The sequence below is a fragment of the Talpa europaea genome (assembly GCF_964194135.1).
Source record: "Talpa europaea genome assembly, chromosome: 11".
Classification (NCBI taxonomy): Eukaryota; Metazoa; Chordata; class Mammalia; order Eulipotyphla; family Talpidae; genus Talpa; species Talpa europaea.
The window spans coordinates 9317084-9386311 of NC_140078.1; the positions used below are offsets into that span (position 1 = coordinate 9317084).

The following is a 69228-nucleotide window of genomic DNA, read 5'->3' on the forward strand; positions in this document are numbered from 1 at the left end:
TGCAGTGGCTGAGGGTAGCTTCATAGGTTTCGTCTTAACCCCTTGTGCTACCAGGGAGGCCCATGTTAGCAACATTATTGATGACAATAACAATGTGTTCATAAATACATGAATAAAAACAATAGTATGAATAATAACAGGCTTGCCTGTGAGGATCTCTCAAAGCAATGGTTTAGAAGAGGCTTTAGTATCCAGCAAAATGCTGTAGATCAGGGTCAGGCAAACTACAGCCACTGGCCAAGCCCTATTTTTGTAAATAAAGTTTTTGTTTTAAAGATTTATTTATTTATTTATACAAGCACTGGGTACAGTCAGAAGCGCAAGAGGGTGAGAGAATTCACCAGAGCCAGAGCAGGGAGCAGAGCAGGCAGAAGGACCGAAGTACACTGCTGAGGGGAGCAGCAGGCGGCAGGAGAGGTCTGCGTGCCCTGTGGGACCCTCCTCTGGTGGCTGGGGAGCAGCCGGGGATAGAACCGGCGATGCAGAGGCTGAGGGCAGCTTCACAACCCAGTGCTCAACCGCTGCGCCACCGGGGAGGCCCGTAAATAAAGTTTTATTGGAACAGTCACACAGATAAGTTTATATATTGTCTATGATTGCTTCCATACTACAACAGTAACTTTATTTGTGAGAGACCATATAACTCAAAATCTCTATAACTTAAAGTATCTACTCCGTAGATCTTTATGCGAAGTTTGCTGACCACCTCTTGCAAGGGCTGTAGTGTTGTTAGCAGTTACTAAGCCTCAACCTCCCTGGGTATCATTTATTCACCAGAAAACAGAACAAACAAAAATCGTCTTGAGGCTGGCATGAAACAACATATGTAAAACTGCTTTGCAGGCACTTTGCACCGTGAAGTGCCACAGAAATGGCAGTCATCATTCAGTCTCTCTGCTGAGTATCTATAACACAGACAACAAAATACCCCTCTCCCCGAATTGTTGTCATGATCTTCTTGGACAAAATGGGCAAACACCTTGCTCTGCCCATCACCAGTTGCAGGATGGCTGGGCCTCTCCATCACCAGTTTCCTCATCTGTCACAGGGGGTCAGCCTCAGACCTCCACGCAGGTGGTTGTGCGGGAGCTGGCACGAGGGGGGCGCTGGCACGAGGGGGGCGCTGGCAGGGCGCCCCGGGCCGTTCCCTCCGCAGGTGTGGTGACGAAATGCCACCTCCCACGGGTCCCTACCAGCAGCACAGCTGAGCTGTACCCTTCTGCCTCTGCTCGGCGCCCACGGTCAACCCTGGGTGCCGGTATAATTAGCTCCAACTCGGTGGTGAGCAGCCGCGCGGCTGCTCAGAGCCTCTGCCACGACTGTCACCTCCCACTCGGCCCCCCAAACCTCAGCTACCCCCCCGTCGGGCGCGCGTCCAAGCCTGCGGGGCACGGAGCCGGGAGCCGCCGGAGGACAACTGTGCCCTGAGAACCTCTGATTTGTCACAAAGAACCAACGCCTTTTCCTTCAATCCCAGGCTGGGCCAAATGTGACCTGCAGCTGCTGCTGAGAACCCCGGTCCCCGCAGCCCCCGCCGCCCGGGGAGGGTGGGCGCGAGGAGCCGGGATCGCGGGAACCGCGCAGCCTGTGTCTTTAAGAGGCCTCCGGGGGCGGGGCCCGTCGGCGTTTTCCCGGCAGCTGGGCCCGCCCCTTCCTGAGTGACACGCAAACAGCCCAATTGAGGAAAGAGGCTTCAGCGCGACGGCGAAACAGAGCAATAGGAGGCCGAGCCTGCCTGCGTGGGGCGGGGTCCCGGGAGGGCGGGGCGGGGCGGTTTCAGGCGCCGCGGCGGAGCGGGGCGCGAGCTGGGCCTAGGTCGGCGCCCTGGTGAGTGGGGGGCGCGGGCGGCGGGGCGCGGCGGGCCCCGGGAGGGGGGCCGGGGGCGCGGGGAGGGGCCCGCGGCCGCGTCCTGCCTCGCCCGGGCGGCGGCGGCGGGGCTGGGGAGGGCGGGCCTGGGCTGCTCCCCGGGCTTGTGGGGCTCCCGCGGGGTCGCGGCCCTGCCGGGGCCTCCGGGCGGGAAGGGGCTCGGGGTCCGGCTTCGGGGGCAGGAGGCGGGCCGGGCGCGGGGAGCGGGGTCTGGGCCGCGCTGGGCCGGAGGGAGGCGGTGGGAGGCTGGAGCCCGGGGGCGCGGGCACGCCGGGGGAGGCGGGAGGGGCTGGGGCTGGGGCGCTAGTCGGGGGCCCCGCGGGTTTTCTGGAAGTCGCCCCCAGCCCCGCCGCTGGCCACGCGCCACTCAGCACCCCCCGCCCCGCCCCTGCCGATCGGGTGGGCTCCGTGGCCCCCAGGCCTCCCCCTTCCATCCCCACCGCCGCCCACTCGTCCAGGCTGCTCGCCTCAGGCCGGGGCTGTTGCAGCGCCCGGACTGTCCAGCCCACGGGCGCCGGGGCCCCTCTCCCGCTGCCTGCACCACAGCCCAGGGAGCTTTCCAAAATGCAGATCAGATCTGCGACCTCTGCTTAAAACGGGCCCCGGCTTTGTACCCCTGGAGTCAGCCCCGAACCTCCCCCAGGTCCCACGTATTCTCCCTGGTCTCATAGACCCTCTTGCTCAACGCCCCCTGCTTCCTTCTGCATACCAGGCTCTGGCGGTCCGTCTGTACACTTCTCCTGGTTGAGCCCCGAAATTGCTCTTCATCCTTCAAGTTACCACTCAAGTATCACTTCCTGGGGAGGCATTCCTGGCCCCTGTGTGTGTCCCCCACCAAACAAATCCCCTCTTTTATCACCCCATGTCCATCCAGAAACTTGCACAGCTGCAGTTCTGCATACATTTGTGACAATATTAATAAGATCTATGAGGAAGAGGATAGTGTCTGGTTTTGCTTTTGTGTCTCCTGCCTCTTGCACAGGGCTGGCACTGTAAGTGCCAGTGAATAAGTGAATAGAGGACAGGGATTTGTGAGGAGAAACGAAGTGTCACTTGTGGTTTCTGATGTCTGCCTGTGGGGAAAGAAAATTAACTTTGGAGTACTTTTTGTGTGCCACACCCTATGCCAAAGTGATGCTGTCCAGTAGAAATATAATGCAAGCCATACATATGATTAAATTATTTTTAGTTGCCGCATTGAAAAAGTAAAAAGAAACAGGTGAAATTAATGTTTGTAATATATGTTATTTAAGCTAGTATTTCCCAAAATATTATTTGGACATATAATTAATATGAAAACATTACTGGAGAGATATGGCACATTTTTGTGTGCAATCTGAGTCTTTGATATGGGTTTCACACTTACATAGCCCAGCTCAATTCTTAAGAGGCACAGTTCAAGTGTTCGATGGCTACACATGACTGGGGGCTGCCCTTTTGAGCTGTGAAGTGCCTGACACTAACCTGTGCCATTTAATCCCTACAGGTTTTTTTGAGCTTATTATTGTTATTTGCATTTAGTAATCAAAATCATGAAGCTCCTATAAGTTACATTGCCCACCAGTGATCATCCTAGTTTGGTTATAGAGGAGGCAGAATTAAGACCAGAATCCCCATCTGTTAATCAGAGTCTAGTTTTTCTGTACAGCATGCTTCTAGGAGTTAGCAGGGAAATTTGGGGATACAGAAAGTGAGGTCTAAACTTCCTGAAAACAGTGGGATATATAGCATATTCTATATATAGCATATTCTTACTTATTCCACGTCAAAAGAATGTGTCTGGATACATCAGTGCCACCTGCCTACATGGCTCAGGAACAAGCATATTTGATGCAGTTGAAGGAAAAGCTCCAAGATCCATTCTCTTTCGCCCAGTCTCCGCAGCTGAGCACAGTGTGCACCAACTCAGCCTGGTCCCAGGAGCTGGGTAGATCCCAGGATCTCCAAGATCCTGGGAATCCAGGCCTTGAGTTCATCAGTTTGGCTGTTCAGTCCAGAAATTGCTCAGAGTGAGGCCCTCACTACCGTGAGGCCAGCCTGTTCTAGGCTACTTACGTTATTTGGGACTTTTAAGTCACAACCTTCATCTTCAGGATGCTCACAGTGTGCTTGAAAGACCAGACCAGATCACAGGATGGTTAGGCAAAGTGCAAGACATTGATGAAGAACCAGAATCCGTGATAAGCCAGAGGCTACAAAGTGGCTCTCCAGACCAGGCTGTGTGATGTGCTTTAACATGTTAAATTTGAACTCCAGGCTGGTCGTTCTTTGCAGCTTGCCATGGCCCCTACATAGACACCCTTATTTATTTACCTGTCTGCTTAACTGCCTGAGCATTAGGATATATGACCCCCCAGGCATGCTGGCTGTACTTGAGTCACTAGAAAAGATTTGTTGAGCACTTACCACGTACCAAGCATTATGCTGGCCACTGCTCTGGAACTGGTGGTGGGGTGGGACATCTGCTACAGTGCTCTGCCTTTTCTGTCCATTTTTCTCCCTGATTACCTTCACATTTCTGCTCTCATTTTAGCATCGATAGACGTCAGCCTGGCACGTAGGTCTTTTGTATGCCCTACGTGTTACCTGGTTTTTGCAACTTCTGCAAGTTCACACGGTTGAAGTTCTGCTCAGTCTGTGCCAGGCATCCCATGTAATGCTCAGTCATAGACTGGGACTGATTGAAACCCCCATTGTACAGATAAAAGTTTGTTAGAGCTGAGATACAGATCCTGGTCTGCCCCCCTGCAGAGCACAAGCCTTTAACTGCCTCATTCAAGGTCTGGTTGGAAACCTCCTCCCATTGGTCAGGATCTGAGGTCCAGAGAGTTTTGTGCAGAGCTGCAGAGTCCAGGTTCCGGTGCTGTAGGGGAGAGCTGACCCAAGGGTGGGGGTGGGGCCTTAGGCCTTTTGTCCTTTTGGCCTTGGCAGTTTCTGGAGCTCTTAGCTCCCTTCTTTATAAAATGCAAGGGCTTGGCCTGATTTTACTGCAAGAGCAAGAACAATGCTGTGTTGTTATGGTCAGTATTGAGAATCAGGCCCACAGCCTGGGATTTCAGTGCTAACCCAGGACTCTTTCCCTCCCCACACCCCGGGTCCCCACAAGGCTGCTGTCCTGTTGCAGCCCTGTAGCCTGCTGAAGGGAAAGTTTCCTAAAGTTCCTGTGCTTTTTCCATCTCAGTTTGTTTCTGTAAACACTGACCCCTTCTAAGTCTCCCTCCTCCATTACTGCACTTAGGGATTGGATGATGGAGGGTTTTCTGTGTCTGGGGCACCTTGGAGGATATTTTCGGTGTGGGGTTCCACGGGCACAGCTGTGTGGGAGGTTCTGTGCTGCAGGCTGGGGAGGAGTAGCTGGGGTGTCCACGCCAGGTTGCTGATGATGCTGGGCTGTGGCTCTCAGTCCTGGCCATTGGTGAGAATTGCAGGGGAGTTGAGCAGGTGGGTGTAGAGGTTGTGACCCGAGCTGAGAACCACGGTCTAGAGTCTGTGTCTCAGACTTCAGCATGTGTGATTGCATGTGTGTGACCTGCCCAACAACCTTGGGTCTGAACTGGAGAGGGTGACAGCGTGCAGTCTTGCAGTGCCCAGGTGTGCAGAGAGCACGTCCAGTTGCAAGAGAAAAAATTGCTCCTGGGCAACCAGAGGTCAGTGGGACTGGGGCAGTGTGTAGAGATGATGGCCTAGATGAGAGGGCAGAGCTGTGACTTAAAAGCTTGAGAAGTTTGGCACAGAGCGGAAGGGATAATAGCAAGCAAACGTGTGGATGTGGAGGCCCTGGAGGCCGGTAGTTGGCCCGCCCAGGGTAACAAGTCTGCAGGCCAGTCGAGGTGGGACTGACCGAGCCCAGGCTCTGCTGCAGGGTTCATTCCATCTGTCAGTGTAGGGCCTGCCCAGCTTTCTGGGCAGGACGAGTGGAGGCCTGGACCCTTTAACCTAGGTATTGGGGGCCGAAGCCCTGGCAGTCCCTCTGTTCCCATACTCTGCTCAGCATACCTCAGGCTCTACCTAAGTGAGTGACTTTTAACCTATGAGTCTTGGGATCCACCCAGGATCCAACAAACAGGAGAACCCTCAGCCACTGTTGGGACCAGTGGGGAGGAGAAGCCAGTGATGGTCCTTCTTGGCGTTTCTAGTACTCGTTGCAATCTGAATCTCTGCCCACCATATCCCCCTCAACTGTCCCTTAGAGCCTCATCCTCATTCTGTGGTCTGAACTAAGGGAAGCTGAGTCATGTCTGAGATGAGAAGAATCAGAGGGAGAACCTCTTTTGAGATGGTGGTGTTGATTAGAAGGAGGGTGTGACTGCTGGTTGCCTTCCTGATGTGGTGTGTTCTGTTGTAGAAACAAAAACCTAATTCACCCAAGTCTTCTCCACAGAATCAAAAGCAAAGGTAGAGAACAAAAGCACCCTCAATCCTTATCCTTAAAAGCATAGGGGGGAGGAGGGAGCGGAAACTTGTGGTCTTCATTCTGAATTCCTTACTAATGGAAAGAGATCATCTTTCACTTCCTTTCTTAAGATGGGCCATCTTGCCTGCAGAATCTGCTCTGCTGGAGCAGCCACAAGGGTGATTGAAAAGCTCCAGGGCCCTGTGTAAGGTTCTGCGCACCATGTGGGACCCTCACCCAGCTGCTGGGGATCAAACCAGTGCTGCAGAGGCTGCAGGCAGCTTCTCAACCCAGCGCTCAACCTCTGTGCCACCAGGGGAGGCCCCCTGTGTAAGGTTCTGAGCAGAGGGAAGCCAGGAATGGCACAGAAAGAAAGTGATGTCTGAGCCAGGCTTTACTGCTGAAATAGGAGCACTGCTGGTCAGTCGGAGGAGAACGTGGCCTCCTTCATTTAAGTAACAGGAGGTCCACCTCTGGAAGCCACTCAGAGGATGTGCCAGTGGAGACACTGACTTTCCTACTTGTCTGTTATTTTCCCAGCTTTGCCTCTGAAAACCTGGACATACAATCTCATGCCTGACAGTGAAATTATCTTCTTCAGATCAACTTGTGTCTCTCTCCTGTTGGAGGCATTTTGAGTTTGCGGAATCATCATCGTCTCTGTAATGCGCCACGGGTTGGGAGGTTACTAGGTAGAGGGGTTCGCTCTGGAAAGGGTGTATTAGTTCCTGGCCTCCTGGGCCTGGGCATGGAACTACAGCTCCCTGTCCTGGCTGTCTGTGGTTGAATTCTATAGTGCTGCTTAGTGGTGGAGTAAGAGGCTATTAATAACCCTGAGAATTTTGCAATGTTACTGGATTGCTTAGACCTAATTTCCGCTTCCTTTCGAAAATGAAAAGAGTAAGCAAATAAGTGCTGGAAGGGTTTCCCCACAAGGAAATCCTTTATCTTGGAAATATCAGGAGACTTACTCCACCCTCCCATCTCCTGATGTCTCCATGGGGAGAAAAGCAGAGGGATGTTTCCTCTCTCTTTCAATTAGAGTCGGGGGTGCCAGATCTGATTTCCTAGTGAGATGTGTTCTAATGTTAGGTATGAATATAGAACTTTAAGTAATGGAAACAGTGGATCTTTGGAAGGTGGTGGGACATGGAGGGGACATTAGACAACCAGAACGATTCATGCCAGTCCCTCTGCAGTCAGAGCCAGCCCTGCTTGGGAGGAGTTGAGGAAGTTGGATTTGAGCAGATACAGGTGCTTACCCGGCTTTGACTCTGAGCTAAGCGCTCTGCTAGGTAGAGAGACCGCAGGGCTGTACTGCCCTGGAGGTGGGGCTGGTGAAGAAGGGAAAGGTGTGAGTACACAGTGGATTGGGCAGGAGCCTTGGTGGAGGCGTGACCAGAATGCAGAGGACACAGAGGCCCCTGTCCTACCTCATTTTGCTAGATGAAGGGATGGGGACAGAGGGAAGCTAAGAATGGGACAGAAAGGACGTGATGTCTGAGCTGGGCTTTACTGCTTGAATAGGAACTTTCTGATCAGTCAGAGGAGAATGTGGCCCCCTTCATTTACATAACAGGTGGTCCAGGGAGATCTGGCTAGACTGTGAAGGACTCAAGGCCACAGGAGGAGGCATGGATTGCCTTGGTCAGGCAGCGGGGTCTCGTTACCTGTTAAAAGAAGGGAGTTTTGTTACATGCGCCTCTTGACTTCAGTCTGCTTTGGCACAGCAAACCAAAAACTTCCATCACCACCTGCCGTGGGCCAGGTAGAGCACTACCCACTTTCATGTGGCTTCAGACACTACCAGTCTTGGCCCAGATCCAGGCTGTGCCACTTAATTATGAGGCTGAGCGTGGACTTGACATTTCTGTGTCTCCATTTCCTTATCTGTAAAAGGGGATAATGATATACTACCTGGGGTTGCTGTGTGGATTAAATAAATTAATATACATGAAACCCTCAGAACAGCAGTGCCTCAGCACCGTGTAATTGTGAGCGGGTTAATCAGCGGCATCAAAGAAACACTGTTGAGAGGAGAGCTGACTTTGAAGTCCTAAGACCTTGAGGTCCGGTGCTCGGGTGATTTCTGTCTCTCTTGGAGAGTGATGGGGCTGGAGGGGTGGGAAGGATGCTTTGAAAGGCCAAGTCGCTGAAGTCATTTGAGCTCCCATTGGGTCTCCTGTAAAATGGTGGGGGTGCTTTCTAGGGTACTTGCGAGCATCAACTATTACAATGGTGTGGAAACATGGGGCAGCTCCGAACAGACTGTCTGCACAGCCTGGGCCTGCCACGCACGTACGTTGCTCCTGTGAAGTCCCCACATCACTGGGCTGTTTTAAGCAAACCAGATTACCTGGAAGGGTTTGAGCTTCATTGTGCAGCAGGTGTTGATTAAGGGCCTGCTCAGTGCCGCCATGCCCCGCACGCTGCTGTCTGATCAGATCTCCATTGAAGAGGTCTCTCCATTTGGGGGCTGATCTGAGATGGAGGCTAAGTTTTAGCTGCCATGAGCAGAAACACAGGCTGGTTTGATTTAAAGGCGGTTTGTTGGCAGGAGGTGAGGGGACAGCAGGCAGCCCCCCTTGCGAAGTACCGCCGGGGAGCCTGCAGAGTCAGCAGACTGTGGGCTTTACGTCTCTCCGTGGAGCGGTGGTTCAGGCTTCTGGCCTTCCATTGTCTACCCGATGCTGATTCTTCCCGCATAGCAGCTTCCTCTGAGGGCTCACTGCGGTACCTGCTCTGACGCTGCGACCTTTCTGCCCCACCCCTGGGGCCCGCCAGTGCCCTTAGACTGGGCCTTTAAGCTCAAGAGGAAGAATTAGAGTAGCCCAGCTAAGGTGGCGGGGCTGGGGAGAGGCTCCTTCAGTACCAGCAGAGAGCGAGTCCGGTCACTTTCTTCAGAAGGGAGCGTCCCAGGCCAGCGTTCTTCCTTTTGTGCCTGCACTGTCTCCTTGAAGCAGAAACAGAACAAAGAGCCAATGGTGTGAGAGCCGTGCTCCCAGCCCTGTGAGAGCGGGTGTGAAGTAGGGACAGGCCGGCCCAAGGCACGGGGATGGAAGCCGTTAGGAAGCTTCTTGCAGGGGTGGTGGGTGGCCTGGAAGGAGCTGCGAAGGGATTTTCTGGGGATGCAAATCTTGTTCTGAGCGCTGGTAACAGGGAGGCACGTGTGTGCATGAGCAGATATTCCCGCGTGTGCACGCACATGTATGCTTAAGTGCTGCGTGTTTTACTCTATGTAAACCTGTCAGTGCTTAGAACTCGTCTCACGGCTGCACGGTCACATCTCCTAATTATGGCAGATCGGCCGATTTGGATACAGATGCCTGCCCAGGCAGCCAGGGGCTCGTGGTAGCACCCAGCTCTGCTGTGTCCCCGGAGCAGAGCGTTTCAACTAGACGTTGTTTGATGGGACCAGTTTCTTTTCAGAGGTTTGTGTCTGGGAACAGGACCAATTCTGCCTGGAGCTGCAGAAGTGGTAGGGCTTCGGGCCGCAGGCAGCCCCCTCGGCGCCGTTAGGTGTGATTTAGTCGCAATGAGCAGAAACTCAGGTGGGCTCGGGAGGAGGGAAGAACACCGCCCAAGTCAGTCCTGGTTCTGTCTCCTCTGCTGCTTATTCGCTGGGTGAACCTGGGCAGTTAAACCCACCTCCAAGCTCCAGTTTTGTCATCTTGAAGTGGAGATGATAACCTTATTCTGCCTACTTTGTGAGGCCGCTGGGAGAACTCAACAGCAGTGGAAGCAGCTCAAAAACCATCTCTCTCACACTGTCGCATTTCAGAAATACTGTCCTTTTGACAGTTGCCTTGTGAAGCAGGCAGCTTCATCAGGAAATGGTCATGAAGCCTCCCCTTTTTCTGAGACCTGTGGGTTTAGGGGAAGGGACTTCTCTACCCTTTCACCAAAGAGGTTTATACCAAAGATGGTGAGAAGTGACATCTGTGGTTGGGCTGAAAGATTGATCGGTGCATGGGTGACAGCTTAGCAACAGCTCCACGGCGTGTTCTTGGGCAGGCGGGCGGTCTCCATCGGGTAGCAATTGCAGCTGAGTGGTTAAATCTGGAGGACGCAGGAGAAAGGTCTTTTTCATTAAGAGAGAGGCTCTCCTCAACCTGTAGGCAAGTCGTGTAAATATACATTGAAATAATCCATCAGCCGAGTGACTTCCCTTCATCAGACCTTGGAGAGAAAACGCTTTAGCTACTGCTTGGAGTACCACTAAGCTCGGCTGGTTGCCTAGGAGACCAGTCACATGGGCCCATCTTCCAGACTTGTTCAAAATGATTTATTCTTCATTTCGGAGAGAAGCGGGGGGAGGGGGCCAGAGGTACCTCCAAAGCCCGTGCTCCCGGAGAAGCGCCTTGGTGTGGGGGGCTCCTCTCCTCCCTGCCCTGGAGCTCTCAGCAGCCCTTGCCCTCGGCGAGAGGGACTAAAATAGCATTTCCTGTCCCAGTTCTCTTCCCAGTTTTCTGAACTCGCCTCATCCCACACAAATGAGGCTCCACATTGTGTCCTTTGAGGGGGAAGGAGCAGCAGCAGTAACTAGGGAGGCGGCAAGGGAGCATGTGGCCGGGCCCTGCTGACACCGGGATCTTGGGATGGCTGCAGGCAGGAGCGGCTGGCTCCTTCAGCTGACTGCTCAACCAAGAAAAGGCTGTGTCTATTCTTATCTGCCTCAGAACATATGCGTCTCCTCCAGGTCCCAAGACAGGAGTGTGCAGTAAATATGCTCTTCTACCGCGGAGTCCTCTCGACCCTTACACTGAGGGGTCACATTGGCAGATCTCGCTCCTGGCTGATCTGCAACTGATAGATAGGTCCGTCCCATTTCTCCTTGCTGATTTACTCTAAAGAGACAGAAAGCCAAGAGGTTGTGGGGTGATCTAGAAAAATTCCAACCATGTAGTTCCAGGTGTTACTTTGGACACTGTCTATCTTCTGAGTCTTCAGAATCATTGGCAAGGGGATGATGAAGGCAAACTGAGTGACTCCCCTCCCTGCCCCACCCCCCTCTTGCTGATTCTCTTCCCAGGCAGCGGTGTCTGTGTGTGTGTCTTGGGGAAGCAGGGCCCATTGGAAACGATGCCTCCGCCATCAGACATTGTCAAAGTGGCCATCGAGTGGCCAGGTGCTAATGCTCAGCTCCTTGAAATCGACCAGGTAAGCTCCCGAGATGAGAAGCTGCGATGCAGGAGCGGGGTCAGGGTATGATGGCAGAGGCTGTCTTCAGGGAGAAGACCTCTGGCATCGGGAGTAGAAATAGCAGTGAGAAGGCTAAGGCCAGTCCCACCCTCTGGAAGGTCAGTTAGCTTGGCTTAGGGAAGGTGTCCTCTTCAACGGACGCCATCAGGGAAAATGTCCATGCTTGGGCCCCTGGTTGGGCCTGCTTGGCAGCCCCTTGCGGAGCCAGGCATGAGTCGGTGTGCCTGCTGGTGAAGGGTCTCTCTCTCTTTCAGAAACGGCCCCTGGGATCTATCATCAAAGAAGTTTGTGATGGGTAAGTTGTCACTGCCCTCATTTTGGACAAGGGCAGGCCACCAACTAAAGGAGCACCACCAGACCGGGAGAGGAATCCTGCTGAAGGCCTCCAGTTAGCTGGGCCCCAGTGAGGGGGTTGGGGGGGGTCATTGTCTTACAGGAAGTAGAGCCAGTGAGGATGTCCCTAAGATCTCCAAACAACTTCAGTCTTTCCTTTACATCCAGAAGTGCCCTGCCTGAGTTCCTGGTGGCAGCTGGGACCGTGCTTCCTCCTATGTCCCGCCTCCTGAGGTGCCAGCCTGTACGAGTGGCCGATAAAGTGCTTTATTTAACATCTCATCCTAATTCTTTGGCGTTTTTCCTCTGTGCTCCAGATAGACCACTCAACTCCTTAAGCAATTCTACTGAAAAGTATTTCTTTGCAGCTTTCAACAGCCCAGAGGAATGGCCACATGGGCTCTCCTGCTTCTCTCTTGCCAGGTGGTCCTTGCCAAACCCGGAGTATTACACCCTGCGCTATGCGGACGGCCCCCAGCTCTACATCACCGAGCAGGTCAGTAGGGAGGAGGCCCTCCCAAGGAGAGGGCACTACTTGCTCTGCCAAATTAGGGTTCTTCCATTTATGGGGTAAAGAGCTGATTCCTAGGCAGATGAGGGAGACTAGCCCTAGTTCTCCCCTCTAGACTTCCTGGGAGTCAGCACCTACCATGGATCTGACCCTGTTCTAGAAACTGAGACTATGGAGACTGAAAAGTCAGGTCTTAGAAGTTCTTTGCCAAGGAACAAGCAGGGAAAAAGGGCCCGAGTGGAAGGTCTCAGTGACAACCACTTAAGAAATGGAAGTGCTTACTTTTTTCTCTTTCTGCCCCAGACTCGCAGTGACATTAAGAATGGGACAATCTTGCAGCTGGCCATCTCCCCGGTAGGTATTCCGCTTTCCTGGGCAGCCCCATTATTTAACAGCCACAGGCGAGCACCTGCTGTGGGCCTCACCCGTTCTAGAAACAGACTATGGAGGCTGAAAAGTCAGTATTTGTTTTCATAGCTTAGTTGGGAGCAAACAAACAAATACAGTCTAGGGCGTCTCTCAGGACTTGAGAGAAGGTTGCTTAGGGAGGTGTGGGAACTCAGAGAAGGAGCTCCTAGCTCACCCTGAGAGTTTCCAGAAAACCCTCCCAGAGAAGGAGACACTTTAGGCCAGATGTGGACGAGTAAGCAGGAAGGAACTGAAGAAGAAAATAAGTATTCTGAACAGAGAGACATCTCCGTGGGAAGGGGGGATAGGAGCGCTGGGTGGCTGGGCTGTGGCATTCAGGGAGATGCTGGGTGTGAGGGCACCCAAGGGCCTGTGAGGGCACCTGATTGGGCTTGGACTTTGTCCAGGGGCAACATGGAAACATTGAAAGATTTTTGCAGGAAGGTACATTGTAAACACAATATATATTTTATAAAAATCACTTCAGTGACAGTGTGAAGATGGGCTAAAAAAAGGAAGGTTGGTAGTAGGAGGAATCTTTAAGACACTAATGGGAAATGTCGACAGCCTGTGCAGGCGAATGGCAATGGCACCGGCAGAATGGGCAGAAAGAGTAGCTGGGAGGTAACCTGGGTGTGACAGAGATACGCCGGGTGCAGGAGGAAAGGGGACAATCTAAGATGACCCCCTGGTGTCTGCAAGAGCAGCCCTTCAAGGTTGCTTCCTTACTGAGGAGGCAGCCAGAAGGGTAGAAAACCACAAGCCTGAAGCAGTCACTGCTCAGGGCAGGGAGAGTGTCCGGAGAGGAAGTGTCTGCAGCGAGGAAGAGAGAAAGTAAACTGAGGAAAGAAAAGGTTGTTTGCTGGCTGGAAGGTGTGAGGTACCAGTGAGCACGGAAGCAGTGTGGTGGGTGACGAGGTGACACCCATATCGTCATGAGTTGAGTTGAAGAAAGGTGAGGAGGACCTTGAGTTGACCACATCTTCGTGGTTACTAAGGGAAGTGCATAGAGAGGTAGTGACTTGGGGATGTAGAGTCGAGCAGACATGCATTTCGAAAAGAGTCGAAACATTCCTGTGTTTCAAAAACCCAAGCAATTTGAGGAAGCTTCTTTCTCAGCGAAAGGTCTTCCTTGAATTCCAGCCCCTTATTTCCCCAGGTCCTGCTGCCTGCAGACCTGGTGCTTGCTGCTGCAGCTTTTGTGTGTCCATAAAATGACATTAAGATAGAAGAGAAGGTTGAAGGTGCAGGAAAGAGGGGTCATTAAGGAACAGGACCTTGCTGGGTCACGACAAGAGGAACCCAAAGCCCAGGTGAAGGGATTTACTTCAATTGCTTGACCCCCAAAGAAGATGGCTGATGTGGACAGAATCTGGAGACATATGTAGGAGGACTGCCAGAAAATGACGGGCACAATAGCACCTGTTTTGGGGTGCAGGGAGTGTCTGGGTCATTTGTGAGACGGGAGTATAACAGCTGAAATTTACCGAACAAGTGTATCCAGTATACACTTTGCACAGGCTGTGTCATTTAATCCTGACAGATACCCTTCAAGATGGGTACTCTTGAGGATCCCATTTTGCAGACAAGGAAACTGAGACTCAGCAAAGTTACATAACCTGCCCCTTGTCACACAGCTGAAAATGTGGCAGAACCGACTCTCAAAGCCTGGTCTGTCTGACTCTGAGCCTGTATTCTTTCCATTGTCTGCTTCCCTCTCTTCAGACCTCTTCTCATCTCAGGGACTTCACTCCCCCCCAAGCTCTGCTAATTTAATGTGACAGTCTGGGATTACTCACTTTTATGTAAGTGCCGATGCGTTTTACAGACCTCTTGCAAGGAGTCGTTGACTTTCTCAGAGGCACATCTCTGGAGCAGGAGGCAGCAGCCCAGAAATGCTGTCTCGGGAGGAAAAATTAACATTTGGAGCTGGCAGTCTCTCCGTGCGATGCAGACCAGTGCTCTTCCGACCGTTCTATCCTGTGACCTTTTCTCGGGGCGCACATTTCCTCCTTGGTCTGTCGAGACACTGGAGGATTTCTGTACCATCGAGCGCAGCATGCTGTTAAAGGGCCATCTTTGTAATAAAAGGGGCAACAGAGGGGGAGGGGTATGAACAGGCCTGACCTTGGGCCAGCAGTGGGAACTTAGCACTGTCAGAAAAAATTAAGAAGACCAGAGTGTTCCTCTCCCCGGGGTCTTCCTTCCCGGCGGAGAACGTTAAATTAGCACAAAAAATAGAGAACGATGAAGCAGTAAGTTGTGAGGCACTGACTATAAGGTTATCATGTTCAGCACAGGGCAAGACCTGAGCGCACGGGAGGAAGGCCCAGCGGAGTTTCCCCCAGGAGGCAGCATCCTGTGAGGAAAGTCCCTGTGCTGGTTTGGGGTGGGGGTGGGGGTGAGTCTTCAGAGGCCACTATTTTCAGAAAACTCTGAAATTAGCTGCTTCCAGCTCTTGATGATCTTAAACTTTCCCAGGATTATCACTTTGAGAAGTCATGATAAGGACTGTGAGACATTCCCAGGATTATCATTTTGAGAAATAAGGACTGTGAGAGAAAGTTAAAAAAAAAAAAAAAGGTCAGGTTTGGATTGAAAGCATCTTAAAGATCATCTGGTTAAGTTCTCCATCCGCTGCAGGGACCCTGGCTTAGCATCTCTGGCATCAGGTTCTCCCAGGGTTAAATCCTCCCAGAGACAGCCCTTCTGCTGTCTGTCAGCTGTAATTGGTAGAAACCTCTTCTCCATGGACTGATAGTCGTTCTGTAACTTACATGGCTGGTTGCGCAGCTGGTGCACTGTCACCTCCCAGATCTTTCACTCTCTTCCACAGGCCAGAGTGGCCCAGAAAGGATACAGGTAGCTATACACTGGCCTGGGCCTGCTGATAATTCCCTGATTGCTCCAGTAAACATTTATTTAGCAGCTTCTAAGCAGTGCGAAGGAATAGTTCTGCCTTGGGCTCAGGTATCCCCAGAAAGGCCCTGGGGCTCTCCACGGAGCAGTCACCTGCCGCATGGAGCGGGTGGCAGAGATCTTGTCCCTGGTCTCGCAGTCCCGGGCTGCACGCCAGCTGATGGAGAGGACCCAGTCATCCAACATGGACACCCGGCTGGATGCCATGAAGGAGCTGGCCAAGCTCTCAGCGGATGTGACCTTTGCCACCGAGTTCATCAACATGGAGGGCATCGTTGTGCTGACGCGGCTTGTGGAAAGTGGAACCAAGCTCTTGTCCCAGTGAGTATGACTGAGGTCTTGTTCCAGGGTCTTCAGGAAGCCACTGCTTTTGCTGGTATCTTACTCTCATTTCCAGTGAAACGAATGTATTGAGCACCTTCTGCATATCGAGCAGTGCACCAAGCACGAGGGTCCACCCCGAGGGGTCTAAGCACTGTTGTCCTTTATCTTACCATCCAGCTGGGTTCTCATGCGCTAAGTGGCAGCAGAGAACAGTTCTGTGTCAAGTGAGTTAAATTAGGGGTTCCGAGCAGCAGGAAGGTAGAGGTCAGAGCCTGTTGGTTTGTGGGAAATGATTGGCCTCATGGCAGTTAGTGTCGGGCTGTCCATTATCCGCTAGAAGAGACGTCTGTTCCTAACCACCCCGCCCCTCCCTCACCACTCCCTCCACACTCATGTATTTACTGTAGGTTACCCCACATTCACCACCTCCTCACCACCCACTGTCACGGGACGAGGACATCCAGAACTCTGATATGCCATCTTCACGATCCTCCCGGCTGAGATGAGGCGGAAACTGCCTTGTCGTGATCAGCAGTGAATAAACAGATGTTTCATTTGCCTTCTAAGCCTGAGGAGTGTAAACTAGCAGAGAGGGAGTCAGAAATCTTTCAGCCGGTGGTTCTGGATCAGCTGTTGAAATTTTCAGCCCAACCAACCCACTAATCTTGGGCATTTGTTTTAAGTCTTGGATTTCCAGCTGCACTGAATCCTGAAGCCCCTGCTGCCGCCTGCCTGGCCCAGGGTTCCACCATCCCCTGAGAGTGCAGGACTGGATGGGCCGCCCCTCCTCCTCCTCTTTGAAGGGGGGTAATCCCTTGCTGTGTTGTCATGAGTATTATTCGTGAAAAAGGGCCTGAACATGCTTCATAAATGGAAGTTTAAATAGTTTGCTAATTATAAAGCACTACACAGATGCATAAAGGATTAAATATATAAAAAGAGGAGGGAAGCATTTTAATCCTTACTCTCTGGCTGCTCTTTAGTAAAAGCTTTGTGTCCATTGTCATCTTGCCCTCATGAGCCTCAACCCAGTGAGGTTAACACAGTGAGACTAACTCGATTTTACAGAGGAAGAAATTAAAGTTTGGAAAGATAAAATTTGCACATCAGTAAACAGTTGAACAGGAATTGAGCCCATCCCCAGAGCTTGTACTCTTTTCTCCTAACCGCGGATGCCTGGATGGAACCTGCCCCTCACCTGGCTAGGTGTGCGCTGTCGTGTCCCTGTTTCCCATGGGGTGCTCACATGGAAACCCCCCCCCATTGTAGGTGCCTTCACACCTGTGTTCGCTGACTCTGAATCTTTGTGTTATTCTGTGTGTTTTTTGCATGTCTCAGCTACAGTGAAATGCTGGCATTCACCCTGACTGCCTTCTTAGAACTCATGGACCATGGCATTGTCTCCTGGGACATGGTTTCAATCACCTTTATTAAGCAGGTGAGGCTCCTGTGTTCTTTCTCTTCTCCCTCAGTTTTCAGTATTCTCAGGCTTAGGTGGGATTGCAGGCAGCACAGACATTCTGGCGAGGATCTGCCCTCTGTCCCATGAGGCCACATTCTACATTCTCCAGCTCTGATCTTCCCAGGGCTCCTCTTAGCAACTGCCCTGAGAAGGTGGAACCGGGCTCACCAAGCTGAACGTGGGCGTGGTGGGATTGGCCTCAGGGGGACTTGACACAACACCAGCCAGTCAGCTAGTACCAGCCCTCAGTCTTCTGGCCTACTTCCTGAACCCTCCTCTTTAGAGGAAAAGCACATTCATTTCATGGCCTGATACTTACAGGCCAAGGTGGAGCAAGGAGGGGCAGTGGCGATTCAGAAAACTGAACTGAAACCAATGAACTCCCCTACATCTGCTGACCTAGAATTTCAGCTGACATTGACTTAAGGACGTTGGGGATTTCCCAGAGCCAGAGAGATACAGGCAAATGTGAAGTAACCTTGTGTCGCAGATATTATGGAAGGGACTGAGAAGAGGTTACAAGACCTCAGCATTCCTCTGTTCCTGTGTCTGGGGGGCGGTGTATGGGCGGAGAAGAGCATGCACACAAAAGGACATCCTGGTTCAGTGGGATCCTCTGCTTCTACACTTGGCTTTTTAACATAAGCCCTTATTTTGAAAACAAAGGATTAAGTTCTTTAATTTTGAGGCAGCACCGTTGACTGGGTACTGCCACTTGAAAGGAGCTATCCATGCCTAGGGAATTCCTGGCATGTTGGTCAGGATTGCCATAAACTGGATGCCACTGTCCACTGGGGACAGTGCCCCTACGTGGGCATCGTGCCTGGGAGAGGCCTCCGTGGGCTGGCATCAGATCCCGAGGCTGTCCAGGTCTCTGAGGCCTGGGCTTCCTGATTTGCCCCTGTCTGGCTTTAGATTGCAGGGTACGTGAGCCAGCCCATGGTGGATGTGTCCATCCTTCAGCGGTCCCTGGCCATCCTGGAGAGCATGGTCCTGAACAGCCAGAGTCTGTACCAGAAGATCGCCGAGGAGATCACTGTGGGGCAGCTCATCTCTCACCTCCAGGTGTGAGTAAGAGCTCTGGGCCTGCCCCCTGCCCTCTCTGTCCTCTTCTTGCCCTCTGCTTGGTTAAGTCTCCCCATCCTACTACTTTCTACTGTGCTGCTTTTACAAGCTGCTGGTCCGCTTGTTCATGCGTTCATCTCCTCTTCCACGCCATTGCTGGAGTTCCTCCTATGATTCCCACCTGGTCATGTCATGCTCCTGCTTGAAATCCATTGTGACTTTCCTTGCCTTCAGGATAAAGTGACCTTTCCCTCAATCTTCCTTAACCACCATGGTGCCAGGCAGAATTAGATGCTTTCTCCTCTGATGGGCCAGATAATCTGGTTGTACCTATGGTGATTACATAGACATAAAAGAATGTCATCATAATTCCTATTATGTCTTCCATTTTAAACTTTGAGCTCTCTGGGTATAGGGACCAATCATTTGTATATTCCCTGCTCTGATTGAAGTAAAAGCTCAATTAGTAATTATTGGATGAACTTGGATGAACACTAAGTCTGGACCAGCAATGTGCTGTGTACCGGGTAGGGGTGAGTGCAGGAGAGTTCAGATCCCGGCTTGACTGCACGCGAGGTCTCTGCCTTCAGCAGGTTACCCCATCTTTTCCAGCTTCAGTTTCCCCATCTCTAAACAAAAATTAATCATCCCCACATCTCAGAATTGTGAGGATCAAATAATATTAAAAAAGAAAGCCTAGCCTAGCGACAGGTATTCAGTAAATGTAGGGTTTTTATTTTTTAAGAAGCTTAGCGCTTCCTGAAATGTTCTACTTAATAATAAACAAAACCAGAGGGTGGGTGTGGAACGCTGTTCCTCTCCTCGCCATTCTTTTTCCTTCACTTCTGACCCTTGTCCATGGCTCAGGGTCTGGACTTCTCAGAATGAGCTTGGTGATTCTGCCGATTCTCTCTCGCTTTTGCCTGTGTGCAGGACGCTAAAGGATGCTGCTGGAGCCCCGCCAGCTCCAGGGACACCACGGCTCCCAGAAGTGGTATTTCCAGCACATGCAGCTCTGCTCCCCTGCTCCTCCCCACAGAGCCAAGGGAAAAGAAAGCACAAAGGGATTTGCAGTTCTGGTTTTCCCTTGTCGCTTTTTAGGAACCCCGCAGCCTCTCTCTCGATACCCAAAAGCCCGAAAGGTGGATGGAGGTCAGGGGCAACGTAAACTCCGGAGGGCGAGTTCTGGTTTTTCGGTCTCACTGCTCTGTTTCGTTGTCTTTGAATGCTCAGTGGTACTCAGTGGCCTCCGTGAGGATGTCAGAGGATCATGGCATTCCTTAGGCCCAGTAGCTGTCACCAGAAGTCCTGTGCTCTGCTGTGTGTTATGGGACCCTCCCTGCCCTCCGCTAGCTGCCACGGTGCTCTCTGCTGACCCAGAAGCCCAGCCCCCTCTGGAAAGCACCATATCATGTGCCTACCACAGCATGTGGAGAGCCAGGAATTCAGGATTCTGGGCAGATTTTTAACAAAATTGGGCTCTTATACATACTATATTTACCTGGACTCTTTTACTGAATAATGTATCCTATACGTCTCCTCATGTCAAGATTCTTCCAAGTCTTTTTTGTATCCCAGAAGCCTTTGGAAATCCAGTAATAGCTGTGGGCTCTCGTCTCCTTAGAAAAAATACCACATAGTTGAAGATGTAGAATAATTTCTGCACCACTTCTAGGATTCACAGATACCCTAAGCCCACCCTGGGATCCCAGGTTAGGAACCTTTACCCTAATCCGGGGTGTTTTTTGTTTTGTTTTGTTTTGTTTTTTAAGATTTATTTATTTATGTAGTCAGAAGCACAGGAGGGTGAGAGAATTCACCAGAGCTAGAGCCGGGAACAGAACAGGCAGACTGATGAAGTACACTGCTGAGGGGAGCAGCAGGCAGCAGGAGGGGTCTGCACGCCATGTGGGACCCTCCCCCGGTGGCCGGGGATCAAACCAGCGCTGTGGAGGCTGTGGGCAGCTTCGCAACCCAGTGCTCAACCACTGTGCCACCGGGGAGGCCCCCGGGGTGGTTTTTAATGGCTGCTTAGATTTCCTATGGATGAACAGAGTTGCTGGTGTGGACATTTGGGCTACTTACTGTTCTTTCATTTTCAGTGGTACTTTAGTGGAGCACCCAGCTGCCAGGGCTGGGCCTGCGCTCTGATTACTGTCTCTGGCACATCCCACTACTGGAGTGCTGGGCCAGGAGTGTGCCCCTTTCCAGGTGTTTGAGACTTAGCCCTGATGATTATTTGATTACAGTCTGCATGTGATTGGTCTCTAAGCATCACCTTGCCGGTCAGTCTCCTAATCTCCCTCTGCTTCTTTCTCCATTGACACAGCTCCAACCAGGAGATTCAGACCTACGCCATTGCACTGATTAACGCACTTTTTCTGAAGGCTCCCGAGGACAAGCGACAGGTCTGTGGCTGCCTATTCAAGCTTTTCATCTGGGCTCTTCTGAGAGAGGAATTCTCACCCACCTACCCTCTGCTGTGCAGACAGCAGGGACCCAGCCATTTTCCCGAGAGTCTTTCCTTCTGTCCCTCTGGCCAGAGCCCATCAGAGTGGCTTTGTTAAGGTGACCCAGGGGAGAACCAGGAGGGAAACAGTGGAGTCCAAGGTCAGAGCAGCGGCCTGAAAATGTGTCCCTCCAAAGGATGGGAGAGTAGCTATTTTTCAGTTGTGGGCCCTCTAGCCTACACATCAGCTGCTCCGCCTTGCCCTTGGGACAATAGATAAACTCAGCCATCTTCTAGTAAGATCCTATTTACACAAAGAGGCAATAAGCCTAATTTGGCCTTAATTTGCTGACAACTTGATTAGAGGATGAAAAAGAAAGGAAAGACCCACCAAGATCACTGTTGAGGCTAAAGAGGCCAAAACAAATGAGATCCTTACTTAACAAAATGAAAGCGGAGGGACTTAGCCCGTTTCATGTGCAGACATCCAGGTTCTCAATTTCTTTCTTCCCCTGTTAGCTTTGTGACATTATGCAAATCACTTGCTTCTGTGAACCTGTTTCCCACCTGTAACATGGGAGCAACATGCTCCGCTAACTTTTCAAGGATGTCTTGGAAAAAAAAACAAGATTCCTGTTTGATAACTGAGGAAACCAGGGACCAGCTGGGCAGAGGAGCAAACAGGCTCCAGAGCTCTGAGGCTAATTCCTTTCCTGCCACTGGCTGGGCAAGTGCCTTAACCTCTCTGGGTATCAGTCTATTAAGTGAAAGGGGCAGATCAAACAATCTCAAAGAGCCCTCTGACGCTAACATTCTGGATTTCTCTGGCAAAAACCCAAGTGGTTCTACAAAGGGAAGACTTTTTAATTCTCGGTCAATACCATGGACTCAGTAAGTTGGAATTCATGCGGGATCATGTACCAAGCTCTGGATAGACTTTAGTGGGAGGACCAGGAGCATCTGTGGTTCTGTCTGTCCTTGTCTTTCTTGGATGGCTTTGCACTGTTAATCTCTTCCTTCCTAGTCCTGTTTTGAATGTAAGCTGAAAGCTCATTCTTCCATCTGCTTCTCTGTGCTTTTTGCTTTCTGCCGGCAGGACAAGCATCTTAATCCTCTAGACCTGCCTGTCACTGTAAGTAGCATCGCTGTATGGAAAGGGCTCCGGCTCTCTTCCAGGTGGGGAGGTCAAGCTGGGTGAGAATCTCATGAGCAGATCTAGATGTTCTGGGAACCCCAAGACACAGGCAAAGGTCATGTGCTGCAAATCTCCGTTGTCCAGAAGCTTTGGGGAGGAGGGCAGATGAGAGGCCCACACAGGCTTAAGGAGACACCTGCCCCAGGGGATGTGGCTTAGTCTTCCCTTTGTAACTTGTCTGTGTGTGGATCTGTGGTGCGGCCAGGGAAGATCAGATGCAGAAACAGCCTGTGACTTCAATCTAGACAATCCCAGGATGCAGCGCCTTCTGGCTTGCTGTAGCAAAGAGTAAAGGTAAATCCATGCCCTTTTGGATGCTTTCTAGGCTGAAGGAATTTGAAAAGGTTTAGACATCTGACAAAAGGGAGTTCAGATGCTCATTTCTTGGTTAGAAGGCGCTTTCGAGAGGGTATGAAATGGGAGGATATGAAAAAGGATGAGTGCTTTCCCCCAGCCCCACAGAGAAGCTTTTAGTCCAGGGCCTTTATGTTTTAGCAGTAGCCCACTGGCCAATTACCACTTTGTGAGCTGTCCACAGCAAGATTTCATCTCAAACCAACCTCCTATAGCTTTCAAAGAAGTTTCTAGGCCACCTTCCTCCTCTGCTGGCCAGATTGTGCTCAGGGGATGCAAAGTAAAACTTAATGTTCCTGGCAGTGTCAGCCATTTGGAATATGGCTAGAAATCTGGAGGTGAGAGAGAAAGGCCTTTCAGCTCAGAAAAATGACAAGAGCTCATGGATTTGGCTGCATAGGAGAGGTGTGACAGCTCTCCCAGGCCCATTGATTTAGAACTATCTATAAAATTAAAGGAAGGCAGCAGTTTAGAAAGGAGAGTCATGCTAATTATCATTAGTAAGAAGCGATGGCTGACATTGGAAGGAGGAGACAGAAGAATTATGAAAAGCTGTCAGAAAAATTAAAAGCACAATATTCTGGGACCATTTTGTTTAGGGGAAAATAGCTTCACATTTCAATAGCTCCTTAGGGTATTATAATGTCACAACACAGAATAATAACTGATGTTCTTTTTGATGAAGCCAAGTCCTTGGCAGTGATTAAATTATAATCATTATGGTCTCTTCAGAAATACAGAAATGTATATAATATATTTTTAGACGATTTGCATAAGAATGGTTAAAATAATGATGCTGAGAGGACCCTTAAAGCTTCATTCCCTAGAAGATCACTTACAATGATACTTTATTTCCCTAGTGTGCTAAATAAATAAAGCATTACTGTCAAAATCTGAAGGTGACCCTATTATGAAAAATTCCCCCAAAATACCCAACACGTTGTTCTTTAAACCACTCAGAAGTGAATCATGTGGCAGAGTGTCTGTCCCCCTCAGCACTGGGACAGACTCCTGTCCTGGGTTTGGGGTCAGTGCCTCCCTGGGGTGCCCTCCGGCCTTGGTGGCGTCTGCCCCGACGTGCATGTGGCTTGGGAACGTCACCCGCTCTGTGCTCCCGCGCCTTGTCCATCGGCCGCATCCTGTAGCTCACGTGTCTTGTCCTGAGCAGTCTGCGTCCCTCTCTCTGAAGATGATGCAGTGCTTTGTGCCATGGGGAAGGGAGACCTTATTTGAGTTAATTTACACTAAGAAAAAGAAAAGTAAAGGAAGTTGTCAGTCTATAAAATGCATTTGGTGGTCAGATTTTTTTTTCCCCATTGCCTGCTTTTCATTTGAGAGGAAAAAAAACATTTCAGAGAAAAGCCCCAGAGCTAGGACGTGGCCTTCCTCTCTTGTCATTGCCCCAGCTGTGAGCCTGCCACCCTGCCTTATATTTGCTTATTTTCTCCAATAGGATATGGCCAACGCATTTGCACAGAAGCACCTTCGGTCCATAATCCTTAATGTAAGTTCCTGGGTCAAGCTATGGTTGTTACTGTTGTTGTTTTGTTACTATTAATAGCAACTTTTATTACAATAGTTGTACTGTTGTTGAAATTCCTGTTGAGTGGGAGGGCACTTGGAGGGAACTCTATCAGCTGAATACTTCTTAGGCGGGGTGTCTCTAGAAGGCCCCCACCAAGAATTGTGGGAGTTCTAAGACCTGCTTATACTCTTTGTGGCCCCGACCCTCCAAAAATGTATATCCGGGGGAAATGTGTTAAAAAATAGACACAAAAGAGGAAAGTAATTCATTCAGCTAGCACCCATCATACACCTGAGCTGTGTGGCGCCCCAGGATAGGCGAATGAGACGCCGTGTTCCCCAAGAACCTCCCGTCCGGTGGGGAAGACGAGTGGTCCAAGCTCCCTGTGGTCAGTGGCTCCATTGAGACTGGTGGTCAGGGAAGGACAGATGGAGCCCCTCCCCACCAACAACAGTGATGGGAGAGGGCCTGGGAGCCTTTAGTGGGTCCCCTCAGGAGAGTCTGTGGATAGGTACAGACCAGAAGAAAAGGGGTTCCCCGGTGGGGGCTGCTTCTCGGAATGTGCCTCTGACTCCAGCGTGCAGATCTGTGATGAGGCCTTGGTCTTTTTGCCAAGGGCAGCTGAGAGGGTTTAATCAGGATTGTGAAATAACCAGACTGGCGTTTTTGAAAGCAATCACTGCAAGATGTGTATGTTTCCTGGGGGGGTGGGGGGGGTGGGGGAGAGCTGGTGGGGAGGGGGAGGCATCTGGAAAGAGGTCTGATTTCCTGTTAGCGGGTGGGAATGTGGCTGGGAGAGGCTGAGGTGAGAGGTAGGGCTGTGCGGGAGCTGGGAGGAGAGCCAGGACCTGGGTGTGGAAGAGACCTTTTTGTCAATTGTCAGAAACAAGGGAGGGGCCTCCCCTGGTGGCGCAGCGGTTGAGCGCTGGGCTGCGAAGCTGCCCACAGCCTCTGCAGCACCGGTGATACCAGGGAGGGTCCCACATGGTGCGCAGACCTCTCCTGCCGTGCCCACTGCTCCCCTCAGCAGTGTATTTCATCAGTCTGCCTGTTCTGTTCCCCGCTTTGGCTCTGGTGAATTTGCTCACCCTCCCACGCTTCTGACTGTGCCCAGTGCTTATATAAATAAATAAATAAATCGTTGGGGGGGGAGGGAAACAAGGGAGAACCAGGACTCCTCAGTGAAGGGAGCACCATGAAAACCAGGAGTCAGGTATGAGGAGCTTAGTAATTCTGACATAAACTTTAGCGTTACTAGCCCCCACTCTGCCAGTGACCAGTCTTAGGCCCCAAGCAGTTCCCTGGACCTCTGCTTGTGGAGACTCAGTGCTCGGCAGGGTGCCAGGCCCTCAAAGCACTGGGCTCCTATGGGTGCTCATGTGTAGGGAACAGAATGCAGAGGTGACAGAATTCACAAAGTTGGCTGGGGCACTTGTGAAGTCTAGTGCCCAGCTGGACCCGCAGAGCCTGGCACATTCCACCTCATGGAGGGAGCCCCTCCCTGCTGGCTGCCTCTCTGGCCATAGTCCCCCTCCAGCCTGGTGGGAGGGCCCTGAGCAAAATGCTCCAGGCTGCTTGCCAGGGCCTGGGAACACTAAGTCGTCGTCCCCTATCAGAATGAGCTTACAAGTTCAGCTGGGCTTCTGAACAAGCAAAGATTCCACTATGGAAGACAAGTCAGTGTCAAGGCCCCAGTCTGGGGTCTGCTGGGACCCGTCAGCAGTGCTCACTTCAGTGCAGAGCCTGACTCTCAGGCCAGAGAGCGTTGGCCCCCAGGTCCCGGCAGTCAAATGAGACTTGAGGTGAAACTAACTCAGCAGACTGGAGCTGTACTTGCTCCAGTTGCAGGAGTAGTGGCTTTGCTATGGGGTCTGCCCTTTGAGAAAGGAAGATTAAGGTGAATGAGAACCAACATTACGTCAGCTTTAACCTTTTCGGGGTGATGTTTTGAATTATGGAGAAAGGTGAGGAGGAAGGAACAGCAGCATTAAGGAGAAATCAGAGAGCGGAGAACGGAATGGGTTTGGAGCGGGCTGAAAGACGAGGCACGGAGGGGTCAGGAGTGGCCAGGGCAGGGAAGAACCCTGGGGATGGCAAGGGAAGCCACAGGGACAGGTAGAGCTTAGCAGAGAGAGAGAACACAAGCTTGGGGGAGACAGACAGCTAAGAAGGAGCTCTGGATGGAGCTAGCAGGCTGCGCAGGGAGGGTGAGGGCCTCGGCAGGGACAGGGAGAGGTCGATCAGCTGCACTGTCTCCAGTGGGATTTGGTGGCTGCGGAAGTGCTGTCTGAAACGGTAGCTGGAGCCACGCATGGCTCTGGAGCACTTGAAATGTGTCTAATGTGACTGGGGAACTGAATTTGTGGTTTTACTTGATTTCCGCTTAAAGTTAGCTTCCCCCCCCCCCCCCAATGGCTGCCGTGTCGGGCTGCGCGGGTCTAGAGGAAGACAGGATGGGGGGAGAGCCGGACTGGAGCAGCACAGACCCTGGAAATGCGATGAGCGCCCCCCTTCCATTAACAGTCTAGTAGCAATAAAAAAGGAAGAGGGGAAATTAATTTCAATGATACATGTTTTATTTAACCCAGTATATCCCAGTGATTGGAACAAATAATGAATAGAAAAAATGATCAATTGAGATACTTTCCATCTTTTTCACACTAAGGTTTCAAGACCTGGTGCACACCTTTCATTTGCAGCACGTCTCAGTTTAGACTGGCCACCCTTCAGGTGTTCAACTGCCACCTGTGACTAGGGGCCACCAGCTGGGGGCACGCAGGTGTAAGGAGAGGGATCTGGAGCCAGAGCAGGCCCTGGAGCACGCACTTAAACCTAAAGGGCACTCTGGAGGCGGCTGTCGGTGGGACGTCCTGTGATGAGGGAATGTTCCACGGCCATCACTGGGTGGTGGGCACTACCTGCACCTGACCCTCGAGCTTAAACTGTGACTAGGGTGACTGAGGGCCATTCTTTCAAACTTAAATAAATTTTAAGAGATAGCCACACATGGCTGGGGCCGCCATAGTGGGCAGCTCAGCTGAGAGACACAGCTGGACCAAGGACATGAAGGACCCTAAGGTGGCACTTGTGGGAATGGGACAGGGTCTCATTTAATCGAGAAAAGACTAAGTGTGACAGGATTCACGATGATGGAGGAGGAGCGAGAAATACCAGGGAGCACGCAGGAAGGAACAGGCTGTCGTGGGAGTGAGAACAGGACAGAGTGAGACAAGAACATGACCAAGCAGTGATCAGCCTGGAGGAACTGTAGAGGGGGTGTCACATGCTAGGGAGAGACAGAGCAGGAGGAGGGGGCACTACAGCTGGGGGTGGGCATCAGAGGACGAAGGAGGAGGTGATTAACTGAGAGGGAGGTGGGACCATGGAGAGAGTTGGGAGGCCAGGGTGAGAGGAGGTGGGGACATGGAGGGGGGTAGCCAGGGCTGTGGGGAGGGGGGCATAGGAGACAGGAGCGGGAGAGAGAAATGGGGGGGCTGCACAAGGAGCTTTAGATGCCCCCCCCCCCTTTGAGCAGAGTCTCCCATGCACACCCATGTGAGCTCTATTGTCCTGAGCTAGGGAGCCTGCGGGGCCCTGATGGCAGCAGATCTCCCAGCCATGATCTCACTGGGTCGCCTCCCTCTTTGGCGGCTAGGCTGTGGCCTCCGCCCTTCATCCCACTTTCCCTGCCTGTGGGAGTGCTGAGAAAGGGATGGTGCCCTCTGGGCCAGCAGGGAGTCCTGTCTGCTGAATGGAGCCATTCATGCTTCATCCCTTCTAGAAGGGGAGGTATCCGTGTAGGGGAGGAAAGCCCCGCTTCCCGTGATGTGACTCTGGTAAAAGACGATCAGCTCAACCCTTTGCTCCCTGCCTTTGCTTTTGCCAGCATGTGATCCGAGGGAACCGCCCAATTAAAACTGAGATGGCCCATCAGCTGTATGTCCTCCAAGTCCTGACCTTTAACCTTTTGGAAGAAAGGATGATGACCAAGATGGACCCCAATGACCAGGTTGGTGCTGAGTGGAGCTTCCCTTGTGCTGCTTTCTGTTGGGTGTGGTGCATCCCACCCGAGGTCCTGTAGTGTGCCTGGGGGTTTCTGTCTCCTCTGGGGGCTCAGTTCTGCGCCTTTCCTCATCTCTTCTGCTGGGGGGCTGTCTAGGCCATGCCCAGCTCTGTCCTGCTAAGGTAGAGGGGTGCCTCCTAAGAGATCTATCAGGACCAGAGCTCTGTCCGAAAACCCTGACCCACTCCTCCTCCTCCTGGCTCCCTCAGCTGGCTAACTGACCTGCTGTCTGTCTGTTTGCCTCTCAGGCTCAAAGAGACATTATATTTGAACTGAGGAGGATTGCATTTGATGCAGAATCTGACCCTAGCAATGTCCCTGGGAGTGGGACAGAAAAACGCAAAGCCATGTACACCAAGGACTACAAAATGCTGGGATTCACAGTAAGTCTCCCTGAGCGCAGGTGTTGGTAGCCGTCTGCCATGATGGGAATTCTGCCAGATGTCTCACTCGGACAGAGCCTGAGACCGCCCCCTTCTTCACATGGTCTGCGATAAACGACAGTAAGAGACCAGAGGTGCCTTCACACTGGTTTGCCTCAACAGCGACAGGTTCACAAGTCTATGTGCAGCATCTGGCCCTGTGAAATACACCAGATGACTCTCGAGGAGCCCGGCGGGGTCAGCCAAGTGCAGAGAGAGGGCCCAGTGCTCTCTCCAGCTTAGCTAGCTTCTTTGAAAAGCTGGGGTAGGGGCCTCCCCTGGAGGCTCAGGCGGTTGAGCGCTGCACTGTGCAGCTGTCCGCAGCCTCTGCAGCACAGGTTCATTCCCGGCTGGCCGGTGAGGGTCCCACGTGGCGCGGCAGACCTCTCCTGTCACGCCTGCTGCTCCCCTCAGCAGTGTATTTCATCAGTCTGCCTGTTCTGTTCCCCGCTGTCTCTGGTGAATCCTCTCTCCTTCCCGCACATCTGGTCTGTACCCCGGTTCTTGTATAAATAAATAAATCTTTAAAAAAAAAGAAAAGAAAAAGACAAGCTGGGATGGGTTGGGTGTTGGGATGGGACACAGTGGCTTGAGGATGGGCCAAACTGAATTAAGTTGTTATTGCACCCTATCCGGGGCCCAACACGCAGTTGGCCAAGAACCCCCAGTCTAGTAAAGACAGGTGTGTGATGAGCCATAGTAGCAGGAAGGAGGATGTGCTGGGGGGCCTGTATTCCTGGTTACTGAGTACACAGGAGACTGCTCTCAAATTGTGCTCTTATTTCTCCAGAATCACATCAACCCAGCAATGGACTTCACCCAGACTCCCCCTGGAATGCTGGCCTTGGACAACATGCTATATTTGGCTAAAGTCCACCAGGACACCTATATCCGGGTACAGGCAGGGGGCCAGCTTCTTTGTCCCGGGTCACATCTCTTGCCTCCCTCTCCCAGCTCACTTTTCCTCCCTCCCCCTCTCTCCCCTCAGATCGTCTTGGAGAACAGCAGCCGGGAAGACAAGCACGAGTGCCCCTTTGGCCGCAGTGCCATCGAGCTCACCAAGATGCTCTGCGAGATCCTGCAGGTTGGGGAGCTACGTAAGTCTGTGCAGCCCCGCTTCCTTCTGCCGCGCCTGGTATACTCGAGAGCCTGTGAGACTCGAAGCTGTGAAGTTAGGTGTCAGTGGGGCTGGGAAACCTTACCGTGCTTTTGGTTTCGATCTCCGAGCAAGCTATAATCCCTCTCATCCTTGTTTATGGGAACCCTGGCCATTGCTGCATGTGAGGTGGCAACTTGAGCTTCCCCACTGTCTGAAGCCTCCCCACTGTCCACCACATCTGTGTGGAAGGGCCAGCTGATGCCGGGTAGGCCAGACTGCGTGGCAGTGCCCTAGAAGAGGAGGCTGAGGAGAAATGCCCATCCCACCCTTTCACCAGCCCCAGCCCTTGGTCTGGTTTTGTTCCTGGGACTCAGAAGCAGGAGATCCAGTTTCTGAACGTGAGCGCCAGCTTCACGCTGCCCATGTCTTGTCTTGCACAGCCAACGAAGGGCGCAATGACTACCACCCCATGTTCTTCACTCATGACCGGGCGTTCGAAGAGCTGTTCGGCATCTGCATCCAGCTGTTGAACAAGACCTGGAAGGAGATGAGGGCAACAGCCGAGGACTTCAACAAGGTCAGTGTTGCGGACCTCCTCTGAGGCCCATGACTGTTTTGACGACTGGCCAGAACCTGGGGATCCGGGGGTGGGAAGACCAGCCTGGTGGCAGCTGGCCAGGGCTGAGGCACGGGTTAGCCTCTGGAACCTGGCGCAGGTGACTCCCAGGTGCCCTGTTTGCCCAGAAGAGCCAGCACACCACCCCCCACCGCGCGCATGAACTGGGAGGAGGGTGGGGTGGCTCCATGCCGTGCCGGGGTGCCTTGTCCATCTCAGTGCTTTCCCAGAGCGCGCTCTGTAGTGCGCTGCTCAGCCTTCAAAAGCTGGGAGTGTGCAAGTTGAGAGTTTTGAAACTACTCATCTCGTGAAAACTGTGTTAAGGAGAAAAGCCATCTATAAATCCACCACTGGGGACGACCACTGTTCCGTGTTTCCCTCTGTAGACTTTCCTTCCCCGGGGGATCATACTGCATGTGCGGTGTGAGACCCTCTTTTTCTTTGAACTGTTGTGTCGGGCTTTTTTGGACACAACCCTCTGTGCCCAGTGCTGCGTCCACAGCGCCCCTCACTCTCCGCGGCGGCTTGTCACGGGTACGTCTTCCTTCTTGCCGCAGCAGAGATGAGCAGGGGCGGCCCGAGGTGGTTAAGTGATGCCTCAAGGAACAGACTGAGGTGCAGAGTCAAGACCTGAACCCACCTCTCTAACTCCAAAGACCTGAGCTCATTCTACCACCTGTTGACTCGCTGACCTGTGTGAGGCTCGGGATGCATCACCCACAGGCATTTGTCCTAAATGGCCCCCTAAGAAGGTAGCCTCGGCAGCAGGGCCTGACTCACGGGAGCTCTACAGGCCTGCTGTGCTGCGCCAGGGGAGGGCGGAGCCGGAACCAGAGTCTCTCCGCTGTCAGGGTGGGCCTGAGGGCTGCCCTTTTCCTTTCTCAGGTCATGCAGGTGGTCCGAGAGCAGATCACTCGCGCCCTGCCCTCCAAGCCCAACTCCCTGGATCAGTTCAAGAGCAAGCTGCGAAGCCTGAGCTACTCTGAGATTCTGCGGCTGCGCCAGTCAGAGAGGATGAGCCAGGATGACTTCCAGTCCCCGCCCATTGTGTAAGTGCCACCTGGGAAGGCCACTGCGGCTCTGCCTACCTTCGGAACTCTGCTGTCCCCTGACTCCCCTCTGCATGTCCACCCTCCCCCCCCCCATCCCCCTCAGGGAGCTGAGGGAGAAGATCCAGCCTGAGATCCTCGAGCTGATCAAGCAGCAGCGCCTAAACCGGCTGTGTGAGGGCAGCAGTTTCCGGAAGATTGGGAACCGCCGGAGACAAGGTGAGGGCAGCCGGATACAGCTGGCCCTCCCCATGCCAAGGGAGGGAGCCTGCCTGGGCCTGCAGGAGCAGCAGGGGGCAAATCATCGGCCTGCTGTCCCAGGCCTGTCCCAGAGCTGTCCTGGCTCAGCTGCCTGGCTTCCCGTGTGTTCCAGAACGCTTCTGGTACTGCCGCTTGGCGCTAAACCACAAGGTCCTGCACTATGGTGACCTGGATGACAACCCTCAAGGGGAGGTGACATTCGAATCCCTGCAGGAGAAAAGTAGGTTTCCTTCTCTGTTGTGTCCTGGTGCCTGGACCTGATGTCGGAGACCCGAGTTCTAGTCCCACCCATTTCAGACTGATTAGCTGGCAGGGGGCAATTGTCTCTCTGGACCTGTGTCCTTTCCTGGCAGAGGGCAGAGGTCATCTCTGCCTGGCTTGCTCACGGGGCTCTGGAGAATTTCATGAGATCATAGGTGCGATGGGTTTAAAGGGTGATGCTAGACTCAGCTGAACAGCAGTGCTTGAGCAGAAGAGCTGGAGCCAGCCTGCCTGGATTCAGACCCCGGCTTCCCCCTACTTAGCTATTCCAGTTGGTTCCAACTGGTTGCAAGTTAACGCTTCCCTCTGCCTTGGTTTCTTTTCTTGAAAAGGGAGAATAATGGCCACTTTCCTTTGTAAGAGGCGTGAATGAGTTGTCTCTGGAAAGCACTTAGGACTGTGAAGGGTGTGAGCCGAACTTAGCTGCGAACTTAGCTGTTGCAGGGCTGTTTACCCTGGTGCACTGCCTCTAGGTGGAAGTGAGGGCGTGTCCATTCCTTAGCGGGACAACCCAGGTGGCCTGAACTGACTCCATGGAGCTTTGACACAACCCAGCAGCCACTGTCCGTAGGAAGTGACCGTGGCGGAGAGGACAGGACAAGGCCACCCTCCCCAAGCTAATACAGCCCTTGGAGTCTGGGCGCTGGGCTCCCCTGCCAGCACTGAAGCCCACACAACCCGGTGGGCTTCATGAAGCTTCCACAGACTAATTCCCTTCATTTGTCAGTTCCTGTTGCAGACATTAAGGCCATTGTTACCGGGAAGGATTGTCCCCACATGAAGGAGAAGAGCGCGCTGAAGCAGAACAAGGTGAGGAGAGGCTGTCCTGCCACGGTGGAGCCTGGGGACATGGTTGGTACCTGGAGAGCAGGTCGGGCAGGGTTGCCTTTCAGTTTGCAAGCTCTCTCTTCCCTACTCCGTCTCCAAATGGCTCCCGAATGCTTTCTTCGGAACGATTTTGACCATACACAGAAAAAGCTAGATCCCCCATATACGCATCAGCCAGGCTCAACAGCCATGCAAATCTGCCTGTCCTCTGCCCCGCTTTCTTGCTTTGAAGAAAATCCCACGAAACCATGTCATTTCATCTGTAAACATGTGGACTATACCACTATCATTTTAACTCTTGAACATCATCACTATTACTATACCTGAGTAGAAATAGAAGTTTTTTAACATGAAATACTCCACTGATGTTTAGGTTTCCACTGTCTTACAAATACCGTAATTTCTCTATAAAAAAACATAAATATATGCACACACACATATACACACCGACACCCATTTTGTTTGTTAAATTCGAATCCAAATAAGGTCCACACTCTGTGGTTAATCTTTTAAGTTTCTTGACTCATAAGCTCCCCCTCCGGCTCCTCCGGCTTTTTTCTCTCTTTGCAGTTTATTAGTTGAAGGGACCAGGCTGCTTGTTTGGTAGGTTTCCCAGAGCCTCAACTTTGGCCCACTGGCTCCCCATGGTGTAGTGTCCCTTGTTCCTCCGTCCCAGACCTGTAGATCTGGAGGCTGATCCAGTTCAGCTTTGACCTTGTTTTGGGGGCGGGGGAGACTGCCTCCTAGCAGGCCCTGCCTCCTAGCAGGTTCTGTCCAGAGGCCCATGTGTGGTGGTCTCTCTTTTTGTGAGGTGAGCAGAATTCTGGCGCCTGGTTCCAGCCGTGAATTACGGGTTGCGGCTAGTGACACTAATGCAGCCATTCCTTTTCATTTATGAGCTGAATACTCTCTGAGGAGAAACTTGCTGTCGGCTGCGATTGGCTTCCCAGTAGCACGGTTTATGTAAGAAAGGAGGATCAATGCTTGATTCTTTCCTTTCATGTGCCTTCTTTTAGAACAGTGAGCTAGTTCCCTGATAGCATCCACAGCGACCAATTTTGCGTGTGTGGTGGTGTTAGCAAATTCTCTTTGTTTTAGTTCATTGCAGTTACACTGTTGATGCTCAGACTGTCCTAGCTTTGGCTGCCAATTGTTTTCGTTGTGGTGGTTTTTTAAACTGTCAAGGCTTTCAGTTTAATTACTAAGATCTATATTTAAGGTGATATACCATTGTGGGCACTGACTTACAAAAGGTTCTGTGTGTGGTGATACCTTCAACTAAGAAACCTTGGATGTATCACCACATCTTAGGGGTGGCTCGGGCTGGGAGTGGCTGAGGGACGGCTGATTGAACCCTGGGCTTCCCCAGCCACACGCATGCATGTGCCCAGGGCCTGACGACATCACTTCCCAGGCAGTACTCTGGTGGTGTGGCCAAGTTAACTAGGACTTTGGCCAAGACCTTGGTGTACAGCGCCCAAGCCACTCAATTGCTCCAAGTAACTGAAACCCTTTCTCCTTCAGGAGGTGTTGGAATTAGCTTTCTCTATCCTGTATGACCCTGATGAGACCTTAAACTTCATCGCACCTAATAAGTATGAGGTGAGCAGGTGGTGCTGCCTTGGTCAGTGGAGCCTCTCTGACTCTTCAGCTGGAGGGGCACAGTGGGCCCCCTACTGGCAGGGCTACGAGCTACCAAGAGGCTGTGTGACACCCGGGACTTGCCACACTGCAGGCCATGCTGGGCTGGCCCCTCCCGGGTCCTCTGCAGCCACAGCCCTGGATTGTCCTTAGAGAGACAAGGTCAGCGTGGGGTAATGTATTTGCCTGGGACTAGGAAAATCTCTTTTCAGTCCCTCTGTGACTGGGTACCCAAGTGATCGACAGACCCTCCCTCCTTAGCGCTCTCGGCCTATGTTGCAGTGGACCCTGAGCAGGGAGTCCAGGTGGAGCTGGTCCCGCCACCTCGGGGCTGACTGTTCACCTGCAGTAGCAGGAGATACTAGATATGCAGTGAGAAACTGCGGTGGAGAACAGACCCATCTGGCGGGCTCTGGGAGCCATCAGAGGGAACTGGGGGGCGAGGGAGAGGAGGCTTCTGAAGGAGGAGATGCTTAGGCAGGGCCTGAGCTGCCAGGGGAGTTTTAGTAGGACTAGAGAAGAACTAGCAGGTACAGAGACAGGTGACAAAGGTGGGGGGGAAGGAAAAAGGCAACAGAGAGGACAGGTGGAGTTACAGGGCCGGGGAGAATTCTCTTACTCCTTCTTATGAGACCCTTGAGTTCAGTTTCTCTGGAAGCTATTTTTTTTTTTTAGTATTTATGGACTGTGTGGGTTTTTTGTTTTTTTTTTTTTAATTTACTTTTTAAAAACAACTGAGGCCCTGCAGTGACTCCTTTTGTGCTCAGCTGTTCTCCAATTTGTATTTGTGCCCATCATTGCTGATGTCAAGTAGTTGATGCCCAGCACTCAGTTCTCAATTTGCTGTATCCACTAATTAAGATCTTAGTTCACATTGTCTCAAAGAGTTTAAATCCCTCGTCAAACACAGAAGGATCTTTTGCGAGAATGAATGATTACCTCCCAGTTTGCCTCGGCTCTTCTCCCGTTTGGTTGTGCTAGAGAGACCGCTGTGGGTCCGCACAGGACAGGGGCCTCAGCAGGGTCGTGTGTTGCTGACCAGGGGTCATCAGGTGATGTTTTGCATCTTGCTCCCCACAGTACTGCATCTGGATCGACGGCCTCAGTGCCCTCCTAGGGAAGGACATGTCCAGCGAGCTGACCAAGAGTGACCTGGACACCCTGCTGAGCATGGAGATGAAGCTGCGGCTCCTGGACCTGGAGAACATTCAGATTCCGGAAGCCCCACCCCCGGTGCCCAAGGAGCCCAGCAGCTACGACTTCGTCTACCACTACGGTTGAGCCTGGAGCTGGAGACATCAGTGCCCGGGACGGGACTTGGGGCCCAGGAGAAACACTCACAGTCTGGTGCCTTGTCCTTTGCTTGTACAGAATCTGTGGTGACTGTGGTGGCCAGTAAGTGCCAGCCATTCTGCAAGCCCACCTCGGACCACCCAGTGCTTCCTCTTGGTCCCTGTCCGCCAGCAGTCACGAAGGCAGGGTGCGCTGCTCCCCAGCCCCCATCACCTTGGAGCCTGGGAGCTAGCCATGAGGAATGGACAGATGCCCTTGCCTTCCAGCCCATGAAACTGCTTCTTGAGCTGGCTTTAACGACAGCCACTCACCTTTCTTCCTGCGCCTGCTCTCTGGTCAACTGGACCCCACGGGGACAAGAGCTGGCCCACAAAGGCCGCCTCAGAGGACAGCGGCACTGGCATGTTGAGAGCCTCCGGGAGGCTGCCTTGGGAGGCCCGACTCCCGTCCGCAGAGGCCCTGGCCTGTCGTTAGTAGATGCCTCATCCTGCGTTTGTTGTCTTTGTGAGGGCTCACTGTGGCCTCGCACAGTGCCAGATGCTGCTGAGTGTGGCTCTCTCAGCTCTGGTCTCAAGACCCACCAGACCTGGCTTGTCTGCGCAGCTGTGGATCTGATGGAAACATCTGCCAACAAGCTCTTACATTGCCCTGCAAGTCAAAGACCTGCGGGCTAAGTCCTGCCCTCTTAGGCTCAAGAACTCTGCTGGCAGAGGCCAGATGAGGCCTGTGGTGAGACCCTGGATTCCTCTGCTCCGCCACACACTGATGTCTCTTCCTTCCTTGGGGAGAACCTCCCACCGGACCTGAATTGTAGCCCCTGCAGTTCGCATCCTTTGGCCTTGGGGTTTCTGCCACTGGCCATGATTTCAGGGAGCTGGCTGAGGTTTCCCTGGTGCCGCCACCCGCGGCCTCTCTCCTCGGACAGACCACCGCGTGGCACCCAGTGTTGGTGGCCGGCATGGTCGGTGCTGCCCGGCGAAGAGTGTGCTATATATTTTCTCTACTATAGGCCATACTTCCAGACCTGTATATATATTTATATAAGATCTGCCTGTCCTAGGATGGACTGTTTAAGGGGAAATAAACTTGGAGCCCTCTCCCCCCACAAAAAAAAAAAAAAACTATGAAAAGATGGTAACACTTCCAATTGTGAGCCAAGATTATAATCTAAGACTAGCCAGGAGCTTCCTGTCAGTAACCATGTTTTCAATAAATACTCTTTCATGTAGACGGGTTCCTGTTCACAGCTGTTTCTCTGTCTGCCCAGGGGCTTCCACTTTGCCTCAGCAACTGGAGCCCTCAGCCCCCCTTCTAAGCGCCTTCAAAGCCCCTGCCCCCACCACACCCCCGCCAGGGAAGGATGCTCACAGACTGTCCATAGGAGTGAGTGTTTTCTGGTCAGGCCCGCTGGGCACGCGGGAAAGGCGTACCAGACATCCCCAGGAACACGTCCTCTGCTCCCTGCCAGGGACACCGCCAGGGAACAGCGCGTGTCCTGTGCTTACAAGGAAGACACCGTCTTCACCTGTGTGCTGCCCGTGCTTAGTGCCCAGCCTTCCAGCTGGTGTTTAGGCTGTTGCTCCAAACCTCAGCCTGAGTAGCTGGGAGGCTTGAATGAGTGTGGTGATGAAAATAGATGCCTCTGAGAGAAGGGGCCAAGGACAAGCCGGCTCAAAAAGCAGAGAAAGTGCGTGTAGCACAGGCCTTGGGTACTGAAGAGAGCCAGGACCTTGGGCAGTGATGGGTGTCACTGTAGGTGAGAGGTAAGTGCCCAAAAAACTAGCGCCCACGTGACGCCAGCTGGCGGGGGTGGGGGGGGGGGACACCACAGGGTTTGTGTCTGCTCTGCTTACACCCTGGCCTTGGGCCCTCTGCGCTGCAAGGCCCCCTGTCTCCCCGCCAGCGCTCAGGCGGGGCTGGAGGAGGGCGGACAGCCCCCGCGCAGCCTCACCTGTCCTGCCACCCAGGGGGGCTCCTGTCCCAGGCTCTGCCTCTTTCACTGTCCTGCACCTTCTAAACTCCCTCGCTGGCATTTGGGGACCACCGCCCTGGCCCTGGCTGCTTCCCCACTAGAGTTTCTCTTCTCCCTACAAACGCCTGGATCCCAAGGGAGGTTGGCGCCTCTCCTCGCTCCCTGCTATCTCCTGCCGGCGGGGCCGTTCCGAGAAGTCGCCGCCGCAGCCCCGGCTCCGCCGCCCCGAGCTCCCCGCCCGGCCGCGGGCCCAGCGCGCCCCGGGGGCGTCCGCTCGCTCGGGAGGAACAGCCCCGGAGACGCGCCCGGGGGCTCCCCGCGGCCGCCCGGCCCCGCCCGGGGCGGACTCCGGCGGAGAAGCTGCGCCCGCCCGACTCGGAGGCGGCGCGCCCCGCCGGCCACACCCCCGGGGCGGGCGCGCCGCGGGGCCGCCGGGGAGGCCGCGGCGCTTCCGGCGGAAGTGCCCCCCCCGGCCCGGCACTTCCGCCAGCTGGGCCGGCCGGGCGCCCGCGCGGAGGTGAGTGGGCGCGCGCGGGGGGGGGGGGGCCGGCCTGGGGGCCCCGCCCGGGGGTCGCCCCGCGCGCTCTCCTGGCGGGCGCCCCGCGCGGCGCGGCCCGGAGCGAGCCGGGAGACGTCAGGGGTGGGAGGGGCCGGAGGATGGGGGGCCGGGAGGATGGGGGGCCCGGAGGATGGGGGGCCGGGAGGATGGGGGGCCCGGAGGATGGGGGGCCCGGAGGATGCGGGGGCCGGGGCGGGGCCGGGGCGCGGGGACGTGGCGGCGGCCGCGGCTCGCCGGGTTTGGCGCGCAGCCGGGGCCGGCGTGGCGGGGCCGGGCCCCAGATGGCGCGAGGCTTCCCGGGGGGCCTGCCGGGGAGGGGGCTCAGCCCGGGCCGGGCCGGGCAGCTTTCTGGGGTTACGCTCTCCCAGCTGCTTCGGGGACCCCAGGCGGCAGGGGAGGAGAGGAAGCAAGGATCCAGGCAGGAGGCTGTGGCCGTCCGCGGCGGGGTGCACGCGGGTGGGGTGCGCGCAGAGCGGTGGGGAGTGTCCAGTGGGCCTGACAGGCGGGCGGGGAGGCGTGGCGACTTCCTCATTGATCTGGGGGTTCAAGCTTATTTTTGCTGGTGCTTTCTAGCAAGGGACTTTGGGCTTGATTGGGGGCATGATTCAGGAAACCTGCGCGGGCACCCTGGGTTTTACTTCTCTGGAGTTGAGCTACCAAATAGGCAGCCAGGTGTGCGAGTCTGGCGCTGGAGTAACAGGGCAGGGCTAATGAAGAACTGAGGAGGCCTGGATGGCATGAGTTGTTACTCAAGGCGAGGGTTAAGATCGAGAGGCCAAGCTCCAACCCTGGGGGCCTGGGGGCTGGGTTAATAAGGAGGAGCCCACAAAAGACCAAAAAGGAATCCAGAAAGACCAGAAGAAAACCCAGCAGAGTGATGTGGCCTGGTCTGGTCAGCTGTCCCAGCTGCAGGGACGTGGAGCAAGTCTCAGTTACGTGGCCTGCCTCTTCCTAAGCCCCGGGTGTTTCTCAAGGTCCCTTGAAGAGAACATAGCCCTCGGGTGATTGACCTTTGGGCAAGGTTTGTGCCAGCTCCCAGTTTGTCTTGGGGGTTGGACAAATCCAATCCAGTTCCAGAGTACACAATGGAATGTTATCACTCCCTTCAGGAAGGCTGTCTGCTCAGAGGGATCCAGGAAGGCTTCCAGAAGAAGGAGGGGCATTTCGGCAGGGTGTGAAGTCCCCAGGGGTGGGGACACATATATACACACACACACACAGAATGGCAGCTGGATGAGAAGGGGTCAGTCTACTCCCCTGGCTCCCCACTCTTCGGGCTAAGCTGGGTTGATAAGGAGGCAGGGAGTGGTTTTGTCTGGCAAGACCCTGAGGCTGGCACTGCCTATGGAGGAGCAGCAGTGAGAGGTAAGGCAGGCATTGATTTCCTGGCCTGTTTTTAATGCCTTAATTAGCTCCCCAAAGTCACTCCCCACACCGCTGCCTGACATTGAGTCTTTAGACCACGTGGAGAACTGCATTGTGCCCGGTGGGCAGCTACCATGGCCATGGGGGAGCTCACCACCGCACCCGGGAACCACCCGCCACCCACATCATCACACCCTGCACACGTGCAGTGAAGGGGAAGTAGGAGAGCCTGTATCCCAGGGTGTCCATCAAGGGATTTGGGCTGTAGGATCAACCGAGAAAGGAATGGAGGTGGGCAAGCCTTTGGCTCCTATAGGCCGTAGGACAGAGCCTGGTGTCTCTCTGTATGGGGTGGGGCGGTTCTGAAGGGTGGGACTGGAACTCAGAGACCCCAGAGCGGAGGCAGGAGAGACCCGGGGCCTGGATCAGGCCTTGTTGGCCTGATTCATGGGTTCCATGGGCATCAGCACTGTGGAAGCCCCTCAAGTGCTTTAAGCGGTGGCCTGGTGGGATCCACTTTTAAACAGTCACTTGGCAATCCTTGGAGAAAAGCTTGAGGCAAGGATGTGGGCCTCCTCCTGTTGTGGCATCTGCTCTGATGCATCCTCGGGGTGGGCCTGGGGCGGGTGGGGGCTACCTCTCTTCTGCTGAGCCACCCCAACTGCCTTTCCCACCTTCCAGGTCAGACCTGGGGACCTGTGTGGCCTGCAGCCAGTTGACCATGGGAGGCGTGAGCTCGGGCCACCAGCCCCTTGGGTGAGGACTCCGCGGGCTCCCACAACTGGTCCGTCATGGAAGCGAAGAGAACTCCTCTAGCCAGGAGACGTACTTGCTGAAGGCCGCGGGCTGTCTTCAGGAGTGCCTGGCCTGACTGACCCGAGCAGGTGCTGCAGCAGCTCCACGGATGGGGAGGTGGGCCTTCGACGTGGCCTTCGTGTGGAAGGCGGTGCTCACTCTGGGGCTGGTCCTGCTCTACTACTGCTTCTCCATCGGCATCACCTTCTACAACAAATGGCTGACGAAGGTAACTTGGAGACCCGGCGGGCAGGGAGGTGGCTGAAGCCATGGCGGTCACGCCCCCTAACAGCACAGCGAAGGCACAGGCTGCAGCCACTCGCACGGGCCCCTGGTCACACTGGCGGTGGAGCGGACCCTGGCAGCCCCACCAGGGGTCCCCCTGCATGTTTGGGTGAGAGGGAGGCATGGAGGGTGAGGGGAAATTGGGCAGGTAGAGGAACTTAAGGCAGCAGGTAGAGAAATATTTCCACATTTTAATGGTTGGCACAGCGCGTGGCCCTCGCTGCTAGCTCCTGGGTGTAGGGCGGGGCAGGGCGGAGCAGGCAGCTCCAGGCCTGTGGGATGCTCTGGGGTGACATCCCCCATCGGGTCGAATAGCCTGTCCTCTCAGGAGGTTGTTATGTGAACCTGTGTCACATGAGCCGAGGCGGGGAGGGGGAGCCAGGGCTGTGGGCGCGGGGGGCCGGCTGCCATGGGCTCCCTCTGTGCAGAGCTTCCACTTTCCCCTGTTCATGACGATGCTGCACCTGGCCGTGATCTTCCTGTTCTCCGCCCTGTCCCGGGCGCTGGTGCAGTGCTCCAGCCACAGGGCCCGCGTGGTGCTCAGCTGGACCGACTACCTCAGAAAAGTCGCCCCGACAGGTGTGTGTTGGGGGCGGCCCCAGGGAACATCAGGCCTCGTTGGAAGGTCAAGCCAGGAGTGTAAGAAGCCTTGGTGGCTTGGGGCTTAGCCCTGGCCCTGTCCTCTCTGCCGGCCTCTCCCCGCCTCCACTTGTGCCGCTTATGTGCTCTCCTCTTCCCACTTCCTCCACCCCCGCGCACGCCCAGAAAAAACCCTGGGTGCAGCCCTGGCCTCAGTGCCCTTGGCCGTGATCAGGCTTCGAACATCTAGGCTGGGCCACGTCTCAGGCCTGGAGGCAGCGGTGAGCAGAGCAGCCCTTGTGCTCACGAGCTGCGGTGGGCGCCCGTGGAGAGGGGGAGCCCCCAATGGCCCGGGCGAGGGGTGGCCCGGAGGGTGAGGGTCTGGCTGTCCTAGGAGACACTGGGTGCATGTGGAGGCCTGAAATGGAGCTGAAAGGGTCTCAGCATGTGGAAGACTGGGCATTGGTGAGAGCCAGTGGGAGAAATGAGAGACTGGCAGGGGTCAGTGGTGGAGGCCGTGTGAGTTTATCCCGAGGAGCTGGGAGTTTCCCCGGGGGGTTGGCAGGACCAGACACAGCCCTCACGGTGGGTGGGGGGTGCGCATTCAAAATATTTAACGCAGGCCCCAGTCAGTCTTGATGGACTGGGCGCTGCTGCTGGAGACAACACTGCCCTTTGCTGGCCAGGGATGACCCTTCAGTTGCTGGGTAGAAAGGAAGGCCCCGGGCAGGAGCAGGCCTGCAGGCACCCTGGGTGCGTCGGGGGTCTGTCTCGGCAGGCGCACCTATACTGTCCTTGTGTCCACAGCGCTGGCAACAGCACTTGACGTGGGCTTGTCCAACTGGAGCTTCCTCTACATCACCGTCTCACTGTGAGTACCGGCCACACACCACCCCCTTCAGGCCCAGGCGTGCTGGCCAGCCCACAGCGGCCGGCGCCGGCTGGGACCAGCCCTTGCTCTCAGCTCCTCCTGGCGCCCAGCAGCAATCTGGAAGTCCCGCCTCTTCTGTAAGCTGGGCAGGGGTGTGCCCACCTGCCAACGCCCGGGCTCCCTCAACCTGGCAGATGAAGAGGGGGCACTGCGCTGGGGCAAGCAGGATCTCGTCCTTAGCTGATTTTGTGCTTCGGAGAGCACAATCCTGGCCTCCTTTTCCCTCATCCTGCCATCTTTATCCTGCTCTCCATCCTTATTCTACCCCGAGGGGTAGATAAATAATAGGACTCTGTGAGCTCAGTGTCAGGCCCAAGTCTTTCCCCCTGGTGCTCATCGGAGGCCTCTTAGTCAGAGATGCCTTCCACTAAAGGTCACGTGTCAGCAACTCAGCACGCCCTCTCTGATCTTTGTACCAGAAGCCTCTGCTGCCCCGAGGTGTCCTTGGGCTCCCCGCTTCTCCAGCTCGCTGATGGTGCCAAGGGCGCCTTTCTTGATTTGGGGTCTGGGCGGTGGCAGTGCATTGTGGTTAGTAATCTTTGCTTCCAGGTACACAATGACCAAATCCTCAGCCGTGCTTTTCATCCTGATCTTCTCTCTGATCTTCAAACTGGAAGAGCTGGTGAGGCCCCTCCACGTGCTTTTCCCTTTTGTCCCTCCTGCTCCCACAGATGCTAATAATAAAAAGGGGAATCCGAGCAGTGACTTACGTCTGAGTATGACAGAGCAGACAAGCCCAGCCTGGTGCAGTGACCCCCATGTCTGAGGCAGGACCCAGACTCAGGGCACTGGGGGGCGGGGTAAAGACCCAAGGGGGAGGGACCCGAGGATGAGGGGGCCAGGTCCAGCTGGACCTGGAGGCTCCTCCGAGCATGAGACACTAGCCCTCTGTTTGCTGGGGGAGTGGGTGTGGGCACTTGGGGACTTTGGAAGGCCCAGGAAAGCACGTGGGTCCTACATAGGTGGGGGGTGGAGCCAGCCAGGCTCACCCCTTGGGGTGGTGAGGGAGGGGAAGGGGACTTGGTGTAGGGGCAGCCAAGATAGTTGTTGATCCCCAGACTCCAGGTATGATGAACTCAACCCCCCAAACCCCCACCTCCTGTGTAACTGCTCCCCATCCCAATAGCGTGCGGCGCTTGTGCTGGTGGTGCTGCTCATCGCGGGGGGCCTCTTCATGTTCACCTATAAGTCCACGCAGTTCAACATCGAGGGCTTCGCCTTGGTGCTGGGGGCCTCGTTCATCGGCGGCATTCGCTGGACCCTCACCCAGATGCTCCTGCAGAAGCCTGAACTCGGTGAGAGAGGGTCTGGCTGCTGGGCTGGGTGGGGGGCGGCCAGGCCAGTCCTGACGTCCTGCGTCCCCACCTGCAGGGCTCCATAATCCCATCGACACCATGTTCCACCTGCAGCCACTCATGTTCCTGGGACTCTTCCCTCTCTTTGCCATATTTGAAGGTACGTCGGGTTGTGTACCTGGGGGCATGTAGCTGTACCAGCTCCCCGGTCCCTGCTCTGAGCCAGTGCCATGGTTGCCGTGGAGGTTGCAGAGATAAAAGGTGCAGTCCCTCCCCAGCCTGCTTTGGGCGCTGGACACTCAAAATAAACTCTAGAGCCCAGCATGATAAGTGCTGCCTGGAAGGGGGAGTGAATACCCTGGGCCCTGATGACAGCTCGACCGGTGCGCGGGGCTGTCCTCACCCTTTAAAGCAACTGTCTGATTTTCATCCTCCCCACACTGCGCCCTGCTTTGCGGGTGAAGAAGCAGGATACAGGGGCCAGGCTGGGGTGCACGTCTGGGCGGCGTGGGGTGCACAGGGTCTGGGCAGGTGAGCGGGTCCCCTCCCCTGTCATCTCCCAGAGAAGAGGGAGGGAGGGAGCTGGAGGAGCAGCGCCACCTCCCCCCCCCCATCTGCTTATCCTTCCTCCAGAGTCCCTTCTGGCCTCCGGGTCATTACAGAGGCTTCTGTCCCACATCCATTTAAGTTTCAAGCAGTGAAGCGTCTCGAACCTTTCTGAGAAAATCATTCTGCAGCTCCGTTGTCCAGGAAACTTCTGTTCCTCAGCCTCATTTTTTTTCCTTTTTACAAATCTCTCCCCATTCCTTCATTATGCCCCCTGTACCAAACGCCACACTCCCTTCCTGGGTGTTTACACCATTTCCCAGCTCTGCAAAGCCTCATCCGAAAGCCCCTGGTAGCCGTCACTTAGCAAAGCTGCATGGATTTAGCTCCTTTAATCTTTTCTGGTAAATTAATCCCCCAAGCGCCTCCATTACTTACGTTGCTCTTCCCCGAATTCCCTTCAATTTGCCGATGCCTTTGCAGCACTGCTGAGCCTGGCACCAGACAAGATGCCCCACATCGGGAGGCGCTTTGCCGGGGTGGGGGTGGGGGTGGGGGGCTGTCACTGCATTTCTTTGGTGCTTCCCTCCAAAAAAATCTCAAAGACTCGGCCAGCCTCAGCGTGCTTAGTTTGGGGCTCACCTTGACACCCTGCTAATATACCCAGGGCCTTCCCTGCAGGGAGGGCTGCTCCCGGGGGGGGGGGGGGGCAGCATGGGAGGGCTGAGAATGCTCTGAAAATCTCAGCAGAATTTGGTGCGTGGATGCCTGTGTGGGTGTCTCTGGGACGGGGACCACGGTTTCTGCTGTGTGTCTGTGGATGTGTGCTGCATCGTGAGAACTGCTTGTCAAAGCAGACTGTTTGAGAAACACTGGTCTAGTCCCAACACTGTTATTTGGTCAGTGGGGGACACTGTGTTCCAGTGAGGGGACACACCTTGGCCAAGTCCCAGAGCTGTGGAATGGCAAGACCTGGATTAAAATGGGGGTTTGCAAGGATGGCGTGGCCCACCTGACATTTAGAACAGGCACCTTTCCCAGGGGGCCAGGGTGTTGGCAGTCCTCACTGGCGGGCTGCCCCCCTCCTTTGCCCACTAGTTATATACTGCAAAGGCCACTGGATTTGGGGGTGGCAGTGGGGGTAAAGACTGCCTGAAGGGGGCAGCTGCCCTTGTAGTTCTCTGAAGTCTCCTCCCCTCGGCTTTGGCCTAGAGGCTCAGCGACCCCCACTTCCGGTCAGGCTCTCCGGCCACCACTCTCCCCTCTCCCCACATGCTGGGCCAGCTGTGTGGGGTTCCCTTCGACCTTGGTCCTCTTTCTGGGCCTCAGTCAGCAGGTGCTCAGGAAGCAGCAGCACGGCTGGCAGACCCCACTGGCTGAGGGCTGGGTGAGGCTGCCTGGCTGGCCCCCTGGACGTGGCCTCCCGCTTCCCCCCTGCTTGCTTTCAGGTCTCCATTTATCCACCTCTGAGAAAATCTTCCGTTCCCAGGACCCGGGGCTGCTCCTGCGAGTGCTCGGCAGCCTCTTCCTTGGTGGGATTCTCGCCTTTGGCCTGGGCTTCTCAGAGTTTCTCCTGGTCTCCAGGACCTCCAGCCTCACTCTCTCCATTGCCGGCATTTTTAAGGTACAGTCTCAGCGGTCACCCAGGACCTGTATTGGCGGGGAGCCCCCAAAGGCTCTTTTCAACAGCAACTCCCACCCAACTCCTGTACCCTAGGGCCCTGCAGAGAAGGAGGGGAGGGGGTGCCGGATGTCCCTCTGTGCTTCTTCCCGTCATCACTGCAGCCCTGTGAGGTGGGGACAGTCGTCCCCGTTTCACAGCAGGGGAAACACATGAAGCTAGGAGCTGCCGAGTAGGGATGCACAGCCAAACTTGACTCCAGTAGGCTTGGGATGCATTTACATTTTTATTCAAATTCCTACTCTGGTCATTTGGCAATGACCTGGCACTAGGGGTTGAGAAGCTGCCATCCAAACTTCTCAGTAAAGAGTTCAGGGATTGGGGCCTCCCTGGTGGCGCAGCGGTTGAGCGCTGGGCTGCGAAGCTGCCTGCCGCCTCTGCAGTGCTGGCTCAATCCCTGACCACCGGCGGGGGTCCCACATGGTGCGACAGACCTCTCCTGCCTTGCCCGCTGCTCCCCTCATCAGTGTATTTCGTCAGTCTGCCTGTTCTGTTCCCTGCTCTGGCTCTGGCGAATTTTCTCACCCTCCCGTGCTTCTGACTGTACCCAGTGCTTGTATAAAAATAAGTAAATCTTTAAAAAAAAAAAATTGTTCAGGGATTGATTGGCAATGTCTGCCAACAACACAGCAAGGGTTAGTTGTTCACGAGTGCTGACTTTGCCTTTCTTGCTGCCCAGTGACCCAGCTCCCCTTCCCTCCCCTGGCAGCTCTCACTCCTGAGCAGGGGCTCAGGGCCATGGAGGGAGTTTTTCCCTTGATCAGGCAGACACCAATACTCAGCAGTGACTACACCAGAGATACGGGTCTCCCCGTGGGGAGACCAGCTGCCATCCACGTGATGAGGCTAAGCTGAACTCCCTGGTCTCATTTGAGCAGTGTATTCTGCCAAGCCCTGTGTGACACTGCATTCTCCCATGCAGCTATGGGCTCTATCTGTAGGTGTCTTCTGGAAGGGCAGCCATGGGCATGGCAGTGGACTGGACACCCATGTCCTCTGCCCTATCTCTGACAGACTTCTGCAGATGTTGCAGGCAGACCTGGTCCTCCGAGCTCATGGCAGCCTTCCTCTGCTCTGTAGGCCAGCCTGCCCTGACCTGCCCTGGTTCCGCGAGTTTTGGGGATCTGACTATCCCGTGGGAGTGCCTGCTTCCCCTGCCCTCCACACCCCTGGCCAAGGGCCCAGCTCCTACTGACCACTTCTCCTTCCTGCCTCTGCCTGCAGGAAGTTTGCACTCTGCTGCTGGCAGCTCATCTTCTGGGCGATCAGATCAGCCTCGTGAACTGGCTGGGCTTCGCTCTCTGCCTCTCAGGCATCTCCCTGCATGTGGCCCTCAAAGCCCTGCACTCCAGAGGTAACCCCAGCCCTTTCCAGAAGCCTGATTTCTGATGAATTCTCCCCGGGACCCTTCAGCCCTCTCATTGCCCCTCAGCTTAGCCCTGCCAGGAAGAGGCAGGTGGCTCCTGACTTCCCCAAAGCAGACCCAGCCTGGTGGCTGTCTGCATTGCTCGCCGCCTCCGCGCTGGGTGTTCCTCTAATTCGGGAAATAAATAAGCTTCGTGGTTGTGCCCCTGCCTCTTCCGAGAAGCCGTGGGGTCGTCTCTGGGGAGTGGGTGGTGGGTCCTGCGTTAGTCAGTGCAGACTCAGGGCAGGGTGCACAGCAGGTCTGTGACTGATCTCTCTGTCCCCAGGTGATGGAGGCCCTAAACCCTTGAAGGGGCTGGGCTCCAACCCCGACCTGGAGCTGCTGCTCCGGGGCAGCCAGCAGGAGGAGGAGGACAATGAGGAGGAGGAGGAGGAGTACTTCACGGCGCAGGGGCCGCAGTGACTGGCCGGGGACCCATCGGGCCGCAGGCGCTTCTGGCCCTCACACTGGAGTGCGGCTCGTGGGCCCAGGAGACTCCTCAGAGCAGCTGGGCAGCCGAGGCCAGGAGTCTCGCGGGCTGGACCTCTGACGACACGCGGCCTCGCTCGTCAGGGCTGGGTCAGAAGCTCGTCAAGCGGAGCACCTGGCCAGCCTCGGACCTGACCGGAGCTGGCCTGCGTCCCAGTGGGAGGAGGGGGCTGTTTTCAACTGCTGGTCAGATCCCGAAGCTTGTGACTGTGATTTTATAAAGGGCTTCGGAGGGCGGGGCTTGGAACTGCAGAGCAGTCAGAACGGTTGATGGAGAGGCTGGGGCCTCGTCACCTGGAGAGCGGCTTTCTGGGAGAACAGATCTATTTATAGTTTGGAAATAAAGAGTTTCCAGTCCGCTGGTCACCTGGTGTTGCCTGGAGGTGTGGGGGCAGCGAGGCCGTATGGGCCTGGCTTCTCCCCTTTTTTCCCTGCATGGGGCCGCCTGCCAATGACTGGGCCGCCCCAGGGCTCCCCAGTCTCAGGTGTTCCTGCTTGAGCCCCCGTGACCCCTCTTGGCCCCGCCACACCTGCAGCAGGAAAGGAATTCATACCGAGTACCTGTCCTGGGGACCGCGGTGCTTTCACAGCCCGTGTTCGAATCCTTCACCCGCTGAGTGACCTCAAGCAAATCATCCTCCTACCCGTTTTCACGTCACGTCAAGATCATTGAGATTTGTCCTGAAGAGTGAGGTAGTGTCGGTAGCGGGTTGAACGCTAGGTGTTTGTTCTGGAAATGCTTCCAGCAACCACGGAAGCAGGACTGCTGAACGAGCTAGGTGTCAAGGCCAGGTGTGTGGCGCGGAGGCGGCCGCGTGGATGGCCTCTGGGACCTGAGCCTCCCGCCCCTGTGCCTTGGCTTGGTCCCGCGGCGCCCCTAGACCGCATTCATCAGCCTCTGACGTGCCGGGTTCCCAGGTTGGCCTGGCGCGGGAGCTGCTGGCCGGCGGGCCGGGGCCTCCCAGCAGGAGTGTTTCCAGGCCTTCACAGCAGGTGGCGCCATCGCACCGCCCTGCAGGCCGCCCGCCGGGCTCGGCAATCCTGGCTGGGGCCCTGGAAGCCCCCGTGGTGCCTGTGGGCGGGGCCGGGCTGGGGCTCCCGGTGACTCCCGCCCAGCCTGGCGCCACGACAGCTCTGTTCCGCCTGGGAGAATGTTAATACTTTAGAAAAGGGGCAGCAAACTTTCTGAGATGGGCCAGAGAGTAAATGTTTTCAGTTTGGGGGCCCCCGCAGTTTTCCCGTCCCGGCCGTGCAGGGCACTGCCACAGCGCGCCGGTGGGGACACGAGGGCCTGCTGCCTCCCAGGGAAACCTTTGGTACAAGAACAGGATTCACCTGGTCGTCAGCCAGACCCACGGTGAAGGCTACCTGCCAATGTTGGACTCCAACTTCCAGCCTTACAGCAAGGGAAACTGAGGCCCAGGGTGTCCTGCCTCCGGTGCAGCTTCACCACACGCAGACTCCACACGGAGGGGTGATGCCAAAGGCGCCCCTGAGTTGCTGCCTGATCTGGCTCCTGCACCTCTGCCATTCCCCCCGGCACCCTCCCCCTTGGATTCTGTGAGCCTCGAGGCCAGGAGCAAAGGGAGCTGAAGCTCCACACTAGATGACAAGGGGGGCTTGTGAAAGGGGGGGGCCCTGCCTCTGCCAGAGAGGCTGCTTGGGATGCAGGATGCTGGGTCGGCAGCAGGAGAGCCTGCCAGGGCCCCGCTGGCTCAGGTGGATGAGAGCTTCCTGTCTGCTCCCCCAGCGCCCCCCTCTCCCGCGCAGGGAGCCAGTGCCTCTGGTGCAGTAATTACAGGGTGCAGAGAGGGGCCCTCGTGGCCCGCATGTTGGGTTCAATGACAGCCCCTCACTTAGTGGCAATTACCAGCTGAGCCTAGAGGAGGGCTCCCTCTCCTGCTCCCCCACCCGGCCCTCCCAGTCGCCTGGCCTCACAGGCCAGACAGCGTCCACCCCTCCGTTTGGAGCCCTAGACGCGCCCATGCCGTCTGCAGCCATTGCATCTCAGGGCTGCAGTGTCGCCATGGCAACTCGGCGCTCGCACAGGTTGAGCGAAGCCGAGGATGTGACTTGTCTCTCCAAGGCTGTGGTGTCTGTCCCCACAAGCCTCCAGCCCAGGGCCTTCTGCAGAGGGAGGAGGCAGCAGGGGCTGACCTGTAGGTTCCAATTTTAAGTGCTTACATGCCCACTGCCTCTCCCAGGGGCCCACAGAGAAGGAAGGTGAATGCCCCCAATATAGAGGATGTCTGCAGTTGGGGTCGTGGTGGGGATGAGAATGAGCTGGGCTCTGCCCATGGGAGAGACGTCAGCAGGCCTTGGAATACCTTCATCTTCATTCTGGTACCTTCTCGGCCCCGAGGGCTCAGGGGATTACCTCCATCTGTTCTCTCCATTCTGCTGAGCAAAACTTGAACCCCTGTGGCTTGCGAATAGGGTTACATGGCGCCAGAAGATTCTCTTGGTGGGACTTGCTACGGCTTTCTGCGTCGGAACTAACAATGGACAGAGCTGGGCCCCCGGCTTGCAGTCCAGAGAAGTGAGGGTAGGACTCCCAGGCCGTCGTTGGGGGCAGCAGCCTTCAGGGCGTGCTGACTGCATGCCATGCTCTGCGCTGGACTCAGGGAGCCACGCTGGGCCTTGGAGGGCTGGCATGCGTTCCTCCCTCCTCCCAGCCCAGGAAGTCGTGGATGAGGGTAACGGGAGAACACCATGGCCTTCTGCTGGGCCCCCTCTTGGCCTCCTGGCACAGCCTGTTGAATCCCTAACAACCCAGCACGGTCGCGTGTGCCCACCTATTCCATGGCCGTAACCCGAAGCCCCCGGAGTGTGATCTCGGCAGAGGACACAGCCCCGGGACCCCTCCCGACCCCGGGCTACACCCCTCTGCCCTGTGATGGGCTGGGTGGGCTTGAGCAAGCTGCTGGTCCCCCTCTGCCTCTGTCTTCTTATCTGCGAAGAAATTGTATCCTTCTCCTCATGAAGCTGTCGTGATGATGGAAAAACCACCTCACCGTGCCAGGCACATGGCGATCAGCACCCAGCAGCCTCAGCCAGGAGGGTGGAGCTTACCTCGGGCAGGTGGCAAAGCCAGAGGGGAGGGGTGGGCAGGAGCCCTGGCCTTCGAGGCCTCCATTGTAGAGGAGGCCTCCCTCTACATTGCCTGACGTAATTTGTTCTGTGAAGCAATTTCCGATAGTGGAAACCGAAGTGGGGATTGTGCAGATTCTGGGAACCAGTCTAACTTTGAAATGACTTGCCCTGTAAGGGAGGCTGTTCCCCGCTCCCAACACCACACCCCCAGGCCAACCTCCCTGCTGGCCTCCCATCCCCTGAGCCGTCACCCTCACCGCACAGGCCTGACATCAGCCAGGCTCCTTTGCCCCCACTTTGCAGTAACCAATTAGCCGGATTTCTGTTCCCATGGTTATTCAGAGTTTTGGTGCAGCTCGTACATTTCCCAGATACTGGCCCCCAGCCCTGGTCCTGCTGACAGCTGCTGGTGGGTCTGTCCCTTCTCCTCCACATCCGATGAGAGCTCACCTGCTGGGTCAGCAGAGGACAGAGCTGAGAACAGCATCCAGTAAGTGTCTCTGCGGCACCTACGCCGTGTCCTGCCCAGTGAGAGCTGCTGGAGACAAAGGGGCCCCCAAGAGGCCTTCGCTGTCCTCCAGGAACGTGGGCCTGGCTTCTCATCCCGGGAAGAAAGCTCGGAGATGGAGATCAGTTTTCGGCAGGGGATGCGAGCTGTCTCGATGGAGGCTTTGGTCAACCCCACAGGGAAATCTGGAGCTGGCTGACCTTCAGAGTTGTCCCGAGTTGGGGCAAGAGGCTCGGGCCTTTGCTGTTGGAAGTGGGCCTCTCCCTGGAAGGAGGCGTGACTTTCGATGAGGTGGTTTCTTCCAAGGGAGATGTGTCCGGAGAGGGCTGACAGCTGGGGGCTGCCTCCTTGACCCCCCAAAAAGATGAAGAGTTACTGCTTTAAAGAAAAACACATTTATCCAAAACTACAAAACAATATGATTAGATGCACACTAGAGGTGCCCCATAAATGTGAATGGAAGGGTGGGTGTGGGGTGGGTGTGGGGTGGGTGGGTGGGCAGATGGGCAGGTGAATAGATAGATGCTCTAATAGAAATATGTACAAGAGGCAAGAAAATGGAGCAGCCAATTTCACTTGGGGCAGAAAGAGAGCAAAGATTCCCAGGAGGAGCTGATGCCTTGAACGGAGTCCTGAAGGCTGAGCGGGAGCTGCCAAGCAAACAAAAGGAGACAAGCCTACCAGGCAGGGAAGAGCAGGTGCAAAGGCACAGAGGTGTGAGTGAGCAGAAGACGGGGGTCTGAGCCCTAGACATCGGTTCCCCTCAGCTGCGCGGAGAGCACCTGGGTAAGATGCGGGGCCCTCAGACCTCCGGCACGTGTCCTGACCACAGCTCTTCCACCAGGTTGCTCTAGAACAAGCAGGGCCTCCCTTCCCCCCACTGATAGCCAACAAAGATCTGGGCCTCTGGGTGGGGGAGGGGCCCTAAAGATAATTCCATACAGGGGAAGACCACATCCTCCCTCATCCCTGACGTCCTTTTCCTCTGGAAGGTCAGGGTTGTCAGGCGCCCTACTCTGCAGGCAAGAAACAGGCTGGAGCTGTGTGACTGGCCCAGGTCACTCACCTCTGCTCCAGGCTGGAGCGCGGAGCCTCCCAAGCCAGGGTGGTCGCACACCTCCCAAGCCTGGGCCCTCCTCACTTCCTCTCTGCAGCCTCCGGTTAGGGTGCCAGGCCGTCTCGCTCCCCTCCTGAGATCAGGCCCCGCTGCTTGTCCCGGCAGGGCCCCGAGGGTCTGGCTGGGGGGCAGCCTCCCCGCTGGCAACATTTTGCTCCTGGAGGAATCTCCCACTGAGCCAAAGCCTCCCCGTCCTGTTCCAGGGCTGCCCCATGAATTAAACATGCCCCCGTGGTTAACTCAGTAATGCTTTTATTAATAGTTAATTACTCAACGCGCACTGGGGAAATGAGACTCACTCAGGCCTCGTAAATTAAGGCAGTGATCTCGTGGAGGAAGCCAAGGGGAGTTCATTACCCGGCCCCTCCCGCCCCGCACCTCTGGGCTGGCCATTTAGCCGTGCTAAATGAGATGTGGGGGGACGCCGCACGCCAGGGGATGGGGTCCTTCTGGGGAGGAGGCGGAAAGCGGAGAATGAACATCCACGTTTCCCCAGGGAGACAGGACCCCAGGGAGGAGGGGAGGGGGAGACGCGGGAGAGCGTCCGCTGGGAAATGTTAATCCTGCCCCGCAGCCTGGCGGGGCTTGTCTCTGGCCTGCGCTGGCTCTGGCACTGCGGGACGGGACGCAGCCACCCCCGGGACCCCCGCCCACAGGCCAGGTCACCTGTGTCTTTCTGGAGCCGATGGAGAGGCACAGATCTCAGGGGCCCCCTCCCTGCCCCCACAAAGCGGTTCCCGTTGCACAAGTGCCCAGGCTTCCCCTCGAGGCTTTGATGGGGCTGAAGCCAATTTCCGGCCCGGGTTGTGTGGCTGAGCTGGAGAAGGGCCTGTGCGCACCTGGTGGGATGCTTCGGAATTTAACCTTCTGCCTTCTTTTGTTTCCTGAGAGCTGGAAGCCCCCCTATTTCTCTTGTGGGAGACGTGAGCCCACATCCACTTGCACCCTCTGTGTCTGATGCTTGGTCAATGACTCATTTTGGGGGGTGACTTGGGGCCAGTGGCTCCGCCCCCCTGGGCTCCCCCGGGGCAGGTGAAGATGGCGGAGAGAAGCTCTGCGTCGGGAGTTAGGGTGAGGGTGGAAGGAAGCGTCGAGTCCTTCCAACTCGGCGGGCCCGCGGACGTCCTCCATGGTCGTGATGGAGACCGTCTTCCCGTCCGGCTGCCATTTCCCGGGGAAGCAAAGTGAGGTTTTTCATCCTTCTGTGGCTCGCCGGAGGACACGGCCGGAACGCCACCCTGCAAAGCTCCTCGCTTTCCCTCCCTGGAAGCAAAGCAGGGAGTCCTGCCTCTCCCCCACCCCCAAGCACCCTGGCCGTGCCCAGCACCTTCCTGTCCTGGGTCACAGAGCCCCCCCCCGGGCCATCATGCCCAGCACAGGCCCTGCGCCGGGTGGTGAGGGGCTGAATCCTGCCATACCCACCAGGGTCCTGGGGGCCCCTCGGCCTCAGTTTCCACTTCTAGCAAAATGGGCTCATGGGAACACTGAGTCCTGAGAGCGGAAGGATTTCCACCTGAGCCTGCCTGGCGTTGCTCCTCTTCCTGCAGAACTTTGCTCCTGGGCTTCTTTCCAGGTAACCCGGGGATAGCAGCAGCCTCCCTCCTGGGAAGGCCGGAGCCCCGCAGAGATAACAGGCACCAATCAGCCTGGCGAGCGGGAGCTTGTAAAACAGGTGAGTGCCTGGTTCTTCACGCCCCTCAGAGGCGGGGATGTTAGGGGAGCCTCAGGGTAAGAGCTACCCTGGGGGGGGGGGATCAAGGTGGCCTGATGAGGGCTCCCCTGAGGGCCTGGTCCTGCAGAGGGCAGGGGACAGGCACGTCCACACCCCAACAGCCACCAGCAGCTTTGCAGGCAGAGGTCAGGATCTCAGCTCCGACCCCCCAGACTGCCAGAAGCACACACACAGGCGTGGATCTGGAGCGGGAGACAGAACCACCCCCCCCCCCCGCCCGTCGAGGGGCACGCATTGCCGAGGAGCGCGGCTGGCGGTTCATATATAATATGTAGCGTCAGATTTAAATGTCAGTGCTGCAGGCGCTGACCCGGGCTCCCGCACAATGAGCCGCAAGGGGCGCCCACGCGGCCTCTTCATCTTCCTGGCGGTAGCTGACCAAAGGGAGGGAGATTTGGTTTCTTAAAAAACTAAACAGTTGTTGAGCACTCTGGCGTTGCCTGGGCAACAGCCGAGGGGGAGAGAGAAGCATCTTATTGTTTAAAGTTATTCTTGCTCCATTTCAAAGGGCCGCTCTGAAATGACCGCATTCTCCAGGCAGCGCTGGGCTCTCTCCTGGGCCCCCTGCCATCCCAGCTCCTGCCTGTCTGCAGCCCGAGGCTGTGGGCACAGGACACGGGGGCGCCGGAGACAACTTCCATCCTGTACCCTGTGCATTCACCCCCAGGCCTAGCGGGGCTAGGGGACGGAGGACCCTGCTCCCCCCACCCCACCCCATGGATTGCTCTCCCAGACATCCCTGGCCTAGGCTTACGGACACAAGGGTGGCTCAGTGACTGAGGCTGCAGCTCACGGAAGTGCCTGAACATGGGGAGGGGGCTTCTTGGCCATTAAGTTCCAGAGACGGGCATCTCCATTATCCAGTGGAGCCGGGGCAAGATGAAGGTGGTCATCTGGCTGAGTGCAGCGGCAGACTCACCCGGGACCGCACCAAGTGCGTCTGTGGCCTCTGCCCCCCACCCGTGACACTGTGTTGGAGTTGTTTACTCGGCTCTCTTCCCCATGACACTGTCAGCTCCCTGACAGCAGGGCTGCAGCTATTCCTCTCTGTGTTGTCTTGTAAGCTGCCTCAAATCTTCTCAGGAGCAAGCCAAATTCTGAAAATCCAGATGAGATGTACATATATTTTCAATTAAAAAATGTTTAGTGAACACATGATACATGATGCAACATTCAGAGTGTTCGAAAGAAATGCAAAACCCTATCTCCCGGTGCCCAGTCTCCCTCTGTGGGGACAGCGATGGTTTCTAACTTCTGGAATGTTCTCAAGAAATATTCCATCATATAGAAGCAAATGAATATCAAATACAAAATATTTTTCACATCTCTAGCTCCTACGTCTAGTAGCAGTCCAGTACATAGTAAATGTCCAATAGAAGTTTGTTGAATAGATAGACAGACAGACAGACAAATGGATGGATGGATAGATGTGTGGATAGATAGATGATGGGTGGGTGGATGGATGGATGGGTAGATGATGGGTGGACAGATGGGTGTGTTGATGGGTGCTGGATGGATGGATGGGTGAACTGGGTGGGTGGATGTGACAATGGATGGGTCTAGTTCTTGCACTGTTCTTTTCTTCCAGATGTTTAGGTTCCCTAACAAGAAGTTCCTTGAGAGAAAGATGGCAGACTCAGCGTTAGATATGTTGTGTCTGAGGGGCCTGTGTTATTCAGACAGAGATCTCTAATAAATAGTTGGATTGTGGTTGTATCAGGTAGGAATTTTTTCTACTGCCAATAACTATAAAGGCTGAATCCATTGTTTTTTTTTTTTTATGATGAGAAGTTCTGATCCCAGTTCATCCCTCAAAGACATCAGGAATGACGTCTCTGACCCTTGACCTTTTCCTCATAGTGTCAAGGCTGCTGGAGGAATGGTCTTCATTTATTAGTGTCCATCTTCCAGGAAGAAGGGGGAGGAAGAAGAGGGGCAAAAGGGGGCCCACCTCCTATAAAAAGCTTGTTCCTGGAGGCCCCACCAATGACTTCTAATCATATATTCAGCTGCAAAAGAGGGAGGGAGGGAGGGAGGGGATCTGATGCAGCAGGGGATCTGATGTCCCAGTGGTGGCCTGAGGTGAGCACAGGGGAAGCTGCTGGTGGTAGCCTCCAAGTGTCTCCACAATGCAGCCACTCCCACCCTGGTCCAAGTCACCAGCATCACCTTGCACCTGGGCTCACTGCTCCCTCCTCACTCCTCAGTGCCCCATCCTCTGCTCAGCTTCAAAATGACCTGCCATTGATGGTCAGCTGTCAGAATACAGGGCGCCCTGCACTAGCCCAGTCCTTACCCAGGCCTTCTGGCCTTGCCTGATGGCTCCTGCCCCCACCCCACGCCCACGGGTCACATTGCTCCTTCCACACTGGCTTCCTGGCTCCTTCCCATTCCGAAGTCCGTAGCCTTGCTGTCCTCTTGGCCCAGAATGAATTTTACTCAGAAGCTCTGCCTTCTCCAGGTGGCTGCTCAAATATCACTTCCCCAGGGTGGCTGCTGACCGTGGGTTCTGAACCTCGCCCCCCTCCGTCAGTTTCTGCACCAGGACTTAACCCATTTAGGGCCACAGACCCCTTGGCATCTGAAGATGCCTACAAACCCCGCTCAGAACAGTGTTTTGAAATGTGTAGAAGACAAGGCAGAGAATTTCAAAGGAAGCCAATTATATTGAAATACAGTTTTCAAAATATTTACAAAACAAATGTGTGATTTAGTACTATAGGCACTTCTGTATTAAGGCATTAAATAACCAGATCTAGCTGCAGCTCTATTAACTTCCACAATTTTGAAGCTGCGTGAGTGTCAATGATATTTTGAAATGTCTGCAACAACTGTAATGTGATAGGAAATATCTGATTTCTGCTGGTGACAAAGTCACAAGCATTGCTAATATGACCACAGTGTGTTGCCAACATTTATAATTGAAGAGAAATGCTATGTTTCAGTTAGAACTTAGCGAAATGAAAACATAATTTTTCACCCTCTAACTTCACTGACCCCCTGAATTCTGTCTATAGAATCTTTGGGGGAGTCTGGGTTGGTTTACTTTTGACTTTAGACCCTTTCTCTGCCTGTCATTACGTGTTTGGTGTTTTGCTTACTGTCAGTGCCTTCCAGGAGGGCAGATTTTATCTATTCTGTTCCCGCCATGTCTTCAGCACCTAGGACAGTGCCAGGCACCTAGGCAGCACCTACGACACTGCCAAGCACGTATGCAATCAAAACAGATTTTAAATAAATGAACAAGCAGGGATGAGGCAGGTCCGGATGTGAGTGGGAGCCTTGAATGCCACGCTTGGACACGTGGCTGTGCCTGCAGGCTGTGGGCTCCCTCTGGAGGGAGGTAGGCCTGGCAGAGGCCACCGTCCTGTCCCCATGTGCGGGGCTGAGGCCAGGAGGCCTGGGCAGGGGAGCATACTGCCTAAGCCTGCCTTCCCAGGTGGCTTTCTGAGGGTGACTTGGGCATAAACAACTTGCTCATCCATCCTGAATGTCAGCAGCCACTTCACTCCCTGCTCTCCGATCCCCTCCTTCTGGCCTCCCTGGATGTTAAGCAGGGACCTTGGAGGAGCTGGACTCAAAGTACTGTCATCATTCTTCAGTGTTTTCCAGGCAATAATGGTGCACTAGGCAACGAGGACAGCCCCTGGGGCTGAGGAGGCAGGTGTGAGAAGGGGGAGGGAGGACCAGAGGCTGAGACCTCACCTTGGGGATGTCTCCACAGCAGCTCCTGCAGGGGGACTTGGACAGTCGGACCTTGGAGTCAGGAGGAGATGGGTCACCCCTCCCAGGCTGGGGATGCTGTTCAGGGCCACAGACTTTGCAGTGGCCCACGAATCTGAGGAAATAGCAAACTTCTGGAAGCAGACCAACACGGGTGGAATTCCAGCTCGGCCATATTTCCGAAGTGCCAACGCTCCACCGCTCAGGCGCCACATCTCCAACATGAAGCGGGTGAGGACTCAGCGGGGAAATAACGGATCTCAGCAGCCAGCTGAACGCCAGCTGCATGGTACACACTCGAGAAAAGGGTGCCCTTGTCACTGTGAGCACGTAGCCAAGGGCTGGCTGCTAGCACTTTAATAATCTGCCTTTTCACACTGCACAAGAAGGGAAGGGGTGGAGTTGGGGCCCGAGGAGCCACTAAGGTGGGAGTGGAGAGAAAAGAACAAGTTCTGGAGTCAGACAGGTGTGGGTTCAAATCTCAGCTCGACCATTTACAGCTGTGTGACCTTGGGCAGTAGGCATTGCCTCTCTGAACCTCAGCTTTTTGTCCATAAAACAAGGGGGTTACCTTCTCAGGGTTACTGGACAAGAATGACGTGTGAAAGGTACCAGGGACAGAGCCTGACCAGAGGGAAGCCCTCAATCAACAGTGAACGCGTTATCACAGCCGCAGCCCCGCAGGAGCGGAAGATACACACGGTAGTAATAACCTCTCACTTTTGTCAAGCAGTTCACACTTCGGAAAGCACTCTTTCACATCCATCATTACATTTGAGCCTCACTTCAGCACTTCAGGATAAACAGGACTGAGAGTTTGATCCACATTTGACACATAGGGACACAAGAGCCCAGATGCAGTGAACACAGCAACGCGAACTGCCCCAAGGTCCCACAGAGGTATGATTTAGGGTGGGGTGGGAAGCCAGGCAGCTCAGCGCCATTGTTTTTCAAATCAGCCACTTAGGTATTCATTCATTCAGCAGATCTCCACTGAGCTAAGCCCCAGGGATTGGGCAGTAAATGGGCAGACGAACTTCTGCCCTCAGGAACTTAAAGACTCAAGTACGTAGAACACAGAGACCTTGGTCCTTGTTGCCTGGAGGGTTGGAAGGAAGACAGGCCTGGGTTCATGGATGCCAGGTCAGGCAGTGCCCCATGTCCAGCGTCTGGTTCCGTGTGCCCACCTCCAGCAGTAAGCAGGAATAGAAATGTTCTCTGCCCTTGGGGATACAACCCACTTGATAATAAACCCAGGGTCCCAGCACGAAGAATGGGTCTAAAATAAAGGAATTTGTGGCCAGATGTGTTCAGGAAGAGCCGCACCACCCCGCCCTCTGAGTCAGGCTGCTTTGGAACACAGGTGTCAGGGTGAGTCCTCTGGAAAGCCCTGCAGGAAACAAATCAATTTAACCCAAGCTTCCCAAACGTGCTTGCTTGGGGGGACCTTATTTGGGCTAGCTTTGGACTATGTTAGAGCAATGCAAAGAACACAGCACCCAGAGGCAGTGACCTGGACTCGAGGCCCAGCCGTAGACGTGATTGGTGTGTGATAAACATATCACGATCCGGAAAAGGGAAGTGACTGGTCCAAGATCACACAGCCTCTGCCCTCAAGCCCAGGTCTTCACATTATTGATAGTAGCATAGTCTGGGCTGCTTGTCTCTCTCTCCAGCAGGGCAGAGAGAAACCTGACAAGCTGCTGGGTGGCTCCAAGGGGGAATTACAGACTACTATTAAATCCGGAAGGCGTCTTTGTGCAGCTGACAAAGCAGGGCCCCTCCCACAGGGCAACAAATTGTGCACTATAAAGTGTTGCTTGGGCTGGATTTCAGCTCCCTCTTGTCCCCTTGGTCACGTGCCCTTGTGCAGGATACAACCCATGCAACTGTACACGGCCACCGTTTCTGAGCCCCTTCTCACACCATCCGCCCTCATCCCCTTCATATGAGCGTTTCCTGTTTCCCCCATTAGGGAGCAGGTTGAGGCTGGCCTGGGAACAGCCCGGGCCTTGGGCTGTGCTCCCCAAGCCCCAAAGCACAGCGTCCAAAGGTGCTGACTCAGCAAACTTTAATTTATCTCACAGGCCAGGGGTGCGAGTGAAGCAATTAGTGAAATAATGGTTATGTCGCACTAAAAATTATTTATAGAGTCACCATGCACACAGCTGTGATTAAATTAGACAACCAGGGGGACTTTAACTGCCAACCAAGCCAGCATCTGAGGCCTAGGCTCCTGCCGGCTGGGATTGGGGTGGGGTCACTTCTGTCCACTTACCCACAGCCTGGCGGGTAAGTCAGCTCGGACTCAGGTGGGTGCGAGGAGGGTCTGTGTGGGTGGGGGTGTGGTGAGGGATCCCTGTCCCAGATGGGCTGAGCTGCCAGGACCCTTGAACATAAGCAGGGGCTTTGCGTGAGGCTTAGCAGTCACTGAGATGCTTGCAAAGTGAGAGACTTGAAGAGTGAGTAAAAGGAAGGCAAATCAGAAAAGATGGTCCTGGAGCCCATGGACTTGGCCTTGACCCCAGCTGTGGCCCCTGAGAGCCCAGAGACCAGCTGGAAACCTGACTCGGTCCTGCCTCTCCTGTGGCAAAGCAGCGCCAGAGAGCGCCTGTCCTGTTGCCCTGGAGAATAGCAGGACACCTTTGCTCCTGCCTGGGTCCTGGGTGGGCCCTCGACCCCAACCTGGACCCCAGATATCCCCTGAGAGTCTGTGGGATGGGTGGCTACTCCAGCAGGCAGCGGACATCCATGGAGCACCTACTGCATACGAAATATTGTCGAGATATATTGTCTTATTCATGTTTATGTTTGTGTTCTCATTTAGCTTCTCACAACTTTCCCGGAAGGTGTTGTCATTCCATCTTTATAGATGGAGAATCTAAGTTTCGGAAATGTAATGACATTTACCCGCAGCCATATTGCAAGTGAGGGCAGAGTTCCAAGAATGGAACTTTGTGGTGCTTTGAACATTTTGGGGTACCAAGGACTGTGCTGGGTGTGATGCTGAGAAAATGATCACAGGGATCCCTTGACCTAGAACACTGGGCCGGACACTGGACATGCACCCTCTCGGGTCAGCAGCAGCCCTGGGGGCACATGGGGAAACTGAGTCACAGAGCGCTCAATGAATGGTCATCAAATCCCCAGCCTATGAATGTTAAAGGTGCTTGCCAACAGTCCCGACATCTCTCCCCACGTGGGAGGCACAGATGTTTGTCCGCAGGCCAGAGCTCTCTCAGTGATTCCAGGACTGCCCTGGGAGCTGAGCGTGCTGGCAGCCTGTGGGGTGGGGACCGACAGGAGTCTCAGTCAGGAGACCCTTCAGCGGCTCCCAGCCTGGCGCCAGCACAGGCCCCGCATCTCTGGCCTTTCCACCTCCCTCCTCCCAGCTCCAGCTGCTTTCAGACCATTTCACAAGCGTGCTAACCTGGATCGCTCCTAGCACGACAGAGCATTTTCCTGACCTCGCTGGGCCTCCCTCCAAACAGGCCCCTGCAGACTCAGTGGGGAGCTTGAGGAAGCCCCACAGAGTTGGGGACTCAAAACCCCCACTCTCCCTTCTTCTCTCTTCCAGCACTTTCTGTCTGCCTCTCCTACAGCTGCTTCTCTCCCTGGTGCCGGTGCCCGTGGCCAGCCTTATTTGCCGTTGCAATTCCACCAGCAAACAGCTCGCTCCCCAGCTGTCTCCTGCCCAGTGGCATACACTTAAATCTCCATGAACCCCACTCTCAGACCCCAAAGCAGGAGGGCCAGATGGGGAGAGGACAGAGAATTGAAAGAGGAACTGGAGGACCCGGGCATCCCCATTTATCAAAAGGTACCCCAGGAAGGGAGTGAGCTATGACCCCACAGGATGCTGCCCCCTTGCCGCCCCCTGCCACAGCCCAACATAGCTGCTCATCCAAGTCAGGGTGGCCCCCCTGGTTCTCCTGGGTGCACATGGTTCCAGCCCCCACCCCCGCCAGGCCCGTCCTGAGTCCTGCTGCTGCCTCCGGCCACTTAGCATGCAGCCCTGGTTGCTGGGGCTGCAGCAACCAAATGAGATTAGCTTGCTCGCTACAGCAAGTCCCCACTCGCCACCACCCACGGCCTGCACAGCCGCCAGCTGTTCCAGTGAGCCTCCCACAGCTGGGCGGACCCAGCCCCCGCCCAGCCATCTTCAGCACCTCAAACTTGAGGCCAGTTCCAGGTAAGAGGAAAGAGGATGCAGGAGCCTCCCCAACTTTCTAGCCCTGCCTCCTCTCCCCTGGCAGACCTGGCAGACACAAGAGGGGAGAGGGAGACTAGGAGACAAACAGGATTAAGGATCTCTCCTTGCTTTGTATCCCTCACCGATTCTCCTCCATCAGACCTCCTGGGGGCAGCAAACAGGAGCTATTCCCTGCCACTTCTGTTAAATCCCCAGGGAGCGAGCCAGGGAAAGGGTCCCGCTCAGCTCTGCTCCTTCCACCTCTGCTCCACTCCCAATGCCACTGGGAATCAAGCAAGAAGGTCCACCCAGTCCTGGTCTCCCTGCTTCTCTCCTGACCTGGAAGGCGGCAGAAGGTAGGGCCATACTCATCTCTGAATGCCCAATGCAGACTGAGTCCCTGCCCTCTGGCCTCCTGGAAGCTTCTAGAAGCTAGAAGGGAGTCTGGTTTCTCAATCAGATCCAGAGACATGAGATGCCTTTGAGGTCAGGAAGTGGGTGGGGGAGTCTTATAAAAGAGAGGGGTGTGGAGAGGACCCTGCCTGGGTTCCTACAGCTGCACCTGCACCTGCCCTTGACCACAGCCCAGGTCCAAGCCCACAGCTCAGGTAGTCATCTCACGCCCTGCACTCATGAACCCACTCTCACACTTATCCACAGGCTCGCTGTGCAATCTTAAGCAAACCACAAACCTCACTGAGCCTCATTTTCCCCATCTGCAAAATGGGATGGTCCTTAGCGCAAAGGTCACTGCGGCTGACATGGAGCCCCTCCGCGCATGCCCGTGGGAATTAGAGAGCAAACAAGGGATCTTTCTCCATGGGCGAGAGAATCTCCGTTCCTCCTGGCTCCGCTGGCCCTGGGCCCACAAAAACTCCACAGGTCTTGGCCCCGCTGTGCAGACACTCCTTGGCACGGGTCACAGGGATGGGGCACAGGGCCCTTCCTGGGCCGAGCGAGGAGGAAGCCTCAGGCGGTGAAGGCAGGAGGGCGTGGATTAGAAGCCCCTCACGGAAATGGCTTTCTTATCGCCACACCACCTGAATTGCCAGGCCCGACTCTGGAAATTGAATTGCCCCCCTTCTCCTGCCCCCCGCCGCCCCCTCCCATCGCTCCTAGTTCCCCCCCCCCCCAGCCTCAGCCCCCATCACTGAAAGCCTAGTTGGGAGACACGGCGAGACAGATGGAGGGGAACAGGGTAAAGGGAAAACCGGGCCGACAGAGACCCCGCTGCTGGGGGGCCAGGAGGCAGTAACAAGGCAGGGATGGGGCGCCCGGGGGCTTCAGCAGCGGGGAGGATGCCCCCACCGTCTGCTCATCCCCCACCTGTCCCTGTTCCCAGCTGGCCAGGTTGGTGCCTTCTCCTGCCCCTGGCCCCACTCCGACCCCCACCTTGGCGCCTGTGCAGGCCCAGGGGCAGGGCCCTGATGGCCGGGGCAGAACCTGGGCAGGAGCCCACGGGAACTTGGAAGCCGCCCCAGTGAGTTCCTGGCAGAGCCCGGCTGCAGGTGGCGGGGAATGGGCCGCGGGGGGCCGGGGACAGCCAGCTGTGCAATCAGGCGGCTCTCCCAGTCCGGGCCTGGGGTGGAGGGGAGCAGCGGGAGGCCCCGCCACACCTGTCTGCAGCCCCCAGGTAGGCTTCGCTGGAGTGTCCGGTGGGCGCAGCATCTGGGAAACTTGGGGGGCGGCGGGGGGCTGCAAGGGTCTCCCATGTGTAACACTCTAGAGCCCTTTTCCTGCTGGCAGTCCCGATGGACAGTCAGAGCGAAGGGCTGCTGCCTCCCCGCCTGAGTGGTCCGCAGGGCCCCCGCTCATCCCTCTCCCTCCGAGCCCACCCCCCACCACTGGTCCTGCGTAGACCCCTGCGGTGAGCAGTCACAGGCCGGGGAGCCAGCAGGGAAGACTGGGCCAAGGATCCTGGGGGCCCAGACCTTTCCCCACTTGGCTGCCTTCACCCCCCACCCCCCAACACACACCCTTTCTCTCCGATCATTCAGCCTGTGTGTTGAATCTCAAGTTCACATACTATCGGCTCCAGAGACCTCCTCATCTAACCCCCATTTTACAGGTGGGGACACCAAGGCCTAGAGAGGGAATGACTTGTCCAAAGTCACACAACCGGGAAATCTCGCTGAGCCCCAACCAGCCCGTCCCCCAGTGACAGGAGACTCTTTCTGTTCTCCTGACCTCCCGGCTCGCCTGGGTCTTCCAGGTTGGGCCAATCGCAGGGCCCCAAAGTTAATAAATCAAGGTGACTTTGGGGACAAGAATCGGCCTCTTTCTCCCTTGTCCCTCCCATTTGCATAATCCTGGCTGGCAATATGATAATGATGTTTGTTAAAGACAGAGCACAATAAATTAATACCGTTAAGTTGTTGCTGCAAAATGCAAAGCAGGTAATTTACTGCCAGCGAGGATCGGAGCCTTTAAACTGTAATGGATTAACTTTCCCAGCAGCAAATGTGTCCCCCGAGGGAGGGAGTGGGGGACAGAGGGGCGGGGCTGCCTTGATGCTGGGGGGCTGCTTGCTTCCCAGGGCCTGGACTTTGGGTATCCAAGCTCCCACTGCAGGTCTCCACTGGACGTCAACCCCTTCCCCGCTGGACAGAAGGGGAAACAGGCCTCAGTGGGGCAGCAAGCTGTGGAAGCCACAGCAGACAGCAGTGGTGACCTGGGGCTCCCTGGGACAGCCCACACCCTTCTTGAGGAGGGGGCATTGGTGCCCCATGTTGCAAATACTCTAGGACCTCTCCGGGGAACCTGGTGCAGACCCTTCTTCTTGAGAGTGACTAGGGAGACCCCTCCAGGCCTAGAGAGGGGCTCAGCCCCAGGGTCAGTCCTAGCACCAGCTCTTCTGGGGGTGCCTGCCATGGCCAGGAGGAACAGGTCCTGGATTTGGTTAGGGCTGAGAGAGGAAGGGGCGAGGGGCAGGAGAAGGGGTGCACCAGGAACTGAGGGTCAGACCCTGGCAGGATGCCTGCCCGAGCTCCCTCAAATGCCCCCCAGCACATTCTGGGAGGGGGAGTCATGATTTCATTCTGTCTGGAGGGACAGGGAGGGAGTAGGCTGCACGGTGAGGAAGGGGAGCAGTGGGTGGGCAGGAGGCGGAAGGGGTCTGGACGAGGGCCCTGCCATGCGTTGCCTCACAGGGGTGGCCTCCCCATTAGGGCTCAATAGCTCCCCTGGTCCCAAAGAGAATTGCAGCAGCTCCAGCTCAGGGCGGACCTGCGGGCGGGTCCCCAGGACCCCAGCAGAATTCTAATTTCCCATTTATCTCTGCAGCTTCTCCAGCTATATTAAAGGGGCGAAGCTCTGCAGTCAGCTCCCAGGCTAATTGGATTTGGGTCTCCTCTTACTCCTGGGCAAGGGAGCCGCTGGGGATGGGGGCTGGGGAAACCCTGACTAGGAGAGGGGGTGCGGGGGACCTGGGACAGGGCTCAGTCGGGGAGACTGTGGTCCCAGAATCTCGACACCCCACCCTGGCTACAGTCCTGCCTGCATGTGGCCTTGAACAAGCCTCTGTCCCAGCCCCCCGCCCCGGGTGAAAGATGACAACAATGACACCCGTCACGCACAGAACTGCCTCGGCTCCGGCCCTGTTCAAGCACCACAGTCGATGGCATCCTTGACTCTCTGGAACAGCCCCGCAGTAAGTACGCTTATGCCCCACCGTGCAGATGAATAAACTGAGGCACAGGGTCCAGACTGTATCCACAGCTTGAAAAGCCCAGTTACATCCAAGCACACCCTGGCGGGGGTGGAGCTCCCTGGGCCCGTTTCACAGATGGGGAAAGCCAGGCCAGGTCCACAGCTGCCTTTAGCTTTAGGACTGTTACTCCCACAAAGGCTCCCTCCTGCTCCAGGGGGGCGGGACAGCAGGCTGGGTTTTCAGGATGTGTAATTGGTGTGGGTGTCCGGTGTCCGAGGTCGGGTATCTGCCTCGACTTCATCCCTCTCTGGTTGCCTGACCGGACCTCAATCCTAGAATCCTCTAGGCCTGCTTGTCCTGCACATGCCGAGCTGGAGGAAGGTCTCACCTCCTAGCATACATTCATACCCAGAGAAACCCCAGATGCAAATCATGCCTGTGCAGAGTGGGAGGATGAGAGGGGCGAGGGGAGGGGCTGAGCTCCAGCACAGCCTGCTCCCTAGGGACCCCCGAGCCAGGGCCTTCACACGTGTGAGCCCATGCCATCTCGACAGCCCTCCAGCTGGTGCAGCTGGGATGCCCGTTTTATAGACTTAGAAATCGAAGTTCTCTCAATAAGGACCTGGAGGAAGTGGGGTTCGAACCCAGGTTTTTCTGAATCCAGAACCCAAGCTCTTAACAGCGAACCATCCTCTGCAAGTGCGAAGCTGGGACTAGCCGGGCCAGCGAGGGAAGTCCTGGCCTGGATGGAGCCCTGGGCTGGGAGCCAGGAGGCCTGGGTTTCTGTCTCTACTCAGCCCCCCGGGCCACTGTGTACCCCAGTGCACCTCTGGGATCCTGCAGCTTGGGTTCCAGGCCACTGCAGTAAAGCTAATGTCACAATAAAGCAAGCCACATGACTATTTTGGTTTCCCAGTGCCTCTGAAAGTTATGCTTACACTAGACTGTAGTCTATTAAGTGTGCGATAGCTTTATGTCTAAAAAACAATGTACATACCTTAATTAAAAAATACTTTATTGCTAAAAAGTGCTAACCATCATCTGAGCCTTCAGTGGGTTGTAATCTTCTCGCTGGTGGCGGGGCTGGTGAAAACGCAGTGTCTGCGCGCGCAATAAAGCAAAGCGCAAGGAAACAAGGCCCGCCCGTGCGCCTCTGCCCAGTGTGGCAAAGCGCAGCGAGGAATAACGCCCAGCTCGTGGCCGATTTCACGAATCAGAGGGATTATAAATAAAGCACTTGTCACCGCGCCCGGCATGTGAGGTGCGGAGTTAAGACCAGATGGGGGAACTGGGGCGCACAAGAGCCCACCGTGGCTAGCAAGAGGGGCCAGGACGCAGCCTCCAGTTTCCAGCCAGTCCTCCGGGCTCCGGCAGGTGATGCTTCTCCTTCCTGTCTCCTTTTGCCCTGTGTGTCCACTTCTGTCTGTCCTGGTGTCCCCCCCTAGGAGGCCAGCTGGAAGCTTGACCCTGGCAGCCCTTTCTCCCTTTTTAGTCCAGCTGCTGGCAGGAACCGGCCTGAATGCATGCAAAGAGACCCCCTCTGGAGGCTGCTCTTGCCGTGTCCCCTGTCCAAATGTTAATTTTGCCAGGGCCTTGATAAATCTTCCTGTCGCCTCCATCCGTCTGAGACATAGATTTCATCTTATTGAGAGGTGACACGCCTGCCCTTTGGTACCAGCTATCAATTTCAGGTGGCGGCCAGAGTGGAGCGCAAGGGAGAACCGGGCCCTGTTCACTCCCCTTGTGCCCCCCAAGTCCTCCCTTAAGCCCCCACCCCCTGCCCCCAGGCCCACCCCACTCGAAACATCATCACCTGTCCTTCCAGAAGAGGTGGCCGGAGCGCGCGGCCTCCCTGGGCTCTGGGCTGCTCAGTGCCCACCTGCGCGTCTTTACCTGAAACGGCTCAGGCCTCTGGAGTCACTTTGTGTTCACCTGGCGGAGGAGTCATGGAGCAACGAGCAGGGGGCAGCTTCTAACAACTGACTCTTTAGAACTAGAGCAGAAACACCCCTGCTGCCTCACCTTTCCGGGGACAGATACTCAGAGGTGTGAGTCCCCAGGTCTCCCGGGTGGAGTTTGCTCTAAATGCACACAGTGCTGGACCAGATACCCCTTCTCTTTCCTCTCTCACTTCCCCGCCCCCCTGCAGGTGCTTTCTGGGGGCACCTCCCAAATAAACCACCTTTTCTTTGGGTTTCCTTCCATGGAAACCAACCTAAGACATTCACCAAGTATTTTAGCAGCTCGAGACAGAACGCTCTCCAGTCAACAGGAGCCGCGCCGCAGAAGCTGACATTTACGGAACGTTTCCCTGTGGCCGGGACTGTGTGTTTCTTGTTCCTGGATCAATTTTTCATTCGAGCCGCAAGCCGTCTTGGAGAGGTCTTGTCCCAGTTTTACAGATGAGGAGACAGATGCCCAGAGAGGTGAAGTGACTTGCGCAAGGTCACACAGCCGCAATACCCAGGCTCAGCAGCACCTTGGCTTATTCACTCCATCTGCCTCTCCCCTGCCGAGGCGTGAAAGGGAGCCAGGTGTTGCCTCCAGCAGTGATCAATAGCTCAGTTGAGAGAACTTCTCCTAAAGGCTTACCATGGGGCAGGCTTCTACAAGGTGCTGAGGATACCACAATAAAAAGATGGACTTCCTGCTCTCAGAGGAGCAGATTTGGTGGGGAAGACAGATGCGTGAAAGGCAGTCTGATGGGGCCCCCCGAAAATGCACCGCTGTATCTTCCCTACCAGCTCCCCATAAGCAATTTTTGAAACTCAAAAGCCACGAAATCTAACAAACTAACAAACAAAAGAAGGTTTTACTACATAAAATTTTAAATTTTAAATTTCTGGGCAACCTAAGGGAAAAAAATTAATGTGTAGACTTGGAACATATTTGCCTATAGTAGGTAAAGGGTTAATGGCTTTAATATACAAAGAGCTTTTACCAATCAATAAGAGAAAGACAAAGAACCTAGAGAACAAAATGAACAAGATACGAGCAGGGGATGCAATCTAAGAAACTGACACCAGAGCTTTGGACTTCAGAGGATCCTGGGGGCGGTAAAACTGTTATTACTTGTTAAATAAATGCTTATTCATTATTAAAAGATCCATTTGTAGTGTGGGTCACACATTACTGCTCGTTGAACCCGTTAAAGTGCTGGGAGTCCTCCCGGATGCCTTATTTACAGTTACAATCGCAGAAGAAGATGGCCAAGTGCCAGCGCCCTGGCCCTGCTGGGGAACCCACACTTGCCCCTCCCCCAGCTCGGGGCCTGTGGGCCCTCGGCCCCACGCAAAGTGGCCTCATGGCCCCGCAGCCGGATGGGGCAGACAAGGAGGAGCAGGGCTGGGGTTCAGGACACCTCCACTCGGATCCTGGCCCAGGCCCTGCCCCTGCCTGTCTGTGTGAGCTCCAGCCCCATTTCTGGACTGCAGGTTCCCTGTCTGTAAAACGGGGAGGTCAACACATGGCACCAGAGGTCACTCAACACTGGCGAGCTAACAAGGGGGCGCTGGGTGGCAGGGGCAGACTCAGCACCCACCACCTCCCCTGTGCAGAAAGGCGACCTAAGGAACTAGAACCTGACCAAGGAGCCTGGGCAAAGGCCCTTGGGCAAAGGCCCCACTTGGCAGATGGGAAGCCAGAGGCCCGAGAAGAGCAGGACTCAGGTGGACACCCAGTGGAGTCAGGGCCAGAGCCAGGACCCTCCTCCTTCCTCCTCCGTCCCCCTGAAAGCAGAGAGGCCGTGTTCTGTGCTTGCTGGGAATTCTCCG

General features: G+C 55.2%; 2 protein-coding genes across 6 annotated transcripts; both read left to right on the forward strand.

The window, feature by feature from the left end:
- Nucleotides 1-11341: 11341 nt before the first annotated feature.
- Nucleotides 11342-35527, forward strand: ELMO2 (engulfment and cell motility 2; the record flags this gene model as incomplete). 3 transcript variants are annotated; one of them, XM_084247860.1, is made up of 21 exons in its annotated part: nt 11342-11419; nt 11716-11756; nt 12218-12290; nt 12609-12659; nt 15772-15953; nt 17295-17394; nt 18334-18485; nt 20813-20891; nt 22029-22064; nt 23935-23985; nt 27893-28015; nt 28318-28452; nt 29282-29386; nt 29480-29588; nt 30031-30167; nt 31092-31255; nt 31362-31474; nt 31629-31736; nt 32505-32587; nt 34130-34207; nt 35327-35527. In XM_084247860.1, 21 exons carry the CDS (start codon nt 11342-11344, stop codon nt 35525-35527), a joined length of 2199 nt encoding a protein of 732 aa, XP_084103986.1. The 3 variants fall into 3 exon arrangements, with proteins under 3 accessions (XP_084103986.1, XP_084103987.1, XP_084103988.1); XM_084247861.1 differs by lacking the exon at nt 22029-22064; XM_084247862.1 differs by lacking the exon at nt 22029-22064 and having other exon boundaries at nt 17301-17394.
- A 4812-nt stretch (nt 35528-40339) lies between these two features.
- Nucleotides 40340-47375, forward strand: SLC35H1 (solute carrier family 35 member H1; the record flags this gene model as incomplete). 3 transcript variants are annotated; one of them, XM_084248041.1, is made up of 9 exons in its annotated part: nt 40340-40459; nt 40944-41094; nt 41902-41965; nt 42545-42647; nt 43152-43320; nt 43397-43480; nt 45315-45490; nt 46772-46901; nt 47239-47375. In XM_084248041.1, 9 exons carry the CDS (start codon nt 40340-40342, stop codon nt 47373-47375), a joined length of 1134 nt encoding a protein of 377 aa, XP_084104167.1. The 3 variants fall into 3 exon arrangements, with proteins under 3 accessions (XP_084104167.1, XP_084104165.1, XP_084104166.1); XM_084248039.1 differs by having other exon boundaries at nt 42575-42647; XM_084248040.1 differs by having other exon boundaries at nt 42575-42647; nt 43215-43320.
- Between the last annotated feature and the right edge of the window lie 21853 nt (nt 47376-69228).